The following is a 72,089-nucleotide window of genomic DNA, read 5'->3' as shown; positions in this document are numbered from 1 at the left end:
GCCGAATAGGAATCGCTAAGGACTCGGGGGTCCTAAGGGACTGCTTGGGTAACTCCAATGTGATTTGTGTGATGACACTTGCCCACTTACATAGTAGGTTTCCTATGTGTCTTGTGTGCCTCTGGGAATTTAGATGTCGACCTGTTTTAGAACCTTTGAGTTAAATTGCTTTTATGATTTCTTGGACTTAGAGAGTATTTTGATATTTGTTTTGATATCTTGTTTGGAACTTGAGACTATCTCCTCAGGGCGGTGGGAATAGGCCATTTAGGTTCCACGCGGTTCGATGGTAGTGCTTTTTTCACTCTTACAATTGAGATCCGTCTGTAGTCACCATGGCTAGAGTTTCCTTGTCTGCATTTACTTTCATTCTTTCTATGTATCTTCATGATGGATGGTTATATTTCATGATGGATGTTATATATTTTATGATGGATGGATGTATCATGTATGGTGGATGGTTTCATTTATCTTTATTGTACTTTGTAACATGGATCTGTAGAGGATGATGTATTTCTATTTCTACATATGTATATTCTTTTAAGCCTTTCATACCATGTGACATGTACAGTGGATGATTGAGCATTCCAAATTAATTTGCTAGGAGGCATTTAGAACAAATGTATATTGGACTTAATAATTATTTTGTCATGTGGATGTGGTTAGACTTATAACTAATTAAATTAAATGTAATTCAATGTCATGGGATCCTTAAGGAATGTAACCTGTTATGTATGCTTTTAGTTGATTGTATGTTATTGCTTCCGCTACTATGTGTTTGATGTGTATGATATATCTTTCTTATTTTAAAGAAAAAAAAGTATTGGCAAACTTAGTAAAACTTTAGGTTAATTCTTTAGGATCCCTTGGCGAGGCGTTACAATTATTAATGTGTGTATTAAACGTCAGGTATATAATTGGTCCATACAATATATATTGCATCAAGTATGGTCTCTTCTTGATTCAATCTTTGAATGTTAAATTATGCATACTGATAAAGAAAGCAATCTTTTAGCTGATTGTCTAGCTAATTCGAGTACTAATGGGGTTTATATTAACTCTTTACTTTTTCCTCTTTAACTCCTTGATTTCCTAACTTGGTTTATATTATGACAAAAGAATATGTTTAGAATAATGTTGAGCCCTCCTCATATATTATTTGATAGTAAATCACGACTTCTTTACAATTTCACATGTTTTTACTTTTATGGATCTCACTTGTTCTTTTGAGATATTGTATGTAGTTCAAGGTCTTGGATTGCACTTGCATAAAATGACTTTCTAATACAACGGTCTCAATTAGAGTTTTGGATGAAGATCAATGATGGAAACTTTTATGATAGTTTTTGGCTTGGCTCTTGGGCCTCTTTGCAATCATAATATTCTCTATTTGGGAATCACAAGGACAAGATTCATTAGTGTTGATGGATACTCTCTCTTGATGCATTATGTCTTCTTCTACATCCTTTTTGTATTAGACAATGACCAGAGTTTGTCTTTTCTAGTTCTTTTCTCCGAGAGCTATTTTGAACTAGTTATTATTAATATAAATATAATGTTTCACCAAAAAAAATTAAATTTTTTTGAAATAGATGTATTAGCTTTACTAATTTTAAATCATATTTATAAGCTATATTTTAGTATTTAATAATGCTATCAATATTTTAAATAATAAATTGACATAAGCAATAGTAGTTTCTTGTGTAATATATATTAATTTATTTTGTGTGTAAACTTAGAGACAATACTATTAGTGTATTGGATATAAGTCCCTTTTGTCTTGCTACATAATGGACAGGGAGTGTGCATAGGGGAGGATTAAATCAATCATGTTCGGGCAAAGGAGTCCTAACATGGATATAGATCTAAGGGAGCCTAACTTGAGTGTGCCCAAACTTGAGAAGCAATAAATTTACCATCCATTATTTAATTTGACACATAAGACTAAGTATCATTATTCGGTGTTACTAATAATAAAAAATGATAGATATTTAAGATTGTTTGAGAATGAAACAGATGAATGTAAACCCTAGCTAAAAATATTATGAGAATTCAATTGAGGCCCTATTAGGGGTCATTACAAATTAAGTTGGTCATTTTGTTGCTAGATGTCCTAATAAGAACATGAGTGACAAAAATGATAAGAAGGGTTATGAATACAGAAAGAACAAGGACAAAAGGGAAGAAGTCATGCTATATTGCTAAGGAAGAGCACACCGAGTCAGATACATGGGATGGGAAGGAAGGAGTAGAAGTGATATATTGTTGTCAAAGAAGACCCTAATGAGGAAAAAAAGCCCTTATATCTCATTTTAGTAAAAGTGATACATCGATTATTGATGGTGGATGTTCACATCACATGACTAGAGATATAAGTAAACTTGATACGCTAGAAGCATATGATGGTGGAACTATTCAACTTGGAAATAATGTTCCATGTCTCTTGAAAGATAGAGGTTCCCTAACGCTAAATGATAAAATTAGATGTGAGGATACATATTGAGTACAAGGACTAAAGTATAATCTATTTAGTGTTGTATAGTTGAATAATAAAGGTCACAAGCTATAATTTCAAAATAGAAAAGTTAAGTTCTATGATGACAATGGGAATCTGATTGGTACTGGAGAACAAACAAGAGGTAACTTATTTTACCCAGGTCCTACTATTAGTAAATATTTATTTGTAAAAGTTGAAGATGTGTAGTTATGGCATAAGAGACTATGTCATGTCAACTTTGAGAATATGGTCAAAGTAAGTGGAAAGAAGAAACTAAGAGGCTTACCAAATTTGTGCAAACCTGAGAATGTTATTTGTGAGCAATGCCAACACAATAAGATGACTAAATCTAGTTTTTCAAGTAAATAATATTCAAGTAATGATATTATGGAGTTAGTTCATATTGATTTGTGTGGTCCAATGAGAGTTGAGTGTTACTATGGAGATAGGTATTTCATATTGTTTGTTGATGATTATTCTAGAATGATGATAGTGATATTTTTGAAGTTAAAATTTGATCCTTTTCAAATGTTCAAGTGGTATAAAGCTAGAGTGGTAAAAGAAATTGGCAAACAATTGAAATGTCTAAGATACAATAGAGGTGATGAGTTCATATCTGATTAATTCACTAACTTTTGTTTTGAGAATATAATTAAGAGACAATTGTCTTGTCAAGAATGTCATAGCATAATGGGATTGTTGATAGAATAAAAATATCAATTATTGATTGTGCTAGAACACTGCTAATTGAGAAGGGAGTTGCTCAATTTTTTTAGAGAGAAGCCATAAGTATTGCAATATATACTCTTAACTGAGTTCAATTTTAGAATGTAAGTTATTTTAAAATATTTAGAAGTGAGTGTTATATTCATAAAGATGAGGAATAAGAAGTTTGATTCTAAAGGTGATGAAGGCATATTCCTAGGTTAGTCTGCTATGAGAAAGGCTTACAAATGTTTGAATAAAATAACTAACACTATGTTTGAAAGTGCAAATGGTAGAATTAATGAGTTTGCAGACAATAATGGCGAGGAAAGCAAAAAGGAACTTGAGGATTACAATAAATTTGCATATGCATACAATGGTGTACCTGAATCAATACCTAAGCAAAATCATAGAGCTATGGGACATTAACTTGTATTGCCTAAGCAATAGATAGAACAACCCAAGCAACATGCTAAGCCCCAACTGAGAAATGATAATGCTCAAGATCAAAGAATTAAACCTGTCTTAGAAAGGTATGCGAAAAGGAACCATTCACTCAAGAAAATCATTTGATACAAGAGTGCTAGAGTCATGACAAGAAGCAAGTTGAAGGACAATACTTGTTTGATTGCTGAGTTTGAGCCAAGAACAATAAAAGTTGTACTTGATAATGAAGATAGGATCAATTCTATGAATGAATAAATATACCAAGTTGAGAAAAACAACACATGGACATTGGTTCCTAGGCTTACAAACAAGAATATAATTGGAACCAAATGGGTTTTCGAAAATAAACTAAATGAGGATGAAGTTGTGAGGAACAAAGCCAAGATGATTTGTAAAGGTTATGCTCAAGAAAAAGGTATTATTTACGGAGAGGCCGTTGCACCTATAGCAAGATTGGAAGGATTCAAAACATTGTTGGCATATGCAACTTACAATAAATTCAAGGTATATCAAATGGATGTTAAGTCTATATTCTTGAATGGAATACTAGAGGAAGAGGTATAAATTGAAAAACTTGAAGGATTTAAGGAGCCAAATCAAAAGAACCTGATATGCAAGTAAAACATAGTGTTGTATGGACTAAAGCAAGCTCCAAGAGCATGGTATAAAAGACCGCATTCATATTTGACCAAGATTGGATTTTTTAGAACAAGTGAGAAGAGTAACTTGTCCTTGAAGAGTGAAGACAAAAACAAGGTATTCCTTGTTGAAATATTTGTGGATGATATAATATTTGGGGGTAATGATTTTTTCGTACAAATCATTTGCTACTCAAATGACCAAGGAGTTTGAAATGTCTATGTTTGGTGAGATTAAATATTTCATTTGTTTGTAAGTTCATCAAATAGAAGGTGGTATATACGTGACTCAATCTAAGTACATTTTTTATATTTTGAATACATTTGGTATGGATGAGTTAAGAATAGTTGGTACACCTATGGTCACTAGATGCAAGTTATCTAAGGAAGACACTACTACTAAAGTGAATAAAACACAATACAAATTAATTATTGTGTTGTTACAATATGTTGTACATAGTAGACCTAATATTGCACATGCAGTTGGTATTGTTGCAAGGTTTTCTACTAATTTTAAGGAGACAAACATGATTATAGTTAAAAGGATATTCACATACTTAAAAGGAATATAAGACTATGGATTGCGATACAAACAAGAAGGTGATTTTGAACTCAAAGTTTACAATGATGTCAATTGGGCTAGAAATGTCGATGATAAAAAGAACACTCATGGTGGAGATTTATTTTTAGGACAAGATTAATTACATGGTTAAGCAAGAAATAGAGTTTTATATCATAATCTATAACTAAAGCTGAGTGTGTTGTTGTTGCTATTACTATTCAAACATTGTTTGGATTAAGCAACTATTGGAAGGAATGTAACAAGAAGTTAAAGAGCCTGTTACTATCTATTATGATAATACAAGTGTAATAAACATATATAAGAATCTTGTAAGGCATGCAAGAACCAAGAACATATCTATCGAATATCATTACTCGAGGAAGAAATTACAAGAGAAGCAAGATTAGAGTATGTGAAGTCAAAGGAGAAAATTGCAGATATATTCACAAATCCATTGCCTAAGGATGCTTTTGAGTATTTGAGAGGTAAGTTAGGGGTCCTTACCCTATCTAAGATTTACTAATCAAGGATGAATGTTGCATTGATTCATGGATTATTAGATATATATTTTTGGAGTTTATGCAAGAGTTCACTCTTTAGGGATTGTTTCTTAAAGTTGTGAAAGAAACTATACTAAAACTAATGTAATAAGTACATGCAAGGTACAAGTTAGTACGACAAGGTTTTATAAGTTTCTGATTGGAACTAATTGTTACCGTTGGCATTGATGGCAGAGGGGTGGGGGAGGACAATACACAAGAAGAATAAGGAGAATCATAAAGAAGCAATTAGGAGGAGAATGCATATAAATGGAGAGAATCTATAAATGTGAAGGTTGAAGATTTTTGTCAAAGGGGATATAGATAAAGTTTTATATACTCTAAGGGGGAGTTCTACGAGTTCTACAAGTTGATATGAAGAGAGGTTCCTAAAAAATGAAGTACACCCAAAGGGGAAAAGTGACAAAGAATGTAATATATTTTATGTTTATGTGTTGCCATCAATGCCAAAGGGGGAGATTGGTAGTCCCCAACTAATAATATTGTTAATGTATGTTAAAGAGTCATGTTAGCTATTATGTTGTTGTTGATGTCAAACCTTAATTGGTTAGACATTATGTTAATTCACAAGGGTGCCATATCATCTGATTGAAGAAGAGGATTTGAAGAAACTACGATGACATAAGTGTTGATAAGCGTATGGTATTCAATGGGCACTTGAATAAGTTAGAATTTGACGTTGTATTGTCGATTTGTCAAGTTATGTTGATTGTAAAATTTTAAAAAAGGAAGTTGCAATTTGCACTGAGCTAATCAAGCTACAACAACTAAACATGGTGAATGAAGGAATACAATATTAATCGAGCTACTATTGTTGTCACAAAGTACCTGATAAAGAAGTGAAGGAATTTAGTGTTAATCGAGAAAGTTCAGCGTTGATAGAGTGTGGTATTGACCAAGTGAGTTGTAATGTTCATTGAGCATGAACATGAAGAAAAAGTTTAGAGAAGATTTAATCTAAGGTCAATATTTGATGAAAATTAAGAATGTTTGAGAAGTTTTAAGAATAATGACAAAGTTAGTTATGAGATCAAAGACTAGAGAAATTCAAAGAAGATCTAATGAAGGAGATATGATGATTTGAAATGCAGCACAAAGTTCAAGGTCAAAGTTCATTTCCTAAGCACTAGATTCAATGAATCTAAACTTGATGGAGATCTACGATTGTGATAAAATGGAAAAAAACTAGAAGATTTTGGAATGAAATAAGTTTCCTATTTAGGGGATGAAATGTGAAGATTATTGTTGTTGATTGTTATTTCTTGATGATTGATGTTGAAGAAGAAATAATAAGGTGGACCAAGAAGAACAATATTGTGAAGATCGGGTAGAGGAAGAGCTAAGTTAAAGTGTAAAGTGTATGAATCAACTAGAAAGGGATCATAAAGAGATTGAGTGAAGTAAAGATTCAAACAAGCAAAGTGTACTGTTAAAACCTAACAAATAATTAATTGTTACTTTCTTACCATTGTAACAAAAAAAATCTTAACCTAGTGGACCTAATAGTCTTTTCAGATCCTATATGGTAACATTCAATAGTAATGTTTGCAAGTCCCTTAGAGCAAGCCACTCTTTGGAAATGTCAATGAATGATAAGGTCTAGATGATCTTTGGTGTAATAACCTGTGAGGCCTCGCCTCGACCCATCCTAGCCTCGATGATACTCTATTTTTTTTTATTTATGGCTCGATATGTCAGAGCATTATTTGTGGCACTGAACATTATTTTGCTGATTATGATGTATGATGCTTTATTTCAGATATTTGATTTCTATAGTTTAATGTTTTATAACGTATATGCTGATAAAATGAATGAATGCAAACTAACACTTTGAATCTCTAATTTTAATGAGTAGAATGAGATGAATGAATAGGTCGTAGAAGAATGGATGTTTTAAATTTCATGAAAATTGTTGAAGCGTATTTTTATATATATATGTACATGTGCTTCTCGAATTACTGACGTGTGCAATGAGTGTGCAGGAAATTTAGCCAGGAAATCCAATGGGAAGACAAAAGCTGAACCCCATGTTTATTTTGTGCTATATTCTTTTTTTTACCTAGTCCATCTTTAAGGTGTATTTTCTTTTGGTAGTTTGTTCCCCCTAGTTTTATTGTCCATATTAAATCCTTAAGTCTTAAAAAACTTCAAAATTAATTACCCTAAGGGTAAGGGTTTGGGTTGGGAGTGTTTTCCACTCCCCAAGTCTCCTTGGTTGACCTTTATGGTCACTCAAACACTCCATCTTTGCTTGAATTCGAAATTGGTTGTCACTTCATAGGTTGGTGACCTTGACTCCACCAAGGGGTTTACCTTAAGCCTAGTTAAGTAGATTCTTATTTAGAGGCACTTTGGAAGTAGTAGAGGGGGGGTTACCCAAATCTCTAGTTTTAGAGAGCAAGCTTGAAGATTGAAGGAAGGAGAAAGGAAAGAAGCTCTTCTCAAACTTCCATTGTTGCCATAACACTTGTGGAGGTAGGAATTCCTCTCTCATGGGCTTAGCTTTCATTTTATAGATCATGTGTGAATCTTGTTTATAGTATTGTGAAGGTTCTTGTCCTTATATGTTTGTGTGTATTGGGAGGATATTGGAGGGAATTTTATCTTGTTTTGGATTTCATTTCTTGCTTGTTGAGACCTTGTTCTTTGAGTTTTCATGGGGATTGTGATGGCATTACTCACCCTTGGATAGGGAAGAAGTGGCCATGTATGGGGGGGTAGGGCTTTAGTTGGACCTCATTGGTGAGAGTCTCCTTTCATGGTGAGAGGAGGGAAAAAGGGTAGGGTGTATGGGCCCCTACTTGTCATCACCTTCCTTATTGATGTTGTGAAATCATGTGTATGAAGAGAAAATGAATACCCTTGTGATTGGGGCCCCCAAAGGGCCTTGTAATAGAATGGAAATTCTTAAAATTGAAGCCCCGAAAGGGCTATGTAATGGAATGGTGATTGACTTCTCCCATTGGGAAAATCCACCTCTCCCCCTATTTTGATTCCATGTAGGGATCTATTGTGCAAACCGGGTTTGGGGTGTATGTTTGAATTGTTCTTGTTGTGATTATCCACCGTGATTCAGTTTTGTCTTCCCCATTATCCTTTATTGTAATTTGAAGTTAATTGGAAGATAGCACATGTTGGAAGTTTGTAGAGATTTATTTGAGTTGTAAATGATGTAAAATGGATTGGAAACTTGGAAGTATTGGGCAATGACCTCGGGTTTTCTTACTGGTTCTTTCCCGAGTGGAGCCTTTGAACCAGGATGAATAATAAGAAAAAAAAAGATTATGAGAATTTCCTTGCATTGCTCTCATGTTTCTTGGAAATTTGCGTAATGTATGTTAAATGGTCTTCTCATTGTGTGAAACTTGTTATAGCCAATTCCACCACCTTTTTGTTCATGCATGCTATTGTGATGGAAGTAAAAAAAAAAAAAAATGGAAAAAGATATGTGAGAGAGAATTTTGGTTGTGTGAGACTATATTATTTACTCTCAAGCCTTGGAATGTATTGAAGAGAGAAAGGAAAGATGTATTGAGTTATCTTGTATCTTGTATGATGTATTGAGAGTGTTGAATGTTAATCTTGAATATGAAGGAATTATGTTAGGAAAGGCTGAGTTCAAATAGACATTATAATGGTATGGAGAAAATATATGCATATGAATTTATAGAGAATTTAAGCATCCATTGTGATCTTTCTATTTTCCATTCCCATAGAGTAATTAGTTGCATTATGTATAAATTTGGATTCATATACAGTTGTTGCATTTGTATGAGAAAGAAAATAGAATTGTATTGATCCAACAACAAAGGAAGAGAAACTAAAGTAAGTTTATAAAAATGTTATAAGCAAATCATTTGATTAAATTACGGTTGTGTTCAAGATGTAATATGCAATGTATAGACTCACCAATCTATTGACACCCATGTCTCAAGATCAATGGAGAAATTTGATAAAGACTTAAACTCCAACAAAAAAAATTAGAGGCCTGTAGGTGCTCAAACTTGCTGGAAAATGTATGGGCAAAAAAAAAAAAAGAGACCCCTCTATTACAGTCAATAAAATATAGAAAATCACCCTCTTATTATAAGTATTCAAAGGGTGGGCGACCTACCTTATTTAATGCAACCCAACAAAAAAAAAAAAAAAAAATTTGAATTTTCGGGCAGAGCCTGCGGCTTGTACCCGGCGGCCCCAGTACCATATGCGTGGATGACCCCACGCATACACATGCGTGAGGACCACGCATTTAAATGCGTGGGATCCCCATGCATGTGTATGCGTGAGGCCCACGCATATATTGCGTGGGATCCCCCACGCATATATATGCGTGGGGCGGCGCGTTTTAAACTTGTTTTTTTTAAAAATTTTTTTTAAATTTTTTTTTTAGTTAGAATTAAATTTCGTTTAATATAGTTTTTTTTAAAAATAGTTGTTAGTAGTTTTTTTTTATATTTAATTATTAGTTTAATTTATAATATGTATTAATGAAGTTCATTAACAACTTATAAATTTAATAATACTTACTTAACGAATTTAATAATTAATGAATATTATTAATTAAAGAATCTTTCTAAAATAGTTTTATCTGTTTATTTATTAATTGTTAATTTGTAACGTTAATTATTAACTTATGTGAATGCAAATATAGTTATTATTTAATGTAATTAAGTTTAATTATTCGATTAGCAATTCTTGATGAGAAGTTTATCTTCGGGATTAGTAAAATGTAGTTTAAATTTATATGTCTTAACATTAGAATTATATAGTTTAAAATTTGATCTATGTCAATTGTAGGGTCATGCAATCCAGATTAACTCATAAATTGAATGATAATTTTAGCTTTACTCCTTTGTCGAAGTTGATGACTAATTCATATGCAAAATTGAAATAAATTGTATTTAAGGAATTTACTAATGTTCTTAGAGTGTAAATCTTTTGAAGGGATTTGTTAAATCTATTAATTAATTGGGTCTTCTAATTAAATAAGATTAGTTGTTAACTGAATCATTCGAATTGTTAAGAGTTCGTGTAATCGTCTTCTTGGCATCATTGTTTCACGTGATCTTAACCGTGTCAACTTAGTGCACTTAAGTTTAAATAAATAAATAAATCTAACAAAAAAATAAATAAATAAATTGGTGTGTTTTTGGCCATAATTTTTGGGCATGACATAACCTTTAACAAGGTTGAGTCTTAACAAAGGTCACTACAAAAGAGTGAAATTTTTTGGGTTGTTGGTTCCCAGGTGTTTTTTCCCTTTACATGATTTCCACATTAAGTGCTTGTGTCAAAATGTGTGAATGCTTATTGTGTTGCATGTTTTTTTCATGTTAAGTGTTTAGTTTTGCAACTCAATATAAGCTAGATGTTTATTCAAATACTCAATATATTGATGAACAATAAGTTGACAATTTAAAGCAAAGTTTTTGTTAGTTAAAATTATGATATTAGACCTAGTTATCAACTTAATGTTATGAAATGTACAAGTGATTGAATTGGTGAAAAGTGTTTTTGACACCTATAGGGTAGCTAGTTATAACTGATTCACACCCGCCTCTCAATTATTTAACAAAAGATTCTATTGTCTAGTTCATGATCTATGGATTATTGTCCACTGTACACAGTAGCCCATGTAATTGTTGTAAGACAATGAACCTTCTTCTAGGCTACGCCCCTTATTATATTTGAGAAATGACCTTTAGGCAACATGCTTGAATGTGCGTGCATTTCATTGTAATACTCCTAATAGAGTATAATGATTTTAACATAATACATCATCTTGTAGGTTCCATCCCCACTATGGATTTTCCCCTAATAGGGGTTTCCACAGAAGAATTATTGTTGCTATGTGTTGTGTGTGTGTGTGTGTGTGTGTGTGTGTGTGTGTGTGTGTGTGTGTGTAGTTATATTAAATGTTCATTTTCTAGATTTGTGGTTTAAGGTTAACAATTTCTTAAGATTCAAGAATGGGACATACTCACGTGCATTTCATTGTAATATTCCTAATAGAGTATAATGATTTTAACATAGTACATCATCTTGTAGGTTCCATCCCCACTATGGGTTTTAGAAGAATTATTGTTGCTAAGTGTTTTTGATGCTATCTATATATATATATATATATATATATATATATATATATATATATATATATATATATATATATATATATATATATATATATATATATGTATGTATGTATGTATGTATATATATATATGTATATATGCATGTATATATATATATATATATATATATATATATATATATATATATATATATATATATATATATATATATATATATATATATATATATGTATGTATGTATGTATGTATGTATATATATATATGTATATATGCATGTATATATATATATATATATATATATATATATATATATACACACACGCACGCGCGCACACACACACACACACAGAGATTTGTGGTTTAAGGTTAACAATTTCTTAAGTTTCAAGAATGAGACATACTTAATTGTGTATGTTTCCTTACCTCTCACTAAGTACCTATGAGGGTGTTCCTCTAGAAGCTAGCACAAACAAATATAAATGAGTACAAATTAGGAATACTCTATTATAAAGACATGAAGACCATGTTAGTCAATCACATCCAACAAATCATTATTCTCAACCCTATCTTAATTTAATAGGGTGAAGGAAGTTGATCTTGTAATAATGAGGTCATGACTTTATTCATTAGTAGTAATTCTCAAAAGCTATTTTTTAACCTAAAACTGTAATGTCAATAGATAGTTTAAGTAGTAAAATATTAAGTTGATTATAATAACCACCTTTGATTGCTAATTGTAAATCTTCAAAAAATGTTTACATTTGAGAAAAACTTATTTTGTCAATTGACAATCATTTCTATAGTTGATGATTCCTCTCACTTGGATATAAATGTTGTAAAGTTTGATGCTTACTCTTTTCAAATAGGTGTCTAGAGTAGTCATAAGGTTTGATTTTCGTATTTTTGTCCCTTTTTGGTTTTATTTTGGCTTTTTTCTTTCTTAGTAATAAGTGTATATTTAGTAATAGTTAAACAAATTTTATATAAGTAAAAAGTTTTCATCTAAAATTGACTTCACCGACTATCAACAAAGTGTCCACCTATTAATTCTTATCAACTACCTTTATTTGACCAAAAAAATACTTCCTATTTGACCATGTCTTTATCACATACCAATGGCATTTCCTATCTATTGACATCCATTTCACTTCTCCAAAAACCTAATTACTATCCAAGATTTACATTAGGCTACAACACCAATTTGTCCTAGATTAAAAGACAAAAACCATTATAAACATTTGACATCTTTACATCAGTATTTATAGAAAAATATATTTGTTCCCTTTTACAAGATTAACAAATAAAAAAACCTATTTTTAATTCCTTTGTCCATTGCAAGCTCTTTTAGCATCTTAAGTCCTTAGACAATGTAATACCTCATTTCAAAATAAAACTACATCTTTATGCACCTTGAATTCATGATGTCATATTTAAAGATACGTTTTTCCAAATTTGTATATAACCTCTACAATTTATATTATTTTTCAACTTTTCCCATCCATAGAATGAAAGGGATCACATCAAATTCTTTTGCTTCATTTTCATCTTCCATGCCTTCTGAGATGTTAGTTCTAACCCCCGGGACCACCCATTCAAGAACACAATCTAAATCTAATAATACATCTTGATAAAAAATAGATGGTGCCACTTAGAAAATGGTATCTGTGTATTCTCTAAGGTCCAAACCCTAAGCAATTTACCATAGAGATCACATCCAATTTCATCCTCCATCATAGTTCATTTTCTTGAAATTTTGGCCCCAATGCCCCTTTTAAAAGTTCAATCATCTTATCTATTTTAACTAATAACAAGCCATGGAGTCTTTCCTTCTTGTAAGGCCCTTGAGAACCCTTCTACCATTTCATAGTGGTTATCGAGAATTTATCTTCCATCATTTGAAAACACACCTCCAATCTTTACACTCATGAAAAAGTGTTTAAAGCTTCACTTTCACCATGAAAAACACAATTCATCTTGAGAAGATTGAGACCTTTCTAATAAATAGATCTACAAATCTTTGTCATGCATATAGAATGGATATTTGAAATGACTATCGCCCTTACTTGTCATCCCAAATCATAGTTGAAAGACTTTTCATTTATGGAAATGCATTTTATAAATTTGCATTAATAGTTATTCACACTGGCTCATGTTATAACCTAAAATTTATATCAAGACAACTCATAATTCCTTCCCTCATGTCATCTCATTTTACTTTCAATCATAACCCATTCATTACATTCCCATCCTATTTATTATCTCTTTTATTTGATGAAAATCTTACACTAACCCAAGTTTGAAATTTATCCCATTAATAATTAATCTATTAAGGATGCCATTGGCAAAAACATGTCTTATAAAATTCTATAATCTTCAACATGTAATTCTTTCTCATTTTTGAAAGATAAAACCTATCTCAATAATCTGTCTGCCTCACTATTTCCTTCTCTAAGTATGTGACTAACCTTAAAATCCTCAAAGCAAGTTAGCACTTCAACAATTTCCTCTACAAATGGTTGTAATGTTAAGCTTCAAATTTGTTCTTTATTATAGCTTGAATTATGATCAAGGAATCCCCTTCATGTGAAATTTCCTAAACCCCATCATCCTCCCTATCCTTACTACTAACAATGATCTTTGGCCTCTGCCACATCTTTGAGCACCTATAGTCAGTCTCCCCCTTATAGTTTTTGATTATGATCCCAACACCTAACTTAACTAGATTTTATTCTATTGCTCAATCAAAGTTGATCTTCACCCAATCCTCCATAGGTTGTTTCCATCTTACTTCCTCCGTTGGACCTTTACCCTACTTACCTTTGACACTAACACTTCCCATTATGATTGTTTCACGATTAGCATGAATGAAGTTTTTGGTGTCCTAATGTGTAAGGGACTTGGCCATGTAAAAGAGAAGTAGCAACCCCCAAACACCTCCTCTACTGAATGGTAATCCTAGACTTTATTCTATCAAGTGAATCCTTTTTCTCCACAAAGAGCCTTCAATTTATTTCCTTCCATAATCCCATATTTTGTTTTGATTTTATAATATTATAAAATAATTGAATTTTAAACAATAGTTTCTTTGATTTCTAAATCAGATAAGTGTCATCATATGAACATCATGTTATCATTTAAAATGAAAATAAATAAATAAATAAATAAATAAAGAGTCTTAAGTTATACTTCCACAAAGGGATTATAACTAAATTTTGTGAAAAGGTTTGTTGAAGAGAATTAAAATCTTGTCAAAGGAGTTCATATAAGCTTTCCCATTGCTATCATTAGTGAGTGAAGTTTTTGTGAGAGGAGACGTTACCACTCTTCACCAATTCTCAAATGATTTGAGCCAACTCATTGTACATTAGGCCATGAATTTCTCTTTGAATTGCTAATTGCATTGACTTGATAGTTACTAAAACCTTTTCAACAAATTCATTTATTATATGTTGCCTGAATATATTTTAAATATGCTATGCTAAATACATGACAAATGATCCGTCTATCTATCTATCTATCTATCTATCTATCTATCTATCTTGCACGAATACAATTTAATGTCAAATAATGTACCTTTGCATAATAATTTCTACTTGAAAATCATGTCAACTTGGAAATCAACCTAATAGAAAAATATATTGACATCATATTTTTCTCCAAGCTAAGTGGCCCTTCATACTAACTCATAATCAATTACCAATCATAATCAAGTATCAGATTATTAAAAGAGGGAATAAAATGTTGTCTAGCCATCCATATATGCCAACCTAACCTACATTAATTAAATAATAACTAGATTTATCATTAATCTTCAACAATTATCTGTAAATCACTATTTCTCTACATAATTTTCATTATTTTTTAAAAATATAGATATACTAATTTTCTAAAAAAAATCACTAGGAGATTAATATCTTCAAATACTTAGAAATAATATCATGTTACACACAACTTGTGTTAAATTACTAGTATTAGTAATAAACTAAAACCCTAAATTAAATTTATAAATTGAAACAATAATCAAAGATGATGATGATGATAATAAACTCCATTAGGATAAAGTAAGTGTAATATAGTAAATCAGAAATAAACGAGAAAAACATAAAGAACAAAACAATAAAGCAAGCCTAATACACAAGTTCAAATTTCACAAGGATATGTACACTTCATTTGTAGTGCCAAGTGCTTCTCAAAAAAGATTACGAAGTAGTCCCATACCACTGTCACCATACATAAATCCAAAAACTATGGTATACCATACGCAAACTCAAAAACTATAGTATAGTGTTGTGGACTATAAAACCCCACTTTCCTGTTTTACAGGTGTATATGTCATAGTAAATGTTCCCCTTAAATTGTACAAGAGTAGAAAGGGAAATTATGTACCTGCAAATTTCACGCCTGGAAGAGGAAATCTAAATTTTTACTCCACTTCGTGTCAATTTCGCCACTTTTTCTGCGTGAGATAAAAATAAACGATAAACAGCGGACACCCACTAGAGCAAAAGCTACATTAATAGGCGGACCTCCCACAGGAAGCACCGTCTAGGGGTAGATGGAATTGGGTGCAACGACAACACATAATTTTCAATTCTGCTTCTTGATATCATCGACCCTTCTATTTCATATGTCACAGATTTCCGCATGAAAAACCTCATTCTTCAACGAATACAACACAAGCAGTGTGTTTTGTGTTATGAGGTGGTAGGAGGAGGAAAAGAAGAAGAATAAGAGAATGGCAGCAAGTTGTAGTGTATCGGTGGCAGCCTCTGCCTCAGTCTCAAATGTAGTGATGTTGCAATCAGCAAATAATGTGGTGGCCAAACGGATTGCTCTTCCTCTTCACAAAGCAGCTTTCCGAAATTACTCATGTCCTGATCTTTCTCTCGCTCTTTCTTCTTCTATCGCAAGATCGAGGTCTATATCTCATTTAACAGGTACTTGGGTTATTTGATTTAACTCAAAAAATGGTTTTACATATAGTAGAATGGCTACTGTTGTTTTTTGTTATTACTGCAAACATTGTTTTCTACGTCTTGTTTTCAAGTTATTGTTCTTCGTGGACATACCTTTAGTCTGAATATTTGACAGTGCAAGTAGAAGTCGGAATGCTTGATCTGGGGTTGTGGCTCACATTGCCTTTCCTGAACGTAGTAATGTCTTTGAAAACATTCAGTCGGATCCAAAAAATTTGAATTTTGTCTCAGATTACATTTTGCCTACTCGATTGCTTATTGAAGTTAATATTTAGTAAACGTTATTTAGTAAACATAATAGATTGCAGATATTTGAAGTTTCTAATTCCTATGCATCTATTAAGCCTTTGCTTCTCTGTTCAGTTTCACTAAAAAAGTGTACATGTTATGGTCTCCTTATGGAGCCCCCTTTTTCCAATTATTCCTTAGTTTTCTTATGGATCTGTCATGCTGAACTTGAATGAAGATATTTTAAAGGGGTTGTTGGGAAGGGCTTTCAACGAGATGGGCCCATGGTGAAAAAGGATGTAGTAATGAACATGAGTAGTCATCTTCGTGACCGGTTCATTTCTACTGAGCAAGAGCCTGTCCATTTTGACTGTGTTCCATTGAACCCTTCCAATTTGAAGCAACCTTAGGATCCTAATTATGATTCATGAATACAAATATAATTTGGGAACAGGGAAAGGATCCGAGGGGTGGGATTGCATTTCCACATGACACGCAAATTTTATTTTACAATGCAATTATTTTGTTTTATTTTGACGCTCCCTTGGGATTGCATTTCCACATGACACGCAAATTCTATTTTACAATGCAATTATTTTGTTTTATTTTGACGCTCCCTTGGGACTGAATTCCTGATTTATCATCTCATTTTCCATCTATTAGATGGTTCAAACGATGTGGGTGGTCCTTTTTTATTTCATCTGTTCTGTCTGTTTCGTCCTACATGTTTAAGTTCTTTGCTTCCATCTTAAAATTATGGGCCAATAGGAACCTTTTTGTGCACACATATATTCAAATGGATACATACAAAAATACAATCATTTAAATCAACTTTAAATTTATCTGTAAATGTAGGCAAGAAGAAATGAAAAAATGTTTTGCCAAGTTGATTTTGTTACCTGTTGATGATTGCCATCAAAGATACCATTGCATGTCAGGAATCAGGATGACTCATTTTCTGAACATAAACTAGTCTTTTCTTAAAAATTTAAAAAGATTACAGTGTGAGATGATTGTACTCAAATAAACCTTATTGAGCAGCAATTTGATCGTCAGTCATGCTCATACAGATAAAGCATTCTTTATATCTGACTAAAAACTAAGTTGCCTGTTTGGATTCAGGTTTGGATGAGGTTCAAGGTTCAGGTTCCAAATTCGTTCAAACTTTTTTGGGATGGCTTAGAATTCGTATTGTACAAATACTTTTTTTTGAAATATATGTGTGTATTTATATGTATATGATGAATACACACACACGCACACACGCACACACACACACACATTTATGCAGCAACAAATAAGTTCATACAACACTATGCTAATAATAAAGCAACATAGCAAAATACACTACCACATATATTAATATTTTAGTCCAAATGACACATATTTTACTTTTTTAGCCTTTTTAGTGGTATATTTTAGGGTTGTAGCGTGAAATTGACTAAAATAGACCCAACAAATCTTTGAAAAAGTTAAAAAAAAATAAATCCATTTTTTGGCGAAATTTGGCCTGGGTCCTGCCACAGATTTGCAAATTCACAATGAAAACAGCAAAAACTCATGCCTGGTTCATCGGACAGAAGTTGGGCAGACTTTGAAGGTCTGAGGCAGACTTTTGTAAGAATATGACAAGGACAAGACCTGACCAGACTTTGGGTTTGGCAGCGAAGAATTTGGTGACATAGACTAAAAACATTACCTGTGAGGACCAATAGCCTGTAGAAGCAAAGTTAAATTTCTGTACGATAACCTTTATAACATCACTGAAGCAAAATAACTGCTCTACATTGATAGCTGGGGCCAGTATATGCGTTTCATGCCTTTTAAAAATTTCCAGATGATAATTATCTTATATAAAGGAAATAAAAAATAGGTTCTAGAAAATATAACGCTAAAGAATATCTTAAATAATACTCCAAAGGCTGGAATGAGGCTACTAACCAATTTTTTTGTTGGTTAAGGACTGATATTCTAAGGGTGAGTTGTAGTGATGATGAAATTGAATTCACATATGAGTATTAGTGTTTATCTCTGTTTTGAATAATTTAGCTCATTTTAATTTAAAATTTAAACATTAACAGTTGCTAGAGGTCAAAAAGAGTCTACAACATTTCACCAGGCACAGTAGAAAAGGAGCGTTGGAGGGCCATTGGGTTGGGTTGATTGAATAAGATAGGGCTTCACCAGGCGATAGGTCCATTTTTAAGCCTTACTTAGATCTCCTTAATTACCAGAGTAAAAATTTGATGTCCTTAATTACTAAAAAGAAAACAATTATGTAAAATGTTTCATTGTCCAAAATAATTGTAAGTGGATAAACTATAATCTATATATATCTCTAGATTTAGGTTACCAACATCCTGAGTTAAAAATTGCTTCTATTGACTTTTCAGATTAAGCTAAAATAGATCCCTTTAAACTTATTGAGTTTTAAAGCATTCACATAACCAAGTAAAAAATAAAATCTTGACAGCAAGGAAGTTTCTGAGAAGTAAGAGGCACTTTTCATAGGCTTTATCACAGTACTGATGGATGAACTTTCATTGCTTGCTTTCTGCATGCCGTTTCCAGCCTTTTATTGTTTTCTAAGAATTTTTACTTTTTCATTAAAGGTAAATGCGTCTTTGATCAGGTTCTTTGGCATTTTTTTTCATAAGTAATCTTTCAATCAGGAATGTGTTTTTTCACCAGTTAGAGTCCACATATGGCAATTTAACTGTTTAACAAAAGGCATTATTTTGCTTTACTTCTTTTCCAGCTACAGCAGTTGTTGTGGCAGACTCCATATTTTTGCAGTTTTAGTGGCTCTTTTCAAAGTCATGCAGGCTTTTAAGGGTTTCACTTTCAACTTAAGCAGCTCAAGGAGACTTGTTCATTTTCATTGCAACCAAGATTATGTTTAGCTCCTTGGTACTGTAAATTTGGAAAATGTACCCAAATATTTACTGTTTGATATCTGCAGTATCTGTTGCACTTGGTCTGCATACGCTCTATGATAGAAATCCATCTTTCTTGCAGTCAACATCCTTCTCTTTCCATAGTAAACCTTTGTATGCTTAACATGCCCAGAGGGATTGAAGTAAAATAAAAGAGTCTGATATGATCCCTTTGTATATTCTTTGACAAGGGGGAATTCTTTTGCCTCTTCCAAAATGGAACCTCAATAAAAATAAGTTGATAAATTTGACCACCTATTTTTGTATGTTATTTATTTTCTGGCATAAACATATATATATATATATAACAGTCCTCCATTTCTCATCTCTGGTAACTTAGACCTAAGTTCTCAGGTGTTGAATAGTTGATACTCAGCTGCATGTGGGGCACCATAATAGCTGGGTGACTCAATTATAGCTTTTCCATGCAATCTATTTGTCTCTTTACTTTTCCTTATTTGAGGAGCTACTGGTTGCTTTTTAATTTTTAGTTTTATTATTCTTGGACATATAGACATTTTGCTCTTGTTGTTTATTGGCATGGACAAGTTATAAAAATTGGCACTGATTTGCTAGACCTCAGCAGGCAGATGGGGCCAATAATAGTTGGGTGAGTCAATTATAGCTTTCCCGTGTGATCTATTTGTGTCTTTACTTTTCCTTATTTGAGAAGCTATTGGTTGCTTTTTAATTTTTTTGTTTTAGTATTCTTGGACATATAGACATTTTGCACTTGTTGTTTATTGGCATGTTCAAGTTATAAAAATTGGTACCGATTTCCTAGACCTGAGGAGGTAGATGGGATCTGTGACATAAGCACTGCTTTTTATTAAGTCTCTCTTATTGCTTAGCAGGGGCTGCATATGCTTATGGATACATTTACCTTGTTATTGTTATCACGGATACCTTGATATGCAAAATGTTCAATGTTAATAGCTTCTCTTCATTAACTATTTGCCAAGTCCTATCTTTATGATTTTAGGCTGTTCACTCTGTCAAAGATACCGAAGGAAATATCACAAATATGAATTCTCAGATCCTTTGTAAATAGATTTCTTTTACCTATGTGAAAGAGCTGATGGAAGCTAATGAGACCTGATTCTGTTTTTGAAATTTTGTAATTGCAATTTTATTTTTTGAAACAAACAGTCTTTAGGCAGTAGAATGATATTTTTAAGATCAGTTGCTTTGTGTGACAGCAAGGTAGTTTCACTATTTCATTAAAAAAGTTTATTGTGGATCTTCATAGTTTCAGATGGCAAAGCACCCTCTAAATCAAGCAGTTAGCAACAAATGGAAGAAACATTGTTATTGTTTTATTCGAAAGCTTCTATATCAACTAAACTTTTGGAACTGTTAATACACATTGGCATGCAGGGTATAAGGCTCAAGTTGCTTCAGTTGAACAAGCAATTGTTGACACTTCTAAGTTGGTTGAAGCTCCTGTGGCTGTAGTGACTGGATCTTCTAGAGGAATTGGCAAAGCTATTGCTCTAGCACTAGGTAGAGCAGGCTGTAAGGTGCATGTTTATACAATCATGTATTTTATATGTGCAATGTTTTCTTTTCATTTTTTTAATCATGGATGGGGCTATGTACTTGCAACTTTGGAAAATAATTTGGAACGGATGATGATTTTTTCTCTAGACCCAAACAGAGCAGGCTGGAAGGTGCATTTTTATTATTATATGATTATGTACTCAATAGTGTAAATATTGGCTGGCTATTTATTTATTACGGATGGGCAATATGCTTGTTCTTAAGGAGAAGAGTTTGAAATGGAAGATGTGACAGACTATCATGCTTCTCTTTTCTTGTTTTTTGGTCTAATAGATGGAGGTGAATGTAGTGCATGAGGAATGAGATAAACAGAGTTTACTTTTAGTATTTACATAATTGGGAATCCACTAATTAGTTATCCTCCTTTTTTCTTCCTTTTAATGACCTTTTTAATTGTGAATGCATTCGTGGAGGCCACATAACCTAGGGGATATCTACAACCACTAAACATAAATACTGAGATATTGACCGCATAAGAACAAGACTGTCTACATGCTTTAAGGAATTGAATGATATCTTATAAGATTCTTGCGCTCAGCTTTGATAGTACTTAGTACTTACTACCAATATACATTATTTCCTATCCATATACATTATTAGTACTTAGTGCCAATATAGGTTATTTCCCATCCATGCTTTATGAATTGGGTTTTGTCTTTGTGATTCCCCTTAATTACATGTTTTTTGATTTTCAGAATGGCATATATCTTGTTGAGGATATTGTTTCACTACAATACTTTTTTTTTTGTGTGCAGGAGAGATTGCTTGATGTATGTATATTATATAACAATCCCACGTTGAACCAAGTAAAGAGTTCAAGTATTTAGTTTGTGTTGGTGATTTCCTCTTCTTTGGTGCTGGCATGGATTAGTTGTCCCTAGCTTGTTCTTTGGATTCCTTTTTCTTTTCATTGCTGTCTTTATGACAAATTACAAGTTACTTGATTTTATAACTTGGAATATTTGCAGAGCTGTCAGAAGTTGAGGGTGTTGGTTTTCTTTCAGTAGGGTGCTTTGATGATCTTGACTCTGTCTTCCTCCTCTCTCTGTCTTGTGTGCTTTCTGCTTTGTTTCTCTTCTCCAACTCTTTTTCTTTTTTGAAGTGGCTCTTGGGAATTCTTATCTTGTGGTTGATTGGTTTCTTTCTTGGTTGGTGGGTGGTGGTGGGTCGTGCTGACTTTCTTTAGAGAGGGTACATTGACGAGTTTGCCGCTTGTGTCGCCTCCCTTCTCCACTGGGACCTATTGTTCTTGTGGTGGCTTCTTTGGGTGGTGCTGGTTTGAGGCTGCTTTTGCAGGTATGGGTGGGAGTGGTTGGCTGTATGATCTTAAAGAGATGGTGCTTTAATGCATATATGGCTCTCTGCACCTACATTTGGTCGGTGCTTTCCAGCCTTAAGTTTTTCCTGCTGCCCCGTGGTTTGACGACTGGTGAGAAGTGCTTGTCTGCTGGATAGTTTGAGAAGGTTGATCGTGATGGTTTTTCGAGTGGGGGCTTGGTTGTGTTCCTGGTTTTCCTTCTCTCTCTGGCATTCATTGCTTCTTCCCCTATCTTGCAGTGCAATTGGTGTTGTCTCCTAGTTGTTGAGCATGCAGATTCGGTCCTTATTATTGGATCTCCGTGAGGCTTTTCTTCATGGGAAGGAGGCCTCATGATGCTGGAATTGGGGTTTTTGGAAGATGAGGATTTTCTTAAGACTGGGGACTTTCATGACTTCCGACCTTTGAATCTCCTTCTTCTACCCTTGTCCTCCATTCTGCTTGCGGGGTTTGTTCAGGGTGATGATGATTGTCATTGGTGTGGCTTTTCCTTTTGGGATGGTATGGTCATGATTATAGTGTTGGGGGAGTTTGGGGGTTCTGTTTTTCTTAAGTTGGGGAACATTGATGATTTCAGACCACTTTATATTCCCCCCACTTTCAGGATCCACGGTCCTTGGGAGGTAAAGTTTTTGCTTCTCGGGTTCTCCCTAACTACTCTTATTGTGGCTATCTTCTAATACGGGGGAGATGGAGGTTGGTGCTGATTCCAGTGGTAGCTTTTTTGGAGTTGAAGATCTGATGTAAGGTGTTGGCCTCTTGGGTAGTTGGTTCTCAGGCTGCTGTTTGTTTGCTGGCTCTGGGCTGCTGTTTTCTTAATGCTTTCTCTTTAGCAGCGTTTTGTCTTAGCAGGGTTCCAGATCCCCCTCAAAATCTGATTGTATAGGATTTGGGGATCCCTTCAAAACATGTTTTTCACTTAATGAAAAATAAGCGGGCTACTCTGCCTTCACCTATCTGGTCTTGGAAGTTTTGAACTGTCTTATCGTTGCCAATGTTAATACATTCGCTTGTAAACATCTTTAACAGCTGACTTGTGATCTTAAAGGATCCTGGCAGGCAGTTTCTATTGTAGGGTTTATCCTCCTAATATGAATATTTATCGAGCAGCCCCTCACCACCGTATGCTAGAATGTATTGATAAATTGTTATTATTGAAATTATTGACCATTTGGCTACCATTGGCAACCACCCTAAATCTATTTATTTCTTTAATTTTTATTTTTGTTGGATGGAGGGAATCACTTTTGATTCTATAATACTAAATTTTGAAGGGAACTATAGATGAGGAAAATTGCTTTGCAGCCTTGACTTCACATACAGTCTTGTGTGGATTCACAGATAATTTCTTTTTCTCCTAGGGAGGGGAGACACTGACCTCCTATTGAGTGGTAAATATTCGAGACAATCTATCTTTGTATGGGAGCAATTGCTATGTTTCTCCTGGTAATATGATATTGTCCATGAGCTATATATATTATATATAACTTCATTTGTGAGATATTTGTGGTTATTCATTTGTCACTACTGTGTACTTGATAGTTTTGGAGCTATGATGTTATCAAAATACACAAGTGTGATGAGAATTATCACGTGGAAGTGGATTGAGAGAAAAACCCTCATGTTATTGATGGATTTTACTTTCTACTTTTAGGGGGCCTGTTGGGGCATGTTTTACAACTTTTTTGGTTTTACAAGTTTGTCTTTGACCGTGGAAGAATATCAAAGAGGTTTATTGGAGCCTTCTTCATAATGACCCTCCTGTACTCCTTATCTTGGTACTTATTTTCTTCTATTGACATAAAATGTTTAGAAAGGTATATCCTCTATAAGATCATGCAAACTGATACTGATATTACAAAGTAACAACTCAAAGGAACATATTGCCAAATTTTATAGCTCAGAAATGGTTGCTGAAACTGAAAAACTATCATATGAAAATCTATTACCAAGATATAATTGATTACCAAGATCACGGTATTATATACAGTCACACCTGACCCAAGGGCTCACAATCTTGCGCAGTCACAGGTTTCTTGCAAGACAGAATAGGTCACTCTAGATCTAAATTGATTAATCCTCAGACACTTGTTTCTTAACATCAATAAAGGTTATAGTGGCCTGCTGTTGATTTACTATCCTTTTGTCATGGTCCCCTATCAGCTTTTCCCCCCAATCTGGGTAGACACCACAATATCACGAAGAAGTGAAAGGATACACTAGGAAGAGGAGGATCAGATCTATTGAAGCATCTGCCTTGTTATCATCTTTAGTTAGAAACTTGAATCTGTCAACCCTGGAATGCAAATTTACTATATAATGAGCATTTCAGTAAATGACAGCTATGTGTTTTGTTGGTTTTAGCATGATGAATAACTTGACCTTGCTTTTGAGACTTGTCGTTATGATCTCCACCATGATGAGTAGGATCTATGGAGACTGCTTGAAGAGATTTGTTGAGAGATGCAAGAGTGGCGGCTTCCTTGGGTATGCAAAGCCTCTCCTAGCAAGAAAAGTTTCAGGACCTTGTGAGTTTTTTTAGAAAGCTGTCTTTTAGAATTTGGGACTGTATAGAGAGAGACAGAGAGTTGCGGAGAGTGGGGGAAATGGGTGCAGCAAAGGGAGGAGAAATATTCCAGACCAGCTTGTGTGAATATCTTGGTTTGGAATGGCTAAATGATTTCACATTTATACCATCTCCTACCCTGATGCAAACAAAGTCGACAGCGACCGGGAGTTAACAAGTGGTAGGTGTGAAAGGGAAAGGTCTTTGGAGGTGACCTAAGGGAGTTAAGAGCTTGATCGTTGCTGACCTTTTTTGTTAATACATGTTCTCATAAATTGGTATATATATACACCAATTTGCCTCTTGATGCTCTTTTTTGTCTCACTTGTGAAATCTGACAAGGTGCCTTAAAAGAGAAACATGGAAAGAAAATGATAGAAAGAAGTTGACTAAAAGTGAAAAAATGAAGTGCTGAAAGTAAATTGCTGTGATGAAAGAGGCTTACTTGGATACACTTACATATGTGCTAGTGGTACAATTACAAGGATTATACATTAATATTGAAACTACGAAATAAAATGTTCTGCCACTAAGTTTGTGTTTATGTGAAATGAGGTTGTAGTGAGACAAGAATGTTTATATTGTCAATGCACATGTCTGCCTGTGTAGTGTGGTTGCTGAGATGTGATGCAAATCTTGTGTGCTGTACCAGGTTAAATAGATGCAAAGTGCTGCCCCATAGGCCAGAAAGTAATTAATATTTCCTAGCTGAGAGAACTAATGAGCTAGATGAATAATTAGTGCATAAAATATAGCTAATATTTGTCTGGCAGTGATGTTTTACCCCTACCTTGTGGGATGTGCAGATGATAGGTTAGACTGTGGTCAACCTGTCATCTCTAAGTGTGTACTCAAGGAGGTGGCCCTATGCCGCACAATGAGAAGACTGGACGCGTGTGAAAGAAACTAATGGTGCAAGGTGCTGAAAGTGTTGTATGTCCATGTTGACTGTGTACCTGTGAACTTTTAACTGCAAAATTGATGACAGAAAACATGTAAAGGCTTAAAGGTAGAGTGGGCAGGTAGGACAGGTTTGGCTGCAGCTGGATATGTTGTGCTGAGTCCATGGTGGATAGATGAGGTGGGTGGATGTGTGGTGTGTTAGAAAATGATTGATAAGGAGCTGGAGGTGGGGTTGATCACTCTTGAATCTTTGCAAATGGGTTCTCCCAGGTGGAGAAGAGTAGAACAATGTATAAATGCTGCAATATGTTTGTGGAGACAAAAGCAAGTCATTGCTAGATTATGTGGATCAAAGCATGTGGCAATGTTGAAAGGTAAATATAGACCAGAGGGTCTCGTAAAGAATAATGTCTGGACTAGATTTTCTTGGTAGTAGATGAGTGATATTATTAGGATGATTTGGAAGGGAAGAAAGGAGTTGTAGCAATATGCTAACAATATGGATCTATGAAGCTCTAAGCATGATGTTGCATTATAATAAAGAATGTGAAATTGATCTATGAAAGGAGCTGGCAAAATGGATCTAGGAAATTGTTGGCATGATGCATGAGGTAGCAAGCAATTATTAGAATGTTTAAGCTAAATGTGGCTCAAGCTGGCTTGGACTGTAGGGAATCAGGTAAACAGGATTACAATCGGCATAAGCAGGTAATATATGGGGTCTAAAGTGTAATTATTGTAATAATAATTTATGGCCCTTACAATGACACTGTTTGTGTGTGTGCATTGAGGGTTTTTAATAACACCATACCAAACTGTTGCCCCCTAACAAAAAAAGTCCTCTGGCAGCTGGGACTGTATAAAGAGATGAGCAAAGCAGAGCGAGGTAGAATATGTTACGAGCTTGTGTGAATTGCCTAATGTGGAATGGATTTACGACTTCACTTTTATTCCATTCTATAGCCTAATGCAGATAAGGTCAGGTGCAGTTGGAATGGTGCCTTTAGGTAGGACTTAGGGGGAGGGGCTCATGGAGTGTGCTAGGAGGTAGTAAGTGGTATGTGTGAAAGTGAAGAGCTTGTGGAGTTGACCTAAGGAATCTTGAAGTTTTATCTCCATCAACCCTTTTTCGGCATGGCAACACTTGTGACATAGCAAATGAGATGACACATCAAGGGGGATAATTTAGTATTTGAATTTTGTTTCGATAAGATAAGATAATATTAATGTCCAATAAAAAACCAGAAGGGTTTATGGGATTGGGCATACAAACAAAAGAGCTGCTCGAAGCAGGAACACCAAACGGTGTTAGAGAAGAAACAAAACAAAAAAAGACACGAAGCCAAAGAAGCCAAGGTAAGGACCAAGGATCCTTCCTAGGTACAAAGAAACCAGTCACAGAAGGATATAATTGTGAACGATTCAAAGTTTTAGATCGTTGCAGACAACCACACTAGAGGAGTGCTGCTATCTGGAGAGATTGGTGCAGTGTCTGACTGATCTGGAATGAGTGATACTGGATGGCCTTTTCGCACCCCGTGGAGGAGACAAGGGGAGAAAAAGGCAGTAATGAGCTGATCTGAGGTATAACCCTTGGGTATGAGTGACTATAAGGTATGCTCATGAAGTTGGGTGGCCTCACGAAGGTAGAGTGCAAGACACCATTGGTCAATATAACTGAAGAACTCTGAAAGAGAAAAGCAATCTCTGAAAAGGCAATAGAATCTCCCTTTGATCTCCTAGTAGATGGGACAGTGAAAAATAAAGTGGGTTTCAGTCTCAACCGCTGCCAAAGTACATAATTGACAAATTAGATCCTCCCTAACCATACGGTGATTAGTCTAGGCATGAAGATTGTGAGAGCCAACTCTGAAAGAGCCCAAAGAGAAGCGTAAGGTGTGACTCTAGTGCTGATAAAGATAGGCAGTGTGAACATTAATACCACTCTGAATCTCAAGAAAATGCTCAGCATAAAATGCCATCTTAGGTCGTAATCCACTAGGAGGATTATGCCAGTAGCAATAATGTATTGTCTATAGATATCTTGCCTGGCAAACTCATTCAACTTGTGTCGAGAGGGAAGGAGGTGTGTTGGAGCGTTCAGTGAGAACTGATAAGGGGGAAGTCAATCAATCTCAATCTCGATCAAACCCAATAGAGAGGTGGCCTGAGTTTTCAACGAGAACTGATAAGGGGGAAGTTGATCAATCTCAATCTTGATTGCATTCAATAGAGAGGTGGCTTGAGCATACCAACAACGAGATCTAGTGCTAGTGTCAGATCAATCTTCAAAACACATCTTTGATACTAGGTTCAACAGGCAACGATACCAAATGTTTACCGTACAGGGTCAGCAGATATTTATTGCATTCAGAGACCAAAATATGACACATAACAAGATAGTACTTTATTCATATAAGCAGCATACAATAATGAGTACAACTATAATGATGATACATAGTTCAATAGGATGATATACATATATATTTTGACGAGGTGACTCAACCGTCGCGCAACCTTTCGGGTACTAACTAAGCCCATAGGCTTTGTTATATTTTTGCCAATAACATCACTCAACATGATAGACTAGTAATAATTACTCATAATCATGGAATCACTCAACATGATAGACCTATAATAATTGCTCATAATCATGGAATCACTCAACATGATAGATGGAAATATTTATTCATAACTAATAATCATGGAATCACTAAACATCAAAGACCTGCAAAAATCACTTTCAACTTTCATCGCCGACTCACTCAACATGATGCTGTCATGAAATCTCTCAACATGACAAACTTGCAAAAATCACAATTAGAGTTCATCACGAATTTGCTCGACATGATACTATTATGGAATCTCTCAACATGACAAACTAGTAAGGTTTACAACCAACATTTTATCACGGGCTTTCTCAACCTGAGACAATCATGGATTCTCTCAACATGACATCCAACTCCCATCACATAATCTCTCAATGTGATGACATCATGGACTCTCTCTACATGATGTTCACTATGAATCTCTCATAAGTGAAAGAGTTATTGGGTTGTCCTTACGGCATATTATTAATTCCATATGAATTGTGACTCATAAAATCACAGCTGAAACTCTTTTCCAGCAAGAGTCTTAAAGTCTACAATACTAAGATATTAATAACATATGCAAAAATGGCGGGGATTCCATAAGAACTCCCTTTCAATCAAGAACTACTTTGATCACCGCAATAAGGACCATGGTAGTATTCTCCCTTTGAAGCTGAACATCTCCCTCTGAGTATGATTCCATAAGAACTCCCTCTCAATCAAGAACTACTTTGATCACCACAATAAGGATAGTGGTAGTATTTGTTGTCGGTAAATATTGTGTAACCGACAGGTAGATTAGCATGTAGCCGACGGACCCCTTCGGGAAGGTTCTGTGGGAAGTATATGCACCCTATCCGAGATCATTGTAATCATCATTGTAAGCATTATGTAATCTCTTTGGCATATATGCGAATGATAAAAGGAGTACTGCTGTTACATGTTCTTGTCTATTGTCTGTATGCATGAAACTATTTACCCCATACGGTAAACAGTATTCTCCCCCTGAAGCTGAACATCTCCCTCAAAGTATGTAACAAAAAAATCCCCATCTCTTTAATTCTTGTTGCACCCCTGCAACCAAAAGAGATTACTACATCAATCTATCATATATAAATCAATGCTAAAGGAAAAACACTATTTCCATTTATTTAGTCATAGAGTACTTATCTCTTTCACATAGACTTTTCATGAGGGTTAGGAAAGTCACTTTTCCTGTCAATCCAACCAAGTTAAATGCCTTTCACCTCTGGCTTCTTGGTCACTGCAAATCATCAATGCACATGACATAAAATTCCTATGAGATCAGAATACTCCTTTGCTTGTCCCAGTGGTCCCAGAAGAATACAACAGTGCAGCTATGTCTGTCTGCTTGAATCTAACCATAGGTGAACTCACATGGTTAATGCTTCAGAAAAGAGAATGATAGAGATGCCTGATTTATGCATACTTAGATCGTAGGATCCTATTAATTACCACAGAAACTGTAATTATCAGCTTGGTCTTTGAGTCCTGTACTTTTTTGAAACCTCTTCAGCTGTCAAAATAAGACTCTGGCAGGTCATGGTTAACACTTCAGAAAAGAGAGTGATAGAGATGTTTGATTGTAGGATCCTATTAATTACCACAGGCAAATTCAAATCCTTTACTTTGTCGCAGAGCACAGAGACTGTAATTATCAGCTTGGTCTTTGAGTCCTGTACTTATTCGAAACCTCCTTAGCCGTCAAAATAAGACCCCTGGCAGGGAATACACCAATATAGAAAGCAGCTTGACTACACTGTGACAAATGATTTTCCATCTCCTGTGGTCCCGTAACCAATGACAGAGTACAGATTTGAGAAAGTGATTTCAACCAGATGAAAAATATATGTAATGTCTTCTTCAAAGAAAAAGGCTCCGATGTATGCCTTCACCTGGGTAAGTCCGAGAGAGACAGTGCTCCATCTTCACCTGGGTATGTCTGAGAGAGACAGAGTGCTCCACGATGCTTAAGCGTTATATTAGTATTGACAACAAGAATTCCTTTGACAGATTTCTCCGCTGATGCAAACTTTGATAATCAAGAAAAGACAAAATGTGTGCATGGTATTTCCTCAAACAGATAGTTTAGTGAATTCAATATTGTTTTGGTGTAACAGAAGTAACCAAAGTGACAACGAGAGGTGCCTTGAGTCTCATAATACTTGATCATATCTCCCTTTGCACCTGCTACTTTCCGAATGACATTCAGCTGCAGTAACACATTCTCCATCTGTTTAAGTCATTGATAGTCGTAAAAAGGATTTTTTATGAACGACTCCAAAATCGGCATTCTTTAATGCTTCTTAATGCGTAAAGAATAGTAACTGTCGACTCGGAATTTGACATATCAAATGGCATTTGAAACTTCTCCCTAGAGTTGTTGTGCCTAGCCCTCCTCAGCCGTAGATTTTTGTCTACAGACACTATGGGTCCTGTGATAGTGTTGAATAGGAATATCCTTTGTTATTTTGCTTTCAGATTTGCTTCAAAGGCATGCTGACTCTTCTTTCAAACCATGCTCTCTAGATGCAGTCTTTTTTAACTACATGTCTTCTAGAGGTGGATTTGTTCTTATGGCTAGTTTTAGTGTTAATGACTCTTTTAGTTCTCAGGGTTCTCTTTACTCCAATAGATTTTTATATTTATTGTATGTACTTATGAATCTCATTGACATACTTTTGTCATACATGCATATCGATATATTTTCTTTTGAGTTTTTTCTCTATGTGAGTAGATCCTTTTCTGTTTGTTCTACAGACAATCATTGGTATTTCAATGGAAAGCAATTCTAATTTATAATTAATCAAATGGTGATGCAGGTTCTTGTGAATTATGCTCGGTCCTCAAAGGAGGCTGAAGATGTTTCTAGAGAGGTAAATTCCTATATATTTTTAAAGGATTTTTAGTTATATTATCTGAATATATTATATTCTTTTTATTAATTGGATACTAGTGTGAAGTATAATATTTGATGACAAGTGAAGAGTTTATTAATTTTATGCACATGTAATACACAACAAACACAAGTGGAGAATAGAAGAGAAAGAGCTCCTAAGATATCATTTTATATATAGTAAGGAAAGAATAATTAGAAATTGATGGCAATGGAATCCTTTCGTGTCCATTTATATGTTTCATTCCTTTTGTATATTTATTTTGATTATTAACTTGGCTTTCTAGAGGTACATGTAGGTTCTTAACCCTTGTAAGCCCCATTAAAGAGACTTATATACATTCTAATGTCCTCTCCAAAGTCTCTACTCAGAGGGCTGAGAGGAATATAGCATTACTTAAGAGAATTGTCATAATCCCTAAGCCCAAGCAACTTGCACAACTCTAGGAAGTTCATTTCAATCAACAGCTTAATGAAGATGTCCACAACTTGTAATCTGCTCTATATAAACTTTAGCTGCAACAATACTTCCGTGATTTAATTTCTTATGGTGACTATCCGTGTTTAGTTTGTTGCTTTCAAATTGGACTCTCTGCAATTGCATTACTTCAAGACTTGACAAAGTCCTTTTATGAAAGTAACTGCTTGTGCCACTTTAACTGCTCCTTGATTTTCAACTCTGGCATGGGTATAGCTGTAACTTTCCATCTCTTGTAATTCCACTGCATACTTCGGAGTCTGAGAAGAATACATATCTAGCAGCTGAATCTCTCTATTAACATCTCCTGCCTGATTTGAATCAGTGTATCCAATGAAGCTTTACTCGACAACTCTGGTCTAGGCTATCTCCATATGAATGTTATCTTAGATGTAAACAAGGATTCTGTTGACAGCTGGTTGATTGCCTTGTTTGTTCTTCTGCATAAAAGTGCAAATTCGATGTTGTAAGCTAACCTGTTAACACTAAAATTTTACACTTCACCCTCCCAGCTATGAAGGTATTTTGTCAAACACTCCGCACATTAAGTTTATGCATGCTTCATCATGTCATTATAATAACAGTTTACTTGCAGTGTGTTGTTTTCAGTTTGATATTGAATTCATTCAGTATTTAACAAGGATTGCTTAATAATAATAACAGAGGAAGCAAACATGATTGCAAACTTAATTCCAACAATGCACTCAATGAAAATATAACATTTGCAATGTAAATCCTTAGCTTTATTGCAATTACAGAATGAAAGTGCCAAAATACAGGCTAACTGAAATTAGTCTGGAAATGACTCAATGGAACTCAGGATAAAACACATATCAGACTGCAATATAAGCTGCAGCACCCCATAACTAAACAAAAGCAGCATCGCTAACAGAACTGAGCTTCCAATTGGAAGCCAAACCAAGATATATTGCTGCCCTTACAACACTAAAGAATTAGCGCGGCAAGCGTAAATGGTTGACTGATATACATGTCAAGAATATAGAACTGATTTCACAGTTATGTGTTGCTCACACCCAAAGAGTAAACCAGAAGCCCCATCCAAGGAAGAATAGAAAACAAGGTTGACTCAAGTGCACACCAAAGCCAAGTAAATGAAACCAAATCACCCTAGAAAGGGATATCAAATCTCCACACCAGAGCAAGGAAGACCTTACGTCACAAATTAAGTCAAGTGATGATAAATCCTTGTACCCAAACATAGACAACAATCCACACCATGGAATCAATATAAATGCCATGGCAAGAAAAAGCTAATCCCTCATGCCAAATGCTAAGGTTTCCAATTCCACAGGAAGAAAGGCTGTAAGAACTCATGCCAAGATGCAAGTATAAAACCCTTGTTAGGAATTAAGGTACACTTAGTCCAGTAATGCGAACAAACCAATCACTAAACTTGAATCACGAAAGCACACCAATAAATCAAAATGAAATAATAATTTCACACCAGGAAAGGTGTCTTCAACGTATCTTGAAACCTGTACATCATCCCTGAAAAGAAACACTCAAAAATCCCAAATCTTAATTGCACTCTTAAATGCCTGTAAGATATCCCCAACAACAGAAGACAAATAAATTCTCTCACTACTGTAGCTAGTTTCCTTCAAGAGGGATTTTGTCCTCAGGAAGTCCAAGTTGAACCAACTACAGAAACCATGTTGGCTTTTCTTCTGATCAAAGAGAATATCAAAAATAATTATTTTCAACATAACCAAAATGAAGGCCAAACCCCAAATAGAGAAACTTGAATGATATTTGGGTAACATAAGTTAGGGAAACTGAACAAATTAAAAAATATAATAATATTTGCCCTTAAAACTGATTTATTATCTTGCCTAGTGGATGTCCACTTTGCTCATTAAAATATTACTTTTGAAGCTCTCATGAAATAATAATAAAATATCATATTCTCTTCCTGGGGTTTGGTGTTTGCCGCTTGGCTCATTAGCTACTTAAATTTAGTTGACACTGTCTAGGCGTGGCACAGGAGCAGGCGGTCATTTGAACTCTTTATTTTACTTAAATCATGAAGTCACTCTATAAAATATGCAAGTGAAATAACAGAATAATATTTCCCATTCTTAAGAATTTCACCAAATTTTGAAACTAAAGACTTTTCACTTTGAAGCTAAGGAAAGGTTGAGACCCAGACTAGTTACCCAATTATAGCATTTAATATGAACTGTAATATGCTAAAAATAGCCAAATTATCCATGCCCTGAAACTGAAGATTGTTGCTTGCTAAAAATGAGACGAGATTGAAGCTATGACCAAATGCCAAAAAATGACAATTACTAAAAATATTCTTCTTTACCAAACTAGTTTCCTGGATGGGTGGATGGGTTTCTGAGATGGGTATTTTTTGCCATTTTTGGGGATGGCAGGGGATGACTATATAAAAATAGGGGAATTTAAAATTAATAGGGACATTTCAAATATTAATATGATAACATTGATAGATTATTCATCATATACATTATACACAGCAGCTAAGTTGAATAGAGAGTTCAAATTAGAGTGGAATTTTATAAATTCAAATTTCAATATATATGTTATAACTTAATTCAAATTCTTTTCATATATTCTCAATATGCATGTATTATGAATATCAAAATTTCCAAATGCTGCAAGTTTCAACAAAAAATATCACATGTCAAAAGTCTTAAAAGAGTCAAAGGCTCAAAAGTAATATGAATCCTCATCACAATTAGTGTCATCTAAGTCACTACCACTGTTCGCCTCAGCCTCAAAGGTTGCCCCATCCACTAAAACCCCAACGAATCTCTCTTGGGCTTTGTCCTTATCAACTTGGGTGGTATCTTCGGGATTACTATTAAACTAGAATGTTGGACTCTATCAATACTTTGGAGGTTGACAATGCTAAGTGGAGAGTAGTACTTACAGCCATTAACTTCTTCACTCGTCTAGAGGTAAGCCTATTCTTGTTGATGGAGTGTATAAACCCTTGTTGATTAATTCCTCTTTGTAGTAGATGAACAAGCAACTTGTGAAAGGAGGCATTTGTGCCATTGCCACTTATCCAATAGTCTTTTTGAGCCGTTACTGCTCTATCCATCCTTTCTTTTGGGATGCTGAAATTTGGACGACTAAGATTTGAGAAGGCATTCCATTGTTTGCAAAGCATACCGGACTAGTCAAGTGAAAACATCTTTTGAAGGGCTTCATTAATCCATGTTTGACCTCATCATCGTCACAAGAAGGTGACATAGGCTTGGGGTCATGCCATTTTGTGTTTTGTGCAAAGGCTATGATTTGAAAGGTATTCATAGTGTTCCACCACCACATGACAATGTGCTTACTATGCTGCTCAAAAGTCCATATTATGCTTCTTAGCCAAAATTACTTCTTTAATCTTTTGAAACATGTGGCCAAATGACTCATTCATCTCTCCAAGATTAGGAGAGTCCATATAACATATATAATGGCATCTGCAGCAGGTGAGAAGAAGGAGTAAACATATTTGCAAAGTGCGAACAAAAAATCAAATAAGAATATGATTAAAGATCATCTATCCCAAAGCTATGTTACCCAGGGACGTGTTTCCAGCCCAAAGCCTTGAGTTTCGGAAACCGTCCCCGTTTTGGGGACTTGGCGATGGCCGGAAATGTTTCCAAGCTATCCCCACCCAAGCAAGAAAATCGGAAACCCATCACCGAAACTTCGGAAATGGTCAACGTGTTTCGAGATGGTGTTGATCGTCTTGGGGACTCTGTAGCCATTTCCCGTCCGTCCTGGGGACTGCTTGAAGTTTCCAATTTTAAAATAAAATTTACCTCAAAAAACATTGATAAATGGTGATTTTCTGCTCATTCGTAGGCCCCACATTAAAATAATAAAATATGTTAATATAACATATGTTGAAAGTTTATTTTTTTTGAAGCCATTACAAACTTAGCATCCAACTATGACTGAAAATTAGAACTTTAACTTTTGTTCAACAAATCAAACCTGAAAATGATTATAAATCAGACTTCTATTTGATATTCATATTGCAGAATTGGAAATGATTGTTGCTGGGTTGAGGAATACTCAGATTGTTTTCAGCTTTGATAATGCTCTGATAGCAGCAATAATTGCCTAGAAATACATTGTTGTAGCTGATTACAGCTCAAACAAGATGACTGTTACTTGTCTAGGAAGATTTGGCACAACAAATTCAATTTTCCTCCAAAACCCACAAGAAAAGGCTCTAAAGTCTAAACATATTGCCCATCTATGCTAGATTTATTCTCTCATTTGATGTCATCCTATGTTCCTATTCTTAGACTTTAGCATTCTTAGATGATGATTCAATTTGATGCTATGTTCTATGCTGATTTGATGAACGAAATTGATAATTTTAAGTTATGTTGCTATGATGAATGTGACAATGTTATGTGATTCTAAAATTCATTTATATATATATCCCCATCTCGGAAACTCAGGGTAACATACTCTTGAAGTTAATTGGCAATTTGGAATCTTAGAAACTTTGAAAGATTCAACAATAAAGTTAAAATTATTAAAATCAGAAACGTTTTAATAAACTTTGAAGATCAGCAATGTCTTACCTTATAGTGGACCATTAATTATCATCAAGGGTCCTTTTTTTATTCATTTTCCTTCAGCAGTGCTTGAATTACGCCATCTATTCTTCTATGAATTCACCACTATCAATTGTAGAGCCTCATGCACCTCAATTATCTTCTCTAACAAAATGAAGAATTGGTATATCTTGCCTCCACAGGGTCGAGCAATTCCCTCTTCGAAAAATTCTTGAAGAGAGCAACGAGGTATAGTTTTTGCAAAATAACTTCCTTTGTGCCACCACTTTCTTTTCCTAATCTAACTTTCTTATGTATTTCAATGTATGTACTACGAACACAGCATGGAGTCCAAATGATGTTCTTATTGATGAAGGTACAACTTTGATACCACTGATGAAGTACTACTCTGATACCACTAACAAAGGGCCACACCACCCTTACCAAATCACAACCAAGAATGCAACAATATGAAGACAATTTTATTATACTTGAAAATCCAATAGCAATTACAATAACATTTCTCCAAGATTTCTCAAGATCCAATCCAAAACCCAAGCTAGCCCAGATCCACACTCTGGTAGAAACCTCTGAGATCTCAACTTGTGCTCGCAAGCCACCAAGCAACCTCCTTGTTTCTAAACCGCAGCCACTAGCTCTTCTTTAACCTTATCCAAGATCCAAGTGTAAACTGCCTCACATTCGGCGCTCTATCTACACACTCACAAGTCCACCATAATCCTGCTGTAAACTGCCTCACATTCGGCGCTCTATCCACAGACTCAGGAAAACTCACTCTTCACTTTCTCCTCTTTCACACTTTCCAAATTTCACACATTCAAGCTTTTCCTTCCAAAGCTTCCACTTCTCAAGTTTCTCCTCCTCAAGCTTCTCCTCCTCGAGCTTCTACTCCTCAAGCTTCTACTCTTCAAGCTTCCCCTTGAGCTTCCACTTCTCGAGCTTCTCCTTGAGCTTGATTTAGAAATGCTCATATGCCTTGCTTAAATAGGCACTTACGACCCCATGCATGACTTATCCACAACCTTTTAGAATTCCTCCACAACCTTCTACAACTTCCACAACCTTCTACATCTTCCACAACCTTCTACAATATTCATAACTTTCTAGAATTCTACCCACACACCTCGATAAATGGAATGACAACCATTTATTTTTTATTTTTTCTATTATGCCACCTATGCACCTCGAAAATAAAAATCCTCTTTTCCTTTTTAAAAAAAAAAAAAAATTGTTTCTCCTCTAATTTTCGTCACTTTTCTCTTTCCTCTAGATTTTTTTTTTTTTTTTTCCCAATAATTTTTCCATGCAAGATGCTCCTGCATCACTTATAAACACCCTATACTGGATTACCAACCAATTTGCAAACACGTGCTGAATTAGTGATCATCCAAGCAACATTGGAGGGCCCAACCTCCTGTATGGCCATTCTTGATATGTTAAACTGAAAGTTTGCATCCTTACATTTCCTTGAACAATTAATGATTCAAAGAAAATAAGAGCCATCTAAGCACGTGACTATGTGTTGATGAGTGGCTGATGTCTAATATCAGTCCACCTATTCACCACATTAGAACAACATGAACTCATCCATGTTTGCCTCATGTCCTTCATCACCAAATTTACCTTAGAATATGCTTTGTCAAGGAAGGTAGTGGATAGTTTATAATCTCCACATAATACAAAAGAGGGACGAATAGTAGCTATATCTTCAACCATTTTTTTGAAGTAAAATACTAAAATGCACAAGCCACATGAAATGGGATGGCACAGGTATAAAACATTAGCATTGGATCTGTCATATACCATGCCTACACATTGAATGTATTTGAATTTTGAAACTATCCCTGGTTGCCACTATTACTGGCCATCCTCTTTCCTCTTGTGGCATCCATACTATGAAAACTGCTACGACTACTAACACTGGATCACATAGGCTGAGGCATAGATGGATGTGAAGAATTGCATTGGCATTTGCACAACACCTTTAGACTTGTTTTCTGCCTCTATATGTAAGCTATAACATTCTATCTTCTCATCCTCCTTTATCTTTACAAATTTAACTCCTTTGCAAGAAACAGATAAGAAATGAGACCCCACACTTATGTAGCTCCCTATAAATCAGTCTTGCATATGTGACATAATCACACTCTGGTCTATCTTGAATATTTCTTTTTGACATCAATCAGATGAACAAGGCCAAGAAGAGGTCTTTTGAGGTTAAAAGGGCCTTGTGCAATAGGGTTTTAAGGTAAGAGGAGGGCACTTAGATTGGTTTTGTGCACATTGTGCTTCACCCCCAACACCCTCACTCCCATCTCCAGTTATATTTATTCCATTTTCAACTTATTCCTCTTCTTGGTCACTACCTTCATTGCCTCTACTGCAAATGTTTTACAAGTATAAAGCAAATTTAAAATACTGAAACATGAGGGGGAAGAATCAGACATTTGATCGACATTTCTAGTTTAAACATTGAAAGAAAAAATGAAACAAAGGAGTCACTTGGAGTAGTCTGAATTATCCAACTGCTTCTTCAAACATTGTTCTTTCCTCCATTCTTTCTCTCCTTCAAACTCTGCTTCTTGGTGTTGGTAGTTGTTTTTCAAACTTGTAATTGTTGTCGGTAAATTCTATGTTGTAGCCGACGGGTAGAATAGTATCCGAATGGGCGCGTGATGGTTGCGACACCCCTTCAAAAAGGTATATGTACACCGTCTTGAATGGACTTTGGAGGAATCATCATCATCATTATATTTGGATAGTAAGCATTGAGTGCATATCGCATATATGAATAAAGTATCCGTTCAGTGCTATATCATGCTATATTACATGCGTTAAAGTATCTTTTACCTTGTACGGTAAACAGTAATGTCAAAATGAGAAAGCAGTAATAGAAATTAGGATTTTTAACCCATATAGGGTGACTTGGGATGTGGGGGCAACTTAAAGAATAATATTTTTTTTTTGCTATTTGACTTAGTTTTTCTTTAAATGGTTTGCAAAACTCCTTCCCCTATCACCATTTCCATCCATTTCCATGTTTTCTGAGGGTTTTGAAGACGGCAAGGTAACGTCCCCTACTTGTCCCTCCATACTTGGGGCATGTTTTGTTTCCAAGGCACTTGGTTTTACCCCCAAAAACATGTCTTTGGGAAACCAGAAAATAGTAACTACTAAAAATAGTAAGTCAGCCAAAACTTTCGACTGACTTAATCGGCGTCCAGAGCCACACTTCTGGAAAATTGTAAGTTTGAACAAGGCCAAAATCGCTCCAGAAAGTGTCATTCATCTTCATCAATTTGTCTCAACATATGGTATGTTGAGACACCCCTATGATCCAGTTGACACCAACCCAAAAAAGACAACATCAACAGCATTAAAAGAGATCCTGAAGAATTGAAAATGGGGACATTACAGTATACACTCTCCAATTGAGGAATCTGATCTACTATTATTGCAGGACCATGACAAACGCGGGACTGAGCTGGGAGGAATGGACTTCGGCTTTCTATTTTAGAAAGTCCTATAATATTTGTTCTTCATCAGAATCTTATAGTTTCCTTGAATTTATTTGCTAAAATGATATCTTATAATCAGGAGGGGCATGATAGGTATAATTATATTATATATTATTGATTACAAATACTCTTTTTAGAAAGGGGACATTACAGTGTGCGATCAACAAACTCACATCTCCTATGGCTTGAAGTTTAGTCCTCATATTTGACACTATAAAAATTGGGGATATGATGGAGTTTATGTATTTTTAATCAGACAATAAATTGTCACTCTGTACTTCCTTCACCTGTTTTATTGACTTTTCGAATCATCTGGACATTTGTGATATCAGCGATGATCTAATTGGCTCACTTCAAATCATTCTCACTGATGGGTTTGGTAATTTTTTTAAGAGGACCAAAGTTGAGCATGTAATGTGAGCTGAATGTATATTATTGTCTTGACATCTTTCACAGTAGCTACAATCTGACTGATCCTCTTAAATTTCACAATGCCCTTGCATGCATTGTTCATGGCATGTGCACAAGGGTTCTAGTAGATATGCTTGAAGGAAACTTCAATAGCTTCTTGAGTACCCTACATCTGTCACAACTTGCACCAAAATGGTATGTCCTGTTATTTGTCAGAACTCACAACTGAAACTTTGCATATTTGTAATTCCCTAAACAATCAATTGCCTAAAGGAAGGCCGGCCTCTTTTGGTTGCGACTGTGAAATTGATTAGTGGACGGTAGTAATGTTTATCCACTCATTCATGACAAGGCTGCATCTATGCGAGACCTATGCGGCCTTCATTTCTTCCACTAGCACACTTGTCTTGGAATAGGTCTTGTCCAAGATATTATCTCTCAGTTTTGTCTCTCTAGGTCCTTCTTATGATGGCCTTACTTGTGCAGCCTTGAACAAAGCATCCTTCAAATGAGTAGGGTAAGGCCTCTTTTGGTTGTGACTGTGAAATTGATTAGTGGACTGTAGTAATGTTTGTCCACTCATGAAATAACCCGGTAGGTTATTGGTTCTTTTAGCACTCACAACTCATACTTCAAGGGTTAGTTATTCCGACAAACGGTTAGCAGCCAGGCACTGATGGCCTTCACTATAAGAGTTTAAAATGTAAGCCTCTTACAAATACTTGCCATGAAACAGACTAATCTTATGCAGCGAATAATAATATGGGCAAAAAATCAGTAGTGATTCAGTTGCAAGAAAACTATAACATTAGCTATTCAATTTATGGATAATCAAGTGGAAAATTACTAAGTCTGAAATCGCAACAGCACAGTCTGGGAATTAGAACTTGAGGATTGTTGCTTCTGAATTTGATTAACTTACTCACAACACCTATCTTCACATGCCGTGGGAATTTCTCTGCGGGTTTATTGGAAAAAGCCCGATTATTACCGCCGTCTATTGAATCCGCCAATTGAGAAATTATCACGCCCACTTATACCCGCGGCAGCTTCTCCCTGTTTTAGTGGCTGATGGCGATGGTTTTCCTCCGTCGTGATTCCGCAGATAAGCCCGTGCCGACACTGTACCACCTGCCGCGGAATTGGCGATTGGTTAGCCTGATCCGCTGTTAATCCACCCGCAACTGCTGTTGGACGCGGTTCCCGTGATAGTGGGTTTGAGATCATGCCGTCCCACACGATAATGTGCCGCTGCTAATCAGTAGATATAATCAAAATGAAAAAAACTCCCCCATGAATATAGCCCTAGCTCCCTTTGCCGGCTTTTATGAGACGATGTGGTTCTCTTTTTTTAAAAAAAATACTGCAAGTCGATTGTTGCTCTCCAGTGCTTGAATTCGCCACTCACCACTCCTTCAGTATTCCAAAAAAAACGAATAATTTCCACATGAAATGGTTGAGGACCATCTCCAATGTGCAACCCTTCGGAAGATATCCCACCTCCTCAGTTATGCAGATCTAAGAGAGTTTTCGTTCTCAGAGACCTCTGGAAATTTGCAGGCCGGGGACTACAAATTGCTCCAACTGAAAACTAATCCACAAAATCGCTTGCTTCCAAAGGGAGCCCTATGTCCTCTATTTATCTTTTTGCCGGGAAGTTTCTTGAAATTATCTGGAATCATCTTGCACTACAAATATTAACTTTATAAAATTAAATAATTAACTTTATAAAGTTAGAATACAACCTTATTATAATATTCGAATGAGTAGGCCCCGCTTACTTAATTGGAAGACAAAATCGACCCTCTTCCCATAATTATTTGCCTACGAGAGTCAATGATAGGCAAATCCCCTGTTATAATTATGTTGCTAAGAGAGGGACATGACAACTCATCCATGACAATGCTGCATCTATGCGAGACCCATGTGGCCTTCATTTCTTCCATTAGCACACCTGTCTTGGAATAGGTCTTGTCCAAGATAGTATTTCTCAGTTTTGTCTCTCTAGGTTCCTCTTATGAAGGCCCTAATTGTGCAACCTTGAACAAAGCATCCTTCAAATGAGTAGGGTAAGCAATATGAATATCTGAACACCATCATTTACCTAATTTTTGGCTTGTACGTTAACTACTATTAAATTTGTAATTGAATTCATGGTCCTTAGGCTCAGCTATGGTTGATACAAAAAGTAAGAATTTGCATATGTTGAGTACCGGTAGTTCTAGAAGAAGTGAGAGAGCAAGAGATGTGACAAGCTAATTTTCCCATGAGGGTGATCAAAAGCAGAATTTGTTTCGTCAACTACAGCTTTCTTTGTGTACCTGTGTACTCTGCTATAGTTATTGTAGGAAATAAGGTGTTGTCTTCGAGTTGTGTAATTATACATTAAAATGCATGATTGAAGAAGTGGTTTTCTTTTGGATGGCTTGAATTTAAATCTGGCCTGAATTTTTTCTATTCATGCTTTGTAGACCTTAAGTTTGGTAGGTGTGGCAAAGATAGATATTAGCTACCCTATTATCTGTGATGGCTGTGAAAGGAATAGGACATATATTTCATGAATAAATATAGCATTTTCATAAAATCATAAAATTTGAAAGAGAATTAATGTCAATGGAGGTTTTTTCCTTAGACCCGAGGAGTGGGCAAGACGGCCTTTATACTTGTACATGAAAATTTTTAAACAGGAAAATAAAGTGCAAAGTTGCTTGACTCCTCTCCATGCCCAATTTTGTAGTTAAACTGGATCTAATTGTTGAATAGTGGTGATACATGGTAGCTTTGGTCAGATATAAGGATGATTGCTTTTATTGATTATATATGTGTATGTATGTCAGTTCATTATACACAGTTCTTGTGCTCAATAAGAATGATCATTTCATATACCCTGTACACAAAGAAATCATTCTTGTATTAAATCAAAACTCTATATATCACAATACACTGAAATTTGAATTTGCAGATTATATTATTCTCTTGGTACAGATTGAGTAATGATCTGATATACATGCGTAGAATTGACCAAGCTATGATCGAGCATACTTATATTGGATCATAATTTGGATCGAGCAACTGATCCATTCACTTTCTATGCAGATCAATGATTTGTAATAATAAAATTGGTTAAGTACTAACTAATCTGGGTTATGACTATGTTTGTTCGTTTAAATGAAGAGCCATGCCATGAACAGACATGGCTCCACATTGTGCAGACATGTTCTTTCATGACATGTCTCTTAGAGACAATACTTATACCAATATCAAATGGCCAAGAGAGAGATATAGAAATCAATTAATATTCTCTCCTTGGAAGTTCGGAAATTCCGTTACATTATGACAAATCTATCTAAACTTAACATGGTATTAGAGCATTAAGTTTAGAAATCTAAGTCATAGAACATTGATATATATGGAGATTAGTGTATTCCAGTCATTTCATTCCAAAGGTATTGCCGAGACATTTCTTATTTTTTTTGGTTCAAAGCCGCTTGCAGTGATTGTTGTCAGATGTGCATCATTGTTATGAATACTTCTGTATTTCTGTATGTTTATGAAGATAACGACACTAGTTTTAAGGAAATATTTTTGAATCTAAGAATTCAAGCGTATTATCAAATAATGTTATATTCTTGCCACATCGAGACTATTTAACAAAAGGCAATATTAATGAAGATTGGATGTAGTATAGAAACCAGTTACATCATGATAATTGTAGCAGTTGTATTTATTGCCCAGGCAGAAATACCATCCATTAGAGTGGGACATGGGAAGAGTCCACAGGTAGACTGTGCCAAGCTTGAAGAGAGTATTGGTCTAAAGTGTCCATGGCCATGTTGTAGAATCCTGTGACTGTGGACTATTTTTTGGTACTGATGTTGTGTTAGAGGTGTAGCCTAGAACTACAAAATTGCACTCACTATTTAGATATTGCGTTTGGAAGTTTCAACTTTCAACCATCATGTGATATCATGGTTTCATAGAGGCCTCTCCTTCATGCTTGGTGTAATGGCTACACATATGAATGAGAATATTTTACGGATTCAAGATGGAACATTATCCCTATGTTTGTCATATGGAATGCTAGGCAAACTGTTTTCAAGTGCCTAGAATCTAATACTTAAACACAAACCTACGTAGTTGGAGCCATTCACAGTGGATAAGAAGAAAGGAAAATGTTGATGCTAGGATTATGTTGGATATCACGCTGAAATGTTCTAAACACGGTGAATTATGATGAGGGCCAAAGGACACAAGCATCAGATCATATTATTAGATGCTTCAGTGTGATAAATATAATTGTTCGTAATTTCATTGCTGAAAGAAATAAGGAAAGATCGTTTGTGGAAGCCTAACTTATAAAGAGACTGTTTGAAAAGCTTTTAGTACAACAGCAAGGTTAGAGTACCAGATGTATCTGAGATTCCTACTAACAAGGAATTATTTCTTTTCAAAAGAGGATGCAATGGGAAGATAAGAGATAGATAAGCGATTATGCAAACTGCTTTCATTTACATTTAGTTGTATCTCCCACCCTCTAATGGGCAATACACAGTAGATCCATCCTTTGCGAGTATGCAAGATTGTGTCATGGAAAGAATCCATGATGTTCAAATAACCCTCTTAAGAGTGTCACGATGATGATATGTTGAATGTGTTGAATCCTCCTAAGCTAAGAGGAAATATTGAAATTATCTAAATCAGATTCTAGCATATTAAGTTCTAATGTTGTATGAATGTTGTCCCTATTGAGAAGGAGACATTATTGAGAGGGACTCTGGTACATCCTTCATATGTAAGCTTGGAAGTCAAGAACTTTATGCATATGATTATTGCTTCAAGAAGGGAGTCACATTAGTATAAATGTCTGCTATAGCCCAATGTTGGGATAAATCCATAGGTTATTACGTTCACTCATGTTACTATGAAATCAGACAAGAATGTTTGAATATGAGAGACTACTCCTACGAATAATGTTGTGACTAGAACAGAGAGAGTTGCTAGAAAATCTACCAAGTGGATCTTTGATCATAGTGATTCAAAGGGAGTAAACCATGGAGACAAGGTACATTATCACAATAGTATAAATGACGGATTTTCTCACCAAGTCTCATACCAAGTGAAGTTTGTGCATTTGGAGACCATCTTGGAGTTGGAGTAATGAAGAATGAAGCCCTTGCTAAGGAGTCTTAGCATCAATGGTTTCTTAAAATGTACTTTATTGGATTTTTTCTTCATGTGAGAGAATCTGTGGTGATTTCATGTAAACTTTAGATATCATGTGTGTGATGACATGACAACACGACATGAGAGAATTTGTGGTAACTCTATGTAAAATCTTTTATTGTTATGTGTGTGACTCTATGGCTTTATGGCCCCCCCCCCCCCATGTACATTACTGAAAGGTGACAATCTCTCTGATAATGTACACTTGTATTCAACATTGTAAGGTAACGACTTTACAATGTCTACTATCATGACGAACATCATGTTGACTTGATATTCATGGAAATGTCTTGATAGTTAAATCCCATGCACATATGATAGATATCATGCTAACTTTATATAGTTTGTATTAATATGTTCTTTATGAGATAATCATGGCGGATATTATGTGACATAATATCTATGGATATGCCTCAATGAGTTATGGTAGACATCATGCGACATGATGTCAGTGCAAATACCATAACCAGGATATATAAATATCATGCGGACTTGATGTTCAATATACTCCTTGATATCATGAGTGAGTTGATATCTAAAATGTCATACTTAGTATCTCTTAGAGCATTTTGATGGATATCATGAGACGTGATACCTATTGCAAATCATTATGTTCTTTATGAGATAATCATGGTGAGATGCCATGATGTGTTATGATAGACATCATGAGACTTGATGTCAGTGCACTTACCATAACTTAGATATACATATAAGAAGAATATTACGTGACTTGATGTTCTTAAGCATATTATATTTTTGATGTCACAAGATAGGTGATATCACTCTTCCAAATAAGGTGAATTTATTGAAATATATATTTCATCTTCCCTAGCCAAGAGGCAGTATTGATACATAGTAGCTTCGGTAGGATATAAGAATGTCATGTGACTTGATGTTCTCTATATTCCTTAATACCATGAGTTAGGTGATATTTAAATTGAGTTATACTTAATTGTCTTCCCTAGCTAAGGGGAGTGTTGATACATAGTAGCTTCGGTCACATATAAGGATGATTGCTTGTATTAATTATATATGTGTATGTATGTCAGTTCATTATACACACTTCTTGTGGTCAATAAGAATGATCATTTTATATACCCTGGAGACAAAGAAATCATTTTTGTATTAAATCAAAACTGTATATATCACAGTAAGTATACTGAAATCTGAATTTGCAGATTATATTATTCTCTTGGTATAGATTGAGTAATGATCTGATATACATGCGTAGAACTGACCAAGCTATGATCGAGCATACTTATATTGGATCATAATTTGGATTGATCAACTGATCCATTCACTTTCTATGCAGATCAATGATTTGCAATAATAAAATTGGTTAGTACTAACTAATCTGGGTTATGACTAAGATTGTTTACGTGAAGAGTCATGCCATGAACAGACATGGCTCCACGTTGTGGAGACATGTTCTTTCATGACATGTCTCTTAGAGACAATTCTTATACCAATATCAAATGGCCAAGAGAGAGATATAGAAATCAATTAATATTCTCTCCTTGGAAGTTCGGAAATTCCGTTACATTATGACAAATCTATCTAAACTTAACAAATAGTAATTGGATTTAAATAAACAGACCTCACCATACAATTCCAAATTCCTTAATGGCTTCTTTATATGGTTTAAGACATTAAGTTCCTAACGATGGCTTAAGGGTCTAGATTTAAATGAAAGATAAGCAGTTAGGAGGAGTAATCGGATTTAATTATTAAATCTAGGGAGATGGTACTATGTGCATGTATGCCGATCAGGATTACAGATTTGAACATAATATTACAAAAGCAAATTTTCCTTACAGTAAGGTCAAATGTAAATTAAGCTTTTATTGCATTAAGCAATCTGTTAAGAGTGACCTGATTGCAGATTGAAAATTCTGGTGGCTCAGCATTGATTTATGGAGCAGATGTATCAAAGGAGGCTGATGTTGAGGCTATGTTTAAAACAGTAAGAATCAGTTCAATATCTCATTCTAATGCCAAGCTATTCTTCTCAAGCCGATATCCTGTTGTACTTAATCATTATTTGTAACTTTTTTATTTGGGCAGGTAGTTGATTCATGGGGCACAGTAGACATTTTGATAAATAATGCAGGTATTATTGACCTTTCATTTCTTTCTTTCCTATGGTTGGACAAGATGCATCAGTTACTTCACAAAATTTTTATTATGTGCCTGCTAAGAATTTGTGCCCTGGTTTCCTTTGCAGGCATCACAAGGGACACATTAATGATGAGGATGAAAAAATCTCAATGGCAGGATGTCATTGACCTGAATCTTACAGGTGTATTCCTTTGTACACAGGTACATTTTTATGATATAACTTTATTTTCTGAATAATGGCAGAACTACTGGCAATACACAAATATCATATGTTTATTTGTGTCATCATATGAATTGTTCTTCACGTAAGTAATTATTTGTTGATTTTCTATACAGGCCGCTGCCAAAATCATGATGAAGAAGAAGAAAGTGAGTGTTACTTTTCCAAGTGACTACTGAATTATGTAATACAGTAATATGAAAATACAATAAGAAGAGATCCTATATGACACCTACATGGATTTATTCTTTTCAATAAAATTAACAGTTAGACATACGTGCATAATAAGCAGCGTACGGGGTAACTATAGCAAGTGAGCATAAATTTCTTATTTGTTTTCATAACTTCCTGCTTTACTTGCAACCTATTCTTTCTCACTGCATTCTTTATAGTATTATGCATATTCTCAGCTCATTATGACACGTTCTGCACAATGACATTACTTACTATTTAGCATTGCTTCGCAACTTTTCAGAAACAGATATTCAATCTTGTACCATAATTGCTTACGGATTTCTTGTATCATTCATAGTTTCAAATTCATTTAAGAATGAGACCAAAAACATAATCAAATCTGTGATGCCATTTTATAATATAGGTATGTGGTAGTTGGTTGATTTTTATGGTTGCTTAGAAAGCAAGAGCTAGTAGGATAAGAAGACTTCCATACAGTCCACTTAATTTTTTTGGCTTGCCAAGTTTTCCTTATCTTTTTGTTTGTTATATACTCACTTCCAAATATATCTGATATGACACAATTTCCTATTTATGCACTCCTATTTTTTCAGTAAATATGTGCACTTACTAGTATTGATTCTATGAATACCTTTTTGGTGGTGCTTTCTTTCAATAAAACTTTGTTATCCTGTGGTAAATAATTTTGACCTTTTCTGGATTTTTATATTGACTGAGTACCCTCATTACTGAAACAAACTCTTCTATCAACTAGTGCTGGTGCCGTAAATGTTATGTTCCAGGCATTTCTTTTAAATAGGACTTTGCTGTTTGTTGCTGACTCTGAATTTTAAATTTTCCATTGACCTCAGACAGTACATGCCTCAGAAACAGGTCAGCATGTTGTTTATATTGAATAATAGACAAATTAACACGACTTGGCAAAATAAATGTATGATATTCCGTGTGGGAATTGCAATGCAAATGAGATTTAACTGTTGTGCCAATCTATAGGCCTTACCGAATCAATTCAGAGAGTTCATGTCTGCCACAAACCATTTATCGCATTTCAAATCTTAACATAATTTTTGAATGATTTCCTAGGTCATGGTTGGAGAATTAAATGTGTGCTCTGCTATGAAGTACCAGGATCCATTTTAATGCCCAAATGCCTTATATTATAAGGAGGAGGGATGCTTTTTATCAAACACAAATTGTGGAAGAGAAGAATTGTCTAAAGCCGCTCCATAATGCTTCATGGCATCCTGAGAAGGAACATCTGTCACATGAATTCCTAAAATTTATTGTGCTACCTTCAGAGATGTGCTTTGTGCATCCATCCGTCTGACATATTTCAATGCCAAAAAAAGTGCCATTTTATATCACAGATTGGTTCTTTGAGAATCATGTCACAGTTTATTAGCTGTGCTGAAAATGCACATTGGTCTTATGATTATTGCAATAGTTTAGGGACTATAAAGTGACTCAAAAGAACTCATAGGATATGAATATATGATATGACTGCACAAGATGCAAACTCCAAAATTTTACGAGAACAATTTTGTTTCTTTGATAGTATGAAACACAAAATTCCCTTGTTTGTTATGAATGATGTGAAATTCAGGCTTCATTGGATAATCTTGAGGCATTACTCGGTACATGCAGTGTGTTTCGTGTTTTTTGAATTTTATAAATATTTAATATATGATGTTGCAAGGTTTTTGGATTTTGATTTATTACATTCAAGTTACATTGTTACTGTGGTGTATTGTATTTTTAGTTATTTTTGAAATGAAATATGATTTTTAGATGCTCATCTTGTGCATATGGTTTGTAAACACAAGCTTATTTTTTTCTAATGTTTGTTAATTTACATGCATAATCTTCTATTCTTAGTTGTATATTAAGTAAAATTAGAGATAGTGGGAAATTTCATTGTTTGGCGTGATGAAACAGTAGAACTTTAAAATGCACTATATGTTTAATATGTTATGTATGCTCTAAAACCTATATTTTTTTCCTTGTTTAAATAAATCTGCCTGGTTTATATTCATTCAGGGTAGAATTGTCAATATCTCATCTGTAGTGGGTTTGACGGGCAATATAGGACAAGCTAACTACAGTGCAGCCAAAGCCGGAGTAATAGGCCTGACAAAAACCGTTGCAAGGGAATATGCTAGCAGAAATATCACAGTATGCCTCTAAACTTTAGTGAACTTTCATTTATTATTACAAGATTTCATTTAGCCATTTCTTTGTAGATACAGTAAACATTTATGCTAACTGCAAAGTAATTTGCAAGAATCAGAAATGGATGCTTATAAGTTAACTACTTTGTTTTTTATTCAGGCAAATGCCGTTGCTCCTGGATTTATTGCATCTGATATGACAGCAACACTTGGTGATGAAATTGAGAAGAAAATTCTTCAAACCATACCTCTGGGTAAGCATTTCAGACAAGTTATGATGTAAATTAAAATAAATCAGTCAAATGTTCTCAGTATTTTAGGGCAAGCAAAATATTGTTCATGCATTTTATTTAGATCATTGCAATTATTCTTTAGAATGTAGGATGTTAAAAAAGTGAGTATTTGTTATCTGGGGGATGAGGGGACCAAGGATGTAAATTTGGGGATGGTAGTGGATGAGGATCTGGTGATGGAGCTCCCAGAGTGGTGAAGGGACTATGCCCCTTCTGGGGTTGAGGGGCGGCCATTTTCACAATTTTGTCACTTCGTTTCGCAACATGAGTCCTTACTATTTTTGAAACTTGGGCGTGATTTGGGATGAGGCTTAGATGCCTCTTCATAACTTACGAGTGAAAGTGGGAACTTAGAAGCTTGAAGCAGGATGTGAATTCTATGCTGTTGGAAAATGAATAAATGACAAAAATCCTTTTGTCATAGCCTAAATCTGTTCGCAGCCAGTGGAATTCAAATTGTTCCCTTTATCCGTTTGCAGAAACTGAAAAATCTTTAAACTATTGCCATAAATTTGCTTTGCAGAAACTTAAAAATCTTTGAATCGTGCCCAAAATCCATTCATAGCAATTAGAAAATCAGTCTCCTATCATACCGAATGCTGGACAATTTCTTTCATGTGAGTCAGTTATTTTTTTCTTTTTTGTTGTGGTTTTTTAACAAATAAGTGCCACGACTTATACCTAAAACTCATCGATGAGTTTCTTTTGTGATTACACTCTGGTAAGATTTTTTGGTGAGTGAGTATACACTGATTTGTAATTATTAAACTATGCTTTATTGCCAGATTGTACCTTAAGTAAGCTCCCATATTGAAAGAGGTGTCATAACTTGTCATGGACTGATGGACAAGTGACAAGATATGATCTTGAAGATTCTCACGAAGTGGGACAATTATACAAGAAAATCTTAGAATGCTAAAGACATGAAAATCTACAGATCATCTGCACCTTTGGAGCCTAGAGCTGTTATTTAGAAACACAGAATGTTAAAGAAATTAAAATCTAGAGATCATCTGCACTGTTGGAGCCTAGAGCTGTTATTTAGAAACACAAATAGAGAGAATGTTGCTATGATTATGCTGATTGTTTGAACCCGGAGATGCTCCTGCATCATTTCGTACCATATTGATTTAAAAGAACTGCTAGAAAACAGTCATAAATTTATTAATCTGAAACACACATAGCAGAGGTGAGCCCATAATATGCTCTTATGAAATAACCCATTTCAAAATTGTCGGTGTTTAACCACTTGGTAACCTCTTCACTTTGAATTTGCTACTGGGTATCCAGTAAAGATTGAGTCTGCAAACTCTTTGAAAGTTGTTGTCATCTACTCTCAATAACTTGTGGCATTCTATCCACTCAACATAAACAATCACTGTTCTCTACAACTTTTAACATGTTGCATGTTTAAATTGGCAGGTAGATATGGACAACCAGAAGAGGTTGCAGGTCTTGTGGAATTTTTGGCGCTGAATCCAGCTGCCAAATATATTACAGGACAGGTATGAGAAATTATCTTAAATAGACATTATCTGCTCACATAAAATGTACAGCTTTTTGATTTATGGTGTCATTTACTCCTTTCAGGTTTTCAATGTTGATGGAGGAATGGTTATGTGAAGTGGGGCAGATGCTCCGGAGTCAATAAAATATAGAATGTATGATAGGCGGCTAAAAGATATGGCTTTTAAACGAAAACTACTATTGCAGTGAGAGGTTCAAAGCCATTCACTAATATAATTCTAGTGAAGTTGAGACTGGTGATGGATGTTGAGAAATTCTACACGGGAGAAAAGAGCTTATAATTTATTTGTTACTTTTTTGTCTGAGCTCACTTACAAATTCAGATCCTGTTTGAGTCATGATATAGCCATTTAATTGCATGCCTGTTTATATTTAGAAAGGCCTTGCTCAAATTCACATCACTTATTGTGGGGTACATCATTATCTTATGGTTCTACTTTTGGAAGGGAAAATCCCAAATAAAAAAATGTGCATGTTAATAGTGTCTATTTTGCTGTTTTCATTTGCAAGACTAAAGTCTATCACCATCTTCTATATCATACATAATCTTCTTGGTTCATGTGGTTGCACAAGAGAGTGACATTCCAATGACTACATTAACGAGATTTTAACAAAAGTAGGATTAGTGCATCTACTTTATGTAGGGACGCACACTGTTTATGATTTAATATGTGACTCCCCCAAATTACAAATATCAATTATTTTATTGTTCAGTATTACATAAGAAATGCGTTTTAACTTGCAAGTACATAGAATATTCATGGAAATTCACAAAGCCAACCAAATATACATTGTGACTTGCGAGTCATATTGCCATTATCTCATATGATCTCCTGATTATTGGAACTCAATATATGCATATAAAAGTCAGTTGTAAGGGTGACGGATGTCCCTAAATTGGATAGCTGCTGAAGCCTGAAATCATCATTCTCATTGTGAATATGGATATGTCTTCAGGAGGTTGCAAAAAGCCCCAAAACTATAGGTCAATCAATCTAATCTCACAAGCTTGCCGATCTTGGTATTGAAGCGTACCTCAACTGCTTTTCCTTACTGCCTGCTTTTGACAGAGAATCTATTGTGCTGTACTTAATTTCCAAATCATTCACCATTTTATCTATAAGATCTTTTTTAGATGGAACAACCTGAACATGCTTTCCTGTATATCCTTCATGGAGAAATGTCCCAAGGGTTCAGAATTGTGTGAGTTATTGAATCTTCTTGTATGCTTATTTTTACAATTATAAAAGAAAATTATTATCGAGTGAAAAACTTTACAATTTACAGTCTGAACATGTTTGCTTGTATCCTTTATTAAGAACTGTTCTTGTTCGGAATTTTGAGTAGTTTAATGTCCATTGTCAACGATTTAATCTTGAATGCTTATTTTTTGGTTATAGAAAAGGTAATTTACCATGTTGTAAAGAACCGTAGAATTTATATGAGAAAAAGTTCTTTGGAGTATGTTTACAATTTAGAAATAGGGATAATCTTAGAAAGGATAAGTCCACGCATAATAAATGTCAAGCTAAGGAAATTTGACAAGAATCATGTAGCGAACATGACTTAATTTTCTGAACAATTTTCCGTGTTACAACTATTCCTTTTCAACTTGTTTTAAATTTCTTCAAGTCCCAACAACTTTTAAGCAAGTGGCCCTGCATGTTCAGACCAACAAATTATACATGTAGCCTAAACCTGTCAAAACAAATCAATACGTAATTTACAGTGTATACACTACAATGCAACATAAATAATTGGGTTGGATACTCAGACTAATTTTATTTAGAACCCTACACAAGCTTTCATCTTCGCAATTTGGACTGATATGTAAAGCCTTTTTCTTTGCTATTCGCACTCCCGCTTGGTCAAAGACAGATTATTGCAATGTTTGTCAGCTTATAGAGTTTTGCAAATAAATAGTCATTATGATGGTATGTGAGCTATACACAAGCTTTCGTTTTTGCAATTCAACAAGAGATGTAGAAACTAAACCAACGTCATACAAAATATAGCTTCCTCCTTTCTGTTACCCCTAGGCCAATGGATCGACATTTTGCATCCCTTCGAGGGAATCTTCGTGTATCTTAGTTATGTTACCAATATGATATTTCATTTAGAGAGAAGATTTTTCCCGTAGTATCTCTTTTAAAGAATCTTAGATAAAGATGAATGCTAACTTTTGTCATGTTCCAAGTCCATATAGCTGTAACAAGATCCAACCTTATTCTGCTAGTTGAAGTGTTAACCCTTGGCTTAATAATCAACTTGATAGGAAACTTAAAGTTCGCATTGCTATGTGAGGATGCATTTCAAGATTTAGCACGCATGTACAAACTATCTAGTGAGGGCGTAGCAAATTGCATGAGAAAGCGGTCATGATTTATTTGGGTTGAGACTCACTTTTCCATTGATAATCTTGATGCCATAAGATGAGATGGATATGTATATATCTATTATAGACACAGATGTATACATTTGCAGACATACAGATTTATGTATACATATTATAATTGCATTTAAAATGTTTGGAAGATAACGAATTCAATAAAACATAGAAGATAATAAGCATGAGATAAACACACTTATTAACTTGTATGGTGGGGTCATGAGATTATAGTCTTAAGTAATGCTCCACAATAGCATTTAAACTGTTTGGAAGATAATGAATTCAATAAAACATAGAAGATGATAAGCATGAGATAAAACACACTTATTAACTTGTATGGCGGGGTCATGAGATTATAGTCCAAGTAGTTATGCTCCACATGTTTCTTCTTGTAAGATACCGTCATACTTCCGTGTTAAAACATGATAGTGTCGGTCAGAGTAAAAGGATATTCATTAGGATCATCCTTGCATTAATTGCTCAACCTAAGTATGAAAATCTGAGCAATCAATTTATTGTTATCGCTTGGATCAGGTTCTACATCCCCGATCAATATTGATCATATGTGCATCAAGATGAATTATGTTAAATGATCCGCTGCCATAAACAGGTTAGCGGAGGATATGAATGAATTGTTTAGCATGTTGCACAAAGGCACAATGCTTAATCTACAAACTAACAGGTTGGTTTGTTAATTAGAATTTGCCTTTGTGTCACTTCAAAGAGACATTTGCCTGAACAGTAACATCCATTCCTCCTTATGTCTTTTGATGACACTATTAAAGAGGAGAATATTGAAATCAATAAATGTTCTGCCTTTTTGGGGATTGAATAAACACTAATTCAAATTTGGACTTGTAAATCTTTATTTAATGTTTTTAAATATTGATTTACCGTAAGAGCAAGATTCCTATGAAGAAAGCTTTACCGCTTAAGGAAGATCCTAAAGACCTGAATACATGGAAGCATGGTCGGATGGAACATTCACTAGGAAACCCTCTACACATATTTAGGTATAAATATCATTCTTGCAAGTCTGTCAAAGAAACACATCTTTATGTTAAAGAATAAAGAATGCATATTTGAGGTGAGCTCTATGCATCGACAATGTGAGATCAAGGATATATTGGAATTAATATTTATTCTACCTGTCTAACTTTGAACTTTCAAGCAGCCCGATGGATTCTCAATGATCCACTCGAAATAGTCACTAGGTCTATCTCAAGAGACCAATGGTCATCTACATAACTCCTTGGGCTATGGTGTTAAAAGAATTGCCCATCTCAATGAAGAAAACCTCCACTTGATCTTGTCGAAACCCGTTCGTGCTTGACCTTCCTAGTGTAACGTGTATCCTGAGAGTTCTTAATGTATACAAATGAATTTCAGTATAGAAATTAGAATTCCTTACTCAAGTCTGGTTCTTATCTCAATGGCATATAGATTCTACCAATGTATAAGTCAAATCTAATTAGTAATATTAGGACAAACTCTATGTAAATTTGTTGTGCACGATACACATTTCGATTGTGATTACTAGAAATTAGAATAATAAAAGCTGATTAGGACTATACAATCGATATGATTCCCATCACCCAATGCACAAAAGATAGAAATATGAAAGGAAATAAAATAGCTTCCATGCTCTCTAAATCATTATTCAAGGATTTTAGATAATGCCAATTTTTCTAATCCATGATCCGTGGATGCACAACATCAATATGATCATTCATTAACAATGGTATAACAAAAAAACCAGAATGCATGTAAAAATGAATCATGGCAATAGTAGCATGATTTGAGAATTGATATTCACGTTGGGTGATTGCAACATGTCACCAAGAGCTCTAGTCACAAGCTTGCTTTCTGAACTACAAGCTATCACTGTGGATAATTGCAACTTGGGGTGTTTTATGTGCAATAAGAATGATGATACATCAAATGCCATTTAATATATATATTCTTTGCTAAGATTTCAGTCCTTATATACTTATGACGAGAGAGAGAGAGAGAGAGAGAGAGAGAGTACTCTTTGATAGCCACATGCTCGCATATAACACCACACGCTCCCTCCGTTATAAGAAACGGGGTGACATAGCGTGAAACTCCTTAAAAATCTTTAAATGAATTTCAAAAGAAGATTATAGTTTATATGGAGGTGGCATTATCTCAACATCATGGAACAAATGAGAGGCATATAGCTATCCTTACTCAAGGTTGATGTAATATACCAAATATAATTATATATTGGCATCATGTTATTTGATGTCTTATAATTGTACATACACCTATGCCTATGCATGTATGTATGTATATGCATGTGTCTATATATATACACATGCGTGTGTAATTTAAAATGATGGGGTTCTCTTTTTTTCCTTTCAATATATCATTTTATACACATACATATGTACCTACATATGGCCATATATGTAAGTGCAATTATAGGTGTTGAAATACCATGGTGTCAATATATAGATTTACATTCTAGCGCCAACGTAATGCCACAACAAAAATAAAGAGAAGGTAACATCTCCCTTTCCAATAATTGTTTAAATGTTTTCTTGCACTAAGAACTGATTGGGTAGCTCATGATTGTCCAAGCTACATTCCATGTTGCCTAGCCATTAAATCCTTCATCAAGGTGGTCAGAGCTCATACTTGATAGTATGCTAATGGGCCTTTTTAAAAAATGTTTTGGTGCCCCATTACTTAAATCCCATTTAGCAATGCTTTCCCCCCTTCGTCTACTCCTACATCCAAAATAATATTTCTGTGATAATAACATATTCCTCCAATTAAATCAAGAGAGCTAAAAACAAAAATAATTGATAAATGTCACAATGACTAATCACCATTACCACTAACATTCATCTTGAAATATAGACATACATTTTTAGTTGAAACAACAACGAACAACTAAAAATTTATTTTCTCATGAATCAAATACAGTTAATCATAACTTCCATTTCACTAGATCATTACATTCGTGAGTTTTAACTAACTATTACAACAACTATGATATTATTTTATAAAGATCAAAATATTTGGGATGTAACATAACCCATTATGAACTTCCCAACTTTCATGTTCTTATCTTGTTGGTACAGGGGTACATACTTCAACAACCAAGTGAACTTCTCCTAGTACTTGTGCACATACATATCCCCTTGTTTAAGGTGTCAAAAGTCTAACAATTTTTGATCGTAGAAAGTCTGTAGCAACCATCAATTCTTAAAGCTGGAGACAAACTAGTCACATGTAACTTTAGTTGTCTTAATATTGATTTCTATCTTAGCGTTTACCCACCAAGAAGCTGCTTCACCTAAAAGGTGGTTTATTCCCCATATCGCCTTGGAAGTTTCAAAAAAAATCTTGATTTCAAAATATTGTTCCATTTGGACTCTGCATCATCCCCAAATTTGGAGCCCGATAACCTAGGTGGTTTGATCTTTTTAATAGTTGAGGACAAGTTGCTAACTATTTCTTGTTTCTTTTGTTTTTCAATTCGAGTGGGTGAAGCTTGGATACCCACTTTGCTGTAGCCAGAGTTTTTAGGTTCAATTCTAGGTGGAAGTGTGGAATGTGCCTCCTCTTGTCTTTGCCTAATCGGGGCTACTAGATCGTTCATTTTATTTTCCATGTTTTCTAGCTTCATTTGTGTCTTGCAAAACCTGAAACAACAAACCCGAGGGAATCTATGGGTTGACTTCATTGGTCACTTCATTATCTGTGGTGTTCTCATTGCTGTTCATGTTTCCTATTTTTTAAAAAGGGTCTCTTGTAATGTAAATAAATCTCTTAAATCAATATCATGCTTGTGCTAAGATGTATATATGATTGTTAAAAAATAAATACAAAGACAATAAAGATGTTTACTAATTGCTTATTTTATTGGATTCATCAAAATTGCTAGTTACATCGGTAACAAATTTTATTTACAAAAATCTTCTCTTCTGACAATACTACAAAAGGGAATAGTAATTGAATTTTCAGATCTCTAATCCCAAGTATTTCGTTCAGTTTCACTCTTGTGCTTATCCTACACTATCCATGTTTTACTAAAGATCATGAGCGGATTGGTTTTTTCGGGCATTCGATGCCTTGATAAGTTTGTCCCTTAGTATTGCCTTCTCGGCAGGAGTCCATTTGACCCTTTCCTTTATTCGTTGCATGATTTGCACTAGGGTTTCGTCATCTTCGAGTATGAAGCAATATGAATAATCATGCTTCAACATGTTCTTTATCAAATAAATGGGATGCCGAGGTTTCTTGTGAGGAGTCTTTCTGATATACATCTTGCTACATTCAAATTTGTATTTTTAGTTTTCCTAGTTTGGGTTAAGTGATGAGCCCAAGGTTTAGAGTTGAACCTAGTGCTCTGATACCATATGTAACATATCAATTTGATATGCTGGAAAAATAAATTAATTCTAGAGATACATTTATCCTTCATAACATAATGACATAAGGAAAGTTTATTCGTTACTTCATTTAGAAAGATAACAAACAATTGAGTTCAATATACAAGAATATGTAAACAACAATTAAGAAATAATCCATTTTCTAATTACATGAAAATTAACTAATATAACTTCCATAACTACTTATATCATAATCATTTGATACTATGATGAACATAACTATATAAATATAAAATTAAAGGAATAACATGAAATTAAGATGAGGGAACATACACAAGTTTTAGAATCATACAAGTGTCGATATTGGTTAATGTGTTGTGCAAGCCTCGACATTTGGTGAAGAAGAGAAGCATTGGAAAAGGCTTAACCACCCAATCATGAACCTTAACTTATCCCCACCCAATCTCTTATGAGAAAGGCCCTCCCTACCTTAGGGTTAGGCTTGGGGCACCATGGTCCTTCCATCCAAACATCCTAGTGTTAGAGCATTGGCTAAGAAGTAGATAAGGCACTAGATTCCCTCCATCAACCACCACTCTATTAGCTAGAACCCAAACCTCTGGCGATCAAATGTGACAAGCATGCCTTGAACCGACCTTGGCCAAGAATTTAGATGGGCAGTGTATATATGAGCCCGACCACCCACCACTTGACTTGACAACCAAAACATTTATATTTGGACAATAATGAGTTGACTCGACTAAGCTATTCATTTGTTCCCATTCTGGCATTTTATGTTATTGTTGCAGGGATACTTCTCCTCCTCATCCATGTTTGACCTTCCTAGTCTAGGTTGTATCCTAGGAAGTCTCAATGTATGCAAATGCGTTTTAGTATAGAAATCAAAAGTCCTTACTCAAGTCTAGTTTTTATCTACTTTGAGCTCGCATAATGCTTCAACCTGGCTTGCAATTCAATGGACTCGTAGTAGGCTCTCACAAATGCTTCGTATCTGATGCTGATAGAGAGGGATTTGAAGGACTCAACATTCCTTCCCTATTGTTTAGACCCCTGAATTTATCTTCATGAATCTAAACACAACTCCTCATTTTTCTTTGATGGAGTAGTAGAGTCCTTATGATTTTCTAGATGAGTCAAATGAAAGGTCTTATTTGAATAAAGAGTGGAAGGGAAAAGTGGAGCCAATTCGGGAGTGCTACTATACGATCAATGACGTTGGTATGAAAATTACTTCTCAAATGATTTCTTGCTGAAGGCAATTCTGGGGCAAGAACATTTTTCTAATTTTGCTGAACAAGACAAGTAGTGGCAAGAGTGGGCGAACATCTTTGTTTGCAATGACAAATGGAATAAGAAAGTCAAAAGCTTAGAAATAACTTTATAATAAGTGATTGTAAAATTAAGAGAGTCTATTATTGAACTGTGCATTTAATAATCTCTTATGGCATAATAAAGCATACTTGAAATATTATCGTTAACCCATTGAGTTTTTTTGAAGTTTATTGGAGCAATTATATTTATATAGGCTATAAGTATAAAAGTTGATATTCAATAAGAAGAAAGTATTGGTCAATCCAGATCCATACTTTACTAGTTTATCAAGTAGAATAGTTGATCTTCACATATATTACTTGAAGCAAACTTCATATAGTTATAGTCCGAGGAGATATTCTACGCATAATTAAACAAAATCAATACAAGGGGTTCCATTTAATTGTAAAAGAGAACCTTGGAGAGAGGGGGAGCATATATGCTTCGATCAAGTTTTGATGAAATAGGTGACCCATCTGGACTTCCAATAAACTTCCAAAAAACTCAATGGATTAAAGATAATATTTCAAGTATGATTTATTATGCCACAAGAAGTTATTAAATGCCTAGTTCAATAACATACTCTCTTAATTTTATAATCACTCATTAATATGTTATTTCCAAGATTTCAACTTTCTTATTTCATCTGTCGTTGCAAAGAAAGATGCTCGCCAACTCTTGCCACCACTTATCTTGTGCAACAAAATTAGAAAAATGTTCTTGTCTCACAATCGCCAGTGCCTTCAGCAAGAAATAATAATTGAGAAGTAATTTGCATATCAACGCCATTGCTAGGATAGTAGCACTCCCAAATTGGCTCCACTTTTCCCTTCCACTCTTTATTCAAATAAGACCTTCCATTTCGCTCATCTGGACAATAAGACTTTTCTCTCCTCATTTATGTTTTCACTCTACTTTGATAGAGAATAATAAAAATTACTAAGAAGTTTTTCATACTACAATATGATACAAAATTGTTTGACAATATAAGATTGATAACGTCACATTTTGGGGAGGGGGGATGATAAACAATGTATCATTCCCACTTGAAACATCTTTAAGAGGGAGATGTTCCATTCATGTGCAGATAAGTATTTCTCATCTTAGAGTATTGCATTTATCTACTCAATGTATTCCTTCCATTAATTGTATTTCTATATGCACTATAAAGAGCCATTTTCCTTGATCTTTTCCTTTGTTTATGAGGTTGTTCTTGCAGGAGAAAAAGGTTGGTACTTTAGACAGGCTACCAAATATTGCATAGAACTAAATGTTATGAAAGTAGCTCCAAAGAAGTTTTGGTCTAGAATTAATTAGTGATCTAATGATCATGTTAGATAGAGTGAGACTTAAAGTGATATATTTGATGATTGAGATTATATCTTTCTATGTGATGAGGAAGCCTAAAATTTTAGGCATACTAGTACAAATCATGATATGCCTTTTTAATAGAGAGAATTGTTAGAAGACCTGCCAAGTGTATCTTTAATCATATGTAATGACCCGATTCGGCCATTTGATTTTATAACCCTAGTTGTGCATAAATTTTATTTTCTCCTCCTTAATATCATCCATATATATAATGATTTCTGATCCTCTGAACATTTTGATAGATATCGAATATATTTAATAATAAATATCTATGCTTTTTCCTGAGTCTTTCCCTATTCTATGCTGATCTAATCAGTAATTTGTACCTATTAACGATCTATGATAATGTTGACTTCTGTCTTTGTTTGATAATTGCAATGCTGCTCTCCTTTGATATGATTCAATATCAAATATATTTAATAGTCTTTTGATTCCTTTATTTCTTCCTCTTCGACCTGTAGTAACATTAAGTCCTCTAGTTTTGTGCTTGGGTTTAATGTGAGTATAGTTGTCGAAGAGTAGATCCTCATGCACAGTTACTGCCATTCAATATGCCTTATCTTCTATGTATTCCAGCGTAGGATTGAGATTAACTTATTCACTGACTGTGGTCGCCGAGCTATCACTTCTCTGGCCTCGTTTGTCTTCTTGCTGAAAATCGATATTCCTTTCTATGGTGAGCAAGTTTGGACTGTGTTTCTTCTCCTCTCTAATGTCTACGTGAGTCCATCTCAGTATTCTCTCCAACTGAATCAATGTAAGCAAACAGATTTCCACAATTCATGAATATTGAATTAATTTCTGGGGAAGATTGTGTGAGAGTTTTTTCATCAACGTTTCGGATCATACTGTATGATCCATCATCACACTGAGAGCAAAAAATGGAATGCAGATCTAAGAGAGGGGATAAAAAGAGGACGGAGAGGGTGAGAAGTCAAAAGAAGAAAATGTGAGGAGGGAAGGATAAGAAATGAAAATGATAGGAAAACAAAAATAAAATATAAAAGTATAAACATGTGAATAAGTATATATATATATATATATAAATAAATATATATATATATATATATATATAAATATAAATATATATATATATATAAAATCAAAAAATCCAAAACAGAAAACAAGAACAAACAATCAATAAATTAAAATAATAAATAACAAAAAATAAATACCTAAGCCGGTTAATCAGGCAAAAACAACAATCAAAAAACAAAAAATTATATATATATCTAAGGGGATAAATGAAAATCTATGTGAGTATATATATATCTAAGAGAATATATATATATATACATAAATACGAAAGAATATCTAAATGAATGAATAAATCAATATGAAAAAATTCCTATAGATATATATACGAATATATATCTATATGAATGAAAATATCAATAAGAATATATATAACTAATGTAACTAAATGAAATTATCCTTCGATGCACGTGAAGTGATTACCCAATGATCACAATGAATTTTCTATTCTTTTCACCTTGATAATTCACTCTTCTTCAATATTTCGTTCCCGACGTGAATGTAACTCCCTTTTGTTTTTATTACATTCCCTATTAAATATGGCCAGCGTTATCTTCTAGGTTGTGAACTTGGTCAATTACCAACATTGTGATATAGGGTCACAACCTTTTGCATGACTGAGCGTTATCTTCTAGGTTATGAACTTGGTCAATTACCAACATTGTGATATAGGGTCACAACCTTTTGCATGACTGATCACTATTAGTTATAATTTCTTTCTACTTTATTTGCTCAATTAATTTTGATTGCATTTCATATTTATAACTCATGTTATTTCTAGGTTCTCCAATTCCTACTAAATTATTCTATATTTAGTTTTCAAAATTTCTTCGCTCCATTCATAATATAACTCATGTAGGTACATTATAAAATTATTATTGTTATTTGATATCATTTATAATCAAACTATTTATTTGTTATTTAATTTATTTAACTCATTAATATTATAATTATAATATAATATTTTACATTACAATTATGCTATAATCTTATATATTGTCAAATATATCACTATTATATAATTTTTATAATATATTTTACTTAGATATTATTATTCTTAACTATTATCATTATATAATATGTTATTTGAATATTCATATATCCTTTTAATTTGGGCTCATGACATCATAATTATCCAGAGGTAGTAGACCATGGATCACTCATATCAAAATAGTTATTATGAGGTGTATATGCAAATAGTGGATATACATGGTGGTGACATTTTTGGTGTTTTTCTTGAAGCCAAAAAGGATGAAACAAAAAACATAAGAAATTGCACTCAAGGGAAAGAAAACAATGATACTTGAAGTTATGAAATTGAATTGAAGATGGACATAAAATTCAGAGGCAACTTGATACTCTACCAAAGGAAACCTTAGACAAGGAGTTCATAAAGTTTCTATCACATTAAAAAAGAGAGTCTAAGGAAACCTTGGATGAGAAGGTCAATAGGTTGATGCATGTACTTGAACTTTCATACAGAAGCCATATTATCATGAATTTTGGTGTCACCAAGCTTGGAGATAAATCCATAGTTTATTTCATTCAATCATGTTGCTATGAAATTAGAAAAGTAATTTTGTATACAAGAGACTACTATAAAAAAATTAGTGATCAGAATAAAGAAATTTGCTAGAGTATCTATCAAGTGGATCTTTGATCATATTGATTCAGAGGGAGTAGATATTGGAGATGGTCGCTAGAAAAGGTACATTATCAATATAGGATGGACAAATGATATTCTTGCCAATTCCCCTACCAAAGTAAAGGTTGTGCATTTAAATACTAGGTTGCAGTTGCTCAAAGGGAGTCTTGTGCATTTGAAGACTAGCTTAAATTGCTAAGACAGAATATTGGCATCACCAATTTGTTAAAATGCACCTTATTGGATTCTTTTCTATGAGAGAGAAGCTTAAAGTGGAACCCTTTGTTGGAAATATTAGGACTAACAAGGTTACTGAGAGGGGAGGGGTGAATCAGTAAACTTTAAAATTTAAACCAATTCAGCATAATAAAAAGTTCACCATTCATTCATCTACTTTACTGTATGCATGAAAAGATTAACACACTGATTTGGTGACCTAGAAACCTTTCAATTTGAAAGTAAAACTGGGGTGAGGATGATGCCCACGAAACTTCAATACTGCAGTATAAAGTTGGCCGGTTAAGGCTTACAATGATCACTTCTGGTGATCTGCCCTGTTAGGAGCAAGTAGGACTGCTAGATCCACCTTGTTAGAGGATTTACAAACATACAATGAAGTATGCACTCTGTTAGGAGATTTACAAAAGACTGTTAAGTCTACCCTGTTAAAGGATTTACAAAACTAATTCACCTGTTAGGATGAAGTAGTGGATCTGCTTGCAACTGGTTTGTTGATTAGATCTTATGTACTGATCACTTGATGTGATGGATATATCTTTGCTGCTCCTTGATAACCTTGCTGAATACTCCGCTGCTGATTCTCTTTCAATTTGCTCTTACTTCATTGTTACTTATCTTCATTATTTCTATATTGCAAATGGCACAATACATTACATATATACCATTCTAATATTTTCAGCAACAAGGTCGGCCAAACACAAGTGGACAAAACATTACTGAGTCGGCTAGAAAGTAGAAAACTCAGGTTCCTCAAACTCACTCGGTGACTTTCTGACACTCGGCATCCACTACATTACACGACATCGTCATGCACTCGGTAGAGGTAGGGGATCAGTCCATACTAATCACTCTGAGTAGCTTGGAACTTGGTGACCACTGGTGACTCGGTAAACATTGTGTCACTCAGTAGAAACTAACTCCTTCGATTCACTTGGTAACCACTGAATACTTCTTTTACCTTTCTGTCTTGGTAATTATTGAAACCTTCATTTACCTTCCTGACTTGGTAAATACTAAATCCTTCGTTTACCTTCCTGACTCGGTAAACACTAAATCCTTCGTTTACCTTTCTGACTTGGTAAACATTAAAACCTTCGTTTACCTTTCTAACTCGGTAAACACTAAAACCTTCGTTTACCTTTCTGACTCAGTAAACACTAAAACCTTCGTTTACCTTCCTGACTCGGTAAACACTGCTGAACATACTTGGTAACCAACGAATGCTCGGTATGGACTGTAAATTGAGTGATGAACTTGGTAAGCATTCAGAATCAAATAAGTGTAGTAATTAATGACAAGTGTATCATTATTCCAACAATCTCCCCCTTTGGCATTAGTGACAAAAACACTTATGAGCCAAAATTTATATACAAGATCTAACAAAACTGATTTGATTCTGCTGTGCTGAATATACATGGGCTCCCTTACATATAACTCCCCCATACAATATACACAAGGTTTTTACATGAGTTATATGACTTTATTCTTTATTACTTTATTACCTTCTCGTCTTTTGTGTTTGATTTTCCTCTATATATTACTTTCTCCCCCTTTTTTGACAATAATGCCAAAGAATAAAGAGTGTATTTACATGGAGACACCAAAATGTGTGATAAACTCAGAATGTACCTAAAGAATTAGTTGCAGAGTTTTATCCCAATTGTCTTGCATGATTTTACATGTGGAGAGAGCTACTTGAACTTTTGCAGAAAGTTCAATCACATGGTCTGCAATAGAGAAGTTATTGTCATGGATTAATGTTTTTGAATATGCAATGTGCTTCTGTATTGTGTTCATGACAGGAAGGATCATATTCTGGATGTCAATCAGAGTAGACCTGATCCTTGCTTCCTCTCTTAGCAATTCTGCCTATTGTACTAGTATGTTTCTGGATTCTCTTAGCAATATACTTTTGTGCTTCTCTTGCTCTTCATCCTGATGATGGATCACGTAGTGTGATTCGAAACGTTGATGGTAAAAATCTTAACACAATCGAATCCAGAAACATACTAGTACAATATAATGGATTGTGGAAATTTGTTCTCTTTAATTCTGCCTATTTCTCTGACAAAAATTTGATTCTCAGATGATGGGATGAACTTGAACTGTGGTCAGATTGCAACATTTGGGCACTGACCTTTATATCCTCATCAATTTTATTCAACTTTTTTTTTATTTCCTTTGTATACTTGGTAACATCACAAAGTTTTGCAAAAAGTGAGGTTACATTATTAAAAGAATTTTCAATGTCAGACAAAATTAAGGTTAATTCAACCTGTTTTATTGCTAAGTGTTGAGCAATGTGCTTAAGCACCTTATTTTCAAATTTCCTTTCTGCTTTCTCTATTAACTTTTCTTGTCCTGAGATATCCTCATTAAATTTATTCACCGCTTCTTCTAGTTGTAACAAAATGTGTTGAGATGAATCCACATCAACACTTATAGCCTCAGTTATTATGGTCTTAGCACTCTCAATGATGTTGAATTCTCTGTCCCTTTCATTCCTTAGCTGCATTTGCTATGCCTTTTGTTCTAGACGTTGACTAGCCAATCTCAGTTCATTAACTGTAGCAGTTTCTAGATTTATCTATGGAATGACAATTTCTTCATCCAAATCTATATCACTATCTGTAAGCAGCAGTCTCAAGGGTATCTTTGGTTTATCTACAGTACTTACCTCCTTTCCTTTTGAAGTAGATACAATGGTCGATGCTACAGGACTAGTAGTCAAAACTGGGATGGGACCAACTAAAGGTAAACTAAGAGAACTGCTGGCTGTATCAAAGCTTGATATACTTCCCAAAAATGATGTACTAGTCAAAAATGATGTACATACTGGTATATTTACAATTGGAGAACTGATCGGAGCAAAAATTGGGGCCAATGTGGCTGAGGAAGACAAAATTGATATGAAACTTGGAAGACTTACTGTACAAGCTGCAGGTAGAAGAGATACACTCGGTGAAGTGACTGTTGCAGTGGATGACTTGGTGGCTGATGATGTGCTTGGAAGCTCGGTAACTGAAGAAGTGACTGCTAGCTCGGTAGATGAAGTGCTTGGCACTTGTATTATAGAAACCTGGAGCTGAGAGGAGACAGGTGGAGATTGATCAATTGATGAGGCTATTGAGCTCACAATATCACCAGTAGAGGCTGCTTCTTCCTCCATTTCTCTTTCAGCTTCTTCCTCAATTTCTAACATTAATGATTGCAGGTCTTCGAGAATGTCTTCAATGTCATCACCACCATCATCATCATCATTATCATCACTGCTGTCATTGTCCATGATTTCAACAGTATCCTCACTGGGTTTGTGTAGATGATAGATATTTTTCCACATGTTTGTTGCATCATTTACTACATGCTCAATGTCTTTGACAAGTATCAAACAAGTGTGGAATCTAATCATCATATTACCTTCGTGATCTTTCAGTGATTTCTTCACTTCAGCATTAGAGAGACTTGGCAGGAGATTCCTCAGGGTCTGCTCATAAATGTCTTTTACAGTCTTGGTTGCAGCTTCCCATCTTGGTTGCAATCTTTCCAATAGCTCTTTGGAGATCTGAGAGGCTATCTGGTCCGGGAGTATTTCCATTTACCCATTTTGTTCAGTACCAGATCCTCAATCTGCATTTTCTCCTGTTCTGTTCTGGATTCAAACTTTAATGCTTTGAAGTTTGTGAAGCTACCTCCTTCATCTAATTGCTTTAGTCTTGCTTCAAAGGTGAGTGGAGGCTTAACAAATATAGGTTCCTTCTTTCCCTATCTTGTTCTCCTGGAGAATACTGCAGTGGTTTTCTTTGTAGGTTTGGTGATAGTCACCTTACCTTTCTTTCGTTGAGGCTCTTCTTCTTCTTCTTCTTTTTCTTCATCTTCTCCTCTCCCTTCTGTTATCATGAGAGGTCCAGTATCAGCTTTTAGCTTTTCTATCTTTCTCCTACCTTTAGAGATTGCTTGAGGAAGCTTGATTTCAAGCTCTATTCTAACCTTTTCCTTTTCATAGGTTCCAAATGCAGGCAACTTGGGATCCACTGGTTCATTTACTAGTGCCTCAATGATATCTCTGGCATCATCAATATTTAGCTCATAGGGCAATGGTTTTACCCATGCCACTCGGGGTTTGACTGCCTGGATGTAGACTCTGTCACAGTCAACCATGAAATAGACATCATCCTTATACTCTTCAACAAGTTTCAGAGGTATCCTGAACCTGTTGTTCATCCTTTCCTTGAAATCTTCAAAATAATTATCCATTACCTTATCAAAATTCATACCCATTTCTGCTATGAATTCATTTATTTGATACAAAATTGGAGTATCTTTCCTCCATACAACTGCACCCTTAGATGGAAAGAATTTTTGTACATAGAAAAATAAACAAACTAGCAAAGAACCAAATTTACAAGGGTTTGTCTTTGTAGTCCTTATGCTATCCATGTTTTTATTCAATTATTTTAATAGCACATCAGCTAGGTCAAACTCCATATTTTTCTTTACAATCTTATATGCCAAATCTACAGCCTCACAGGGTATACTATTCAGCCTGCTGGAACTATACAGTTTGTATGCAATAACACAAATACCAAATTTCAGTTCTATATCTGAAACATTGTTGAGCTTTAAACCTCTGCCATCCCATTTGGCTTGGGTTAATTTTCTAAAGTTCATCTCGACCTAGGGTTTTGGTGGTTTTGGCTTTGGTCAACATTGGTAAATTCGTGATCTTGTGGATCATCTTCTTTGTTACGAGGATGGGTTGCTCTAACCACAATTGTCCATTATGCACACGGCTTAAGATATACCTCACCCATTTCACTTGGAAACTTCTTGACAGATGCGGGATATGGGTTAAACCTTTGGTTTCCAAATGTTTAAACTCAGGTTTTAGGGTTCCATTTACGCATAACTCGGCTAGGGTACTATCCATATCTAGTGTCCCTATTTCTTTCACAGTACACTTGAAATGAGTACGAATATCATTGATAAGAAGTACCTTTGGAGGGATCTGCGATTGAGCTCCATGCGGGTCGAGTGATTTAGCGATGGCAGGAATAATTTTGAAATTGGGCACCTCCCATTTGACTCCCTTCACAAGCATTTCAAAACCTCTCTTCGCCTTACTGCCACTGGTGCTTGCAGATGCCATTGCTGCTCGGTGAGAGAACGATTTCATAACACAAATTCTTTGCTGAAAAATTGCCTCAAATCACTCAAACTCGCTTGGATGCACTTGAAAATATATTTGCTTTGTGAACTCTGAATTTGTGGTGAAGAATGAGATCAAATTCTGCCTTTTTGATCGAAATCCTGTCATTAATGCTCGGGTACGAAGGTAGCTGAGAATTAGGGTTTTATAAATAGTCACCGACTTACTCGGTAAACCTTGCAACTCGGTTAACACACAAAACCTTTCTTATTTTCCCGACCAAGCTCGGTAAAGTCCGAAAACCAACCTTACTCGGTAGATGCAACACTGTGAATTATGACTTGTATCTGCAATACTGATTTATCATTTCCACTCCTTTCTGGAACTGCTTAGGATATGTCTTGAAGATGCAGTCCTTTATCCTTCTTGATAAGTCTAATTGGGAATGGTGGAGTCACCCATTCTTAGAGTGAAATTTCCATCATTTGAATTTTCTTGCTCGGTAGACTAAGGAATCCACTGTCGTTTCATTTGCTTTCGAATATTATCAGCTCTAGTTTTCTTTTCATCTTCAACCTTTCCTATATTCATGCAATTCTTGGCTACATGACCAAGTTTAGTACAAGCATAGCATCTTATGGTTGTATCTTTCTTCCTTAGGTGATGCCTTCTACAGTTTGTTCCTATGTGTCCATATTCTCCACAATAGTGACATCTACACCAAGTATTGTAATCCCAACCAAATATTGCTTTGACAATTTGTTCTGCTGGATTGAATGATTTTGATCTACATTCAGATGCCTTGTGTCCTTGTTTCTTGCATTTGTGACATTTGCCTTCAAACTTTGGTTTCTCCTTGCATTCATTGGCTTTGTGACCATGCTGATTGAAATTGAAACATTTGCCATTGAATTCACCTTTACCATTAATCCAACATTTGTTAGATGTATGACCTATCTTGCCACAATGATTTCAAGTGGGTCTTTGATTCCTTTGGGTACCTTGTTCAGAAGATTCACCTTCTTCCTTGTATCCAAGACCAGCTTTACCTTTTTGCTTATAAAAATTCTGCTCATTTTGCTGATTCAATTGATTCATGTCTACTTGAGATTTCATCATCCTTTCATTGACTTGTTTTTCAATATTTAGACCATTTTCCAAGCTTTCATTGATTTGTCTCTCAGTTCTTAAGTCATTCTGTAGACTTTCATTTTGTGCTATGAGAATCCTGATTTTTTCATTTGCATTAGATAGTTGATTTGCTAGATCTTCATGTTCAAGGGATTGATTTTGAGTTTCATGACTTCTATTTTCCAATTCTTCTTATGCTTTGTTTCTTTGTTCCAAAACTTCACATAGCCTGATTGACTGTATTTCTTGTTCTCTTTTAAGCTTTCTTACCTCTTCTTGCAGAGATCCATTCTTTTCTAGAAGTTCTTTGATTGCTTTGTCAGCTTCTTCTGTATTACTTGATGGTAACAAATCTTCAATCCTTTCTTCAACATAAAAATGGTCATTTATTTGTCTTGCAAGTTCCTTTCTTCTTTTTAGGGATTGAGAAAGATGTTCCTTTGCTTCTTTGAGTTGAACCATGGCCATCTCCAAATCTAGCTTCTCATTCTCAATAATTTTGTCAAGTCTAAATATCTCCATTGTCCTTGATCTTTGCTCAAGCTGTCAAGTTCTGTCCTGAGAACCACAAAGCTCTGATACCAATTGTTGGAAATATTAGGACTAACAAGGTTATTGAGAGGGGAGGGGTGAATCAGTAAACTTTAAAATTTAAACCAATTCAGCATAATAACAAATTCACCATTCATTCATCTACTTTACTGTATGCATGAAAAGATTAACACACTGATTTGGTGACCTAGAAACCTTTCAATTTGAAAGTAAAACTAGGGTGGGGATGATGCCCATGAAACTTCAATACTACAGTATAAAGTTGGCCGGTTAAGGCTTACAATGATCACTTCTGGTGATCTGCCCTGTTAGGAGCAAGTAGGACTGCTAGATCCACCTTGTTAGAGGATTTACAAACATACAATGAAGTATGCACTCTGTTAGGAGATTTACAAAAGAATGTTAAGTCTACCCTGTTAAAGGATTTACAAAACTAATTCACCTGTTAGGATGAAGTAGTGGATCTTCTTGCAACTGGTTTGCTGATTAGATCTTATGTACTGATCACTTGATGTGATGGATATATCTTTGCTGCTCCTTGATAACCTTGCTGAATACTCCGCTGCTGATTCTCTTTCAATTCGCTCTTACTTCACTGTTACTTATCTTCATTATTTCTATATTGCAAATGGCACAATACATTACATATATACC

The 72,089-nt window shown here is 34.8% G+C and overlaps 1 protein-coding gene across 1 annotated transcript; it reads left to right on the top strand.

Moving 5' to 3' along the window:
* Nucleotides 1–16,044: 16,044 nt before the first annotated feature.
* On the top strand, nucleotides 16,045–52,718 carry LOC149555537 (3-oxoacyl-[acyl-carrier-protein] reductase 4-like). Its single transcript, XM_089829632.1, has 11 exons — nucleotides 16,045–16,438; nucleotides 21,019–21,161; nucleotides 31,423–31,476; nucleotides 47,592–47,672; nucleotides 47,774–47,819; nucleotides 47,934–48,028; nucleotides 48,164–48,196; nucleotides 50,280–50,414; nucleotides 50,571–50,664; nucleotides 52,126–52,208; nucleotides 52,294–52,718. The coding sequence occupies exons 1-11, from the start codon at nucleotides 16,237–16,239 to the stop codon at nucleotides 52,324–52,326; spliced, it is 999 nt and encodes a 332-aa protein (XP_089685758.1). The 5' UTR covers nucleotides 16,045–16,236; the 3' UTR covers nucleotides 52,327–52,718.
* The last annotated feature ends 19,371 nt before the right edge of the window (nucleotides 52,719–72,089 follow it).

Source organism: Cupressus sempervirens, chromosome 5, assembly GCF_028749045.1.
Source record: "Cupressus sempervirens isolate cs-2001-9-10 chromosome 5, ASM2874904v1, whole genome shotgun sequence".
Lineage (NCBI taxonomy): Eukaryota > Viridiplantae > Streptophyta > Pinopsida > Cupressales > Cupressaceae > Cupressus > Cupressus sempervirens.
The sequence above is the reverse complement of the archived record's forward strand: the minus strand, read 5'-3'. Positions and strand labels throughout refer to the sequence as shown.

Coding starts and splice junctions, on each gene's coding strand:
- LOC149555537 (XM_089829632.1), top strand. CDS start 16,237: ATGGCAGCAAGTTGTAGTGTATCGGTGGCAGCCTCTGCCTCAGTCTCA. Junction 47,673..47,773: donor TTGAGGCTATGTTTAAAACA/GTAAGAATCAGT, acceptor TTATTTGGGCAG/GTAGTTGATTCATGGGGCAC. Junction 48,029..48,163: donor GTGTATTCCTTTGTACACAG/GTACATTTTTAT, acceptor TTTTCTATACAG/GCCGCTGCCAAAATCATGAT.